Below are 72,089 nucleotides of genomic sequence, written 5' to 3'. Positions count from 1 at the left end.
AAAAAAAGGCTGCGAAATTCCAGATCTTTCTAAGGCTAATTAGGTTTGTCAATTGTACTTCTTGCGTTATGTGATAAGTAGTATTTTTTCTGAATCTGACTGATCTTTCATGGAAGCTTCTCGAATTTTGTATTTTTTATTTTTAATTATTTTTTTTAGACATCATATTAGCACCGTTCATGGGGTTGAAATGTGCAGAGCTTTGCACTCGTTTAATGTTCCTCTGTTCCCACTACGAAAAAGCTTACCTTTGATGATTAGGTGAATACATGGCGGCGGATTTTAAAAGTCTGACATGTACCGAAATTGCCGCGCGGGGTAGTCGCGCGGTCTCAGCCGCCATGTAGCGGTTCGTGAGGCTCTCCCCGTCGGAGGTTCGAGTCCTCCCTCGGGCTTGTGAGTGTGTGTGTGTGTGTGTTGTCCTTAGCGCAAGTTACTTTAATTTAGATTAAGTAGTGTGTTGGCTTAGGGACCGATGACCTAAGCAGTTTGGTCCCATAGGGACTTACCACAAATATAAAAAATTGTACTGAAGCGAAGTCGTATAGACTACCGCTTGATAATGACAGTTGATTGCGACAGTAAAGTGAAATAAATAATTTTCTACAGTCGACGTTTAACACGATGTCCTTAAAAAAATTTCTACATGACTGTGAACCTCGGCAACGAATCGAGCGAGATGCTATAGTGGTTAAAAAACTGGACTCGCTTTCGGCTGGACAACGGTTCAAACCCGAGTCCGGCCATTCACATTTAGATTTTCCGTGATTCCCCTAAATCGCTCCAGGCATTTTCCGGGATCAAATGTCAAGGCCGGCTTCTTTATCCATCCTTGGCACACTCCGAGCTTGTGTTCCGTCTCTAATTACCTCGATGTCGACGGGACGTTAAACCCGATCTTCTTTCCTTCCTTTTCCCGACCGAGAGAAGTCAATGAGAGATGGTCTATGTGTCTAGCAGTCTAAAGGAGTGGTAAGGTTTATTTGTAGACTTTCTCCAATGAATTAACAGTTAACGTGGAAAACCAGACTATTGCAACAGGGAGCGGAATGTCTTGCACTATATCTAACTTTAGTGACACTGCATGTGTAGAAAATCAGATTACTAATTTTTAAGCAATCTTCACTCGCCATACCTCATACAAAGCAGTGCCAGTAGATATGCTTATCACAAAAAATTAGTGATTGCGATGGTTGGAACTTTAATAGTGGCAACTGTTTATTTATAACTTACACAGAATAGATATTCCTTTCAAAGTTTTACTGTCCTTCAAAGTAGTCGCCAGCATTGTGTATAATCTATTGTCAGCTATTTGGAAGTCGTAGGTTACCGCAAGCAGCGTCGGTTGTGTTGACAGTTCAATAGTTCAATTAAGAAATAAGTATGAATTCACGAGAGCTTAAGTCCGGGGACTGTGGTACGTGGTACAACGCCCCCATCGATCGAACAAATCAGTCACAACTTGCTCCATTTGTGCCGGGTCACTGTCCTTCAAGACGATGGGCCGCTCCTTCACAAAATGTTGCCGCTTCTTTCTTTAAGCTGCCTCTCAGGCCGTGTTCCAGAAATGCTGGTAACCACTTTAGAGGACAGTAAACCTTTGAAACATGTATCTGTTTTGTGCAAGCTGTAAGTAAATAGTTGCCAATGCTAAAGTTCGAACCCTCGTATATGAAAGAAGAAGTAACCATGGAGCCAAGATTGGTTATTGTGATGACTCCAGATGTCATTTTACTATGGACGAGACGGTGGAAACCAGTATGAGGAGCCGAGTTCATCCATATGTTTGCCTGGCGGCCGGTAGTGAAAATGTCGAGGAAGAAGAGTAAAAGTGGACCCAACCTTTAGGCATGAGGAAGTTTTTGATGCTACTAGAATTATTGTGAGAGAGACGTCAGTAAAAGGAAGAAGGAAAGGGAGGGAGAGACATGGCTCGTGCTGACGGACGGCCAGTTGTGGGCCGCGTCTGTTGCGAAAGTGAGCCGAGCGTGGTGTGAGTATCCGTGACTTTTGCGGTAACAGGTGAGTGTCGCAAGGCCGAAGAACGAAGAAGAGCATCGCGATGCTGACCCGGGGTTACCAGGATTCCCAGCGGGCAGCCGCGAGCAAAGGTCGCCGGGGCGGATCCAGCCGGCGCGGGCTATCTGCGACGCCCATCACTGCCCGCCGGCAAAGGACACAAGGCTAGCGTCGGCTGTGCCGCGCGGATCGGTGCTGGGACCACTTTTACTGTGCTTCCGTCACACTTTTCACTACCGACGACAAGGAAAGGACACGGGTGGACACAGCTGCTCACGTTAGGCACCACCATCCCATCCACAGCGGAATCACATACTATGGACCACAGGGGTCGATGCTGGGTGCACTTTTACTCTGTTTCTTTCACACACACACTATTCGAAGACACTTGGTTTTGTGACAATCACATCTATCCACAGTACATATTATTTTAACTTGTCTGCCTCTTATTCCTTGTATTTGTCAGCAGAAAATTGATCTTTTGTATCCAGGTTTATCAATAATTTTCTTCCACTTGTTGGTTCAGCGGTATATCTCTATTAATGTTTAATACAAACTTTTTGTCCGGTTTCCGAGTGGAAAGTAATCACAGATGGTGAGTACTGTAGAGATCAGAGCTGGGTCCATTTTTACGCATTATCCGTAACTTGTTCCCTTCTATAGTTTTATTGTATCTAGCCTACCACAGGGATCAATATTGGGTCCACTTTTACTCTTCTTCTTTCCGGTATTCAGTAATCGAATAATCACATCAACTAGCATCACATTACGTCGGGAAAGGTGAATGATCACTCCTTAAAGATTAGCCATCTATTCTCCTGGACCTGATGAACTTGCAAATAATGAAAGACATACAGTTCACTATTGATATTGAGACAGTCTAGTTTTCATGATTAAAAATCAATAAAAAAAACTAACTTCACCTCTGCTGTAGTCCACTAAGCATACTTCCGATTATATACGAAATTTATTGGCAGTTGCGAACAACCATCAGTTGTATAAGCGAAGGACGACAATGAGTATTCATGCAGGATCGGGACTCGAACCCTGATTTCCCACTTTAAGCGAGCAGTCGCCTTAACCGCTTTGGCTATCCGTGCACAACTCACGGCCAGGCGCTGTCTTCCATATGTCGTCTTTCCTGCGTCACAACCTGTACTCGTATTCACGTTATGTAATTCCTGTACAGAGCAGGACATTTTAGCTGAAAGTCGTGGCCTGGTACTGACGGAAAAATGCTATGCATGCATGTCCGAAGGAATACTGCATTGTTCTTCATAACAACACAGGCACTGAAATACCGTACTTCTCATGAGTTTTATTCGTTCATGAAACTTTTCGTCAACAGTCAATCAAATTGCAAAAATAACGCTACCCACTGATACAATGCTAGGTGTGTAGCTGAAACACGATAACAGTCACTCAGCTGCAGCACGGTGCGGATTTCTCCAGCCTTATTCTTTATGAAAGGCAGTAACCTCAAGTGTCTGAGAATAGATATTGACTTCAAAACTAAGTAATACCAGCGGTGCAATTTCTTGTACTCTGTACACGAACGTCAACATCTTATATATTGTTAAGAAACGGAAAACCTGGATCTCGATTTATTTGACAATCACAGAAAACACAGATTTTGGAGCAATTGTGTATTAGGAGCCTTAGAGGGATTTGAAGTTATGCAATACGTCAGTGACAAAAATCACAACTGGTTCTTATGCAAATGATCCAGAGAAGAAGCAACGACGATACTAATGTGGCAGCGAAAATGTGACAGGCTCCAGCGAAGAGGACAGTGGTATGGCGGGCGCAGTCGTGATGGGGAAGAAACTGTCCAGAGGGCGATGACAGTAATAGCGTAGTTAAGAATAGGCAAAGGGTCTGCTGGAGATGGATGTGTCGTCACAGCGGAAGTAGAATAGGGCTTCTGGAAAGTTTTCTCTGAAATTCCCTGGGAAGCGAAGCAGTTGAGACGTGGTGTTACGGAAGGAGATGAAAGTTAAAAGGAAAGATATTATAAGAAATGAGACGGTTTGCAGGATCGCTGAGGAAGAGAAGAGAAGAGAAGAGAAGAGAAGAGAAGAGAAGAGAAGAGAAGAGAAGAGAAGAGAAGAGAAGAGAAGAGATGTTGGACTGGAGTTATAGTAGCAGTCTACTTTAACCCAGACCACACCGTAACAGACATAATAGATAAACTAGGGATGGCCTTCAATAACAGTAGTAGCAAAGACAGGATAATCATTGCAGGAGACCTGGATTGTGCCATAAATAGTCAAGATAGAAAATGCGAAGAAGTAATGGAATATCTAGAAAACAAGGGCTTCCGACCCAGTTAGCTGTGCGGCCTAATGCACAGATTTCCAGGCGGAAAGGCGTGCTGGTCCTGGTCAGTTGTTTTCCATCTGTCTCGGCGAATGCAGGCTGGTTCCCCTTATTCCGCCTCAGTTACGCTATGTCAGCGATTGCTGAGCAGACATTTTCTCCACGTACGCATACACCATAATTACTCTACCACGCAAACATTGGGGCTACACTCGTCTGGTGTGAGACATTCTCCAGGGGGGTCCACTGGGGGCCGAACCACACAATAACCCAGGGTTGGGTGTGGGGCGGCGGTGGGGTGAGTGGACTACTATACCCTGTTGTGCAAGAGTGAAGAAGGAAATGGTTGACAGGGCACGTATTAAGGAAATAACGTCCATGCTCTTTGGGGGAATCGAAGAGGGTAAAATTGTAGGGATGGATAGAGACCGGAAAATGTACAATTAATTGAGGACTTTGGGTATAAAGTGCTGCTCTGAGGTGGAGAGGTGGGTATGGGAGAGGAAGTTTTGCCGGGACGCATCAAAATAGTGAGAAGAATAATGAACCAATAAGAAAGATGTTCTCATAATACGTACTCGCTTACCAGTGTGGCGTGCTGACCGCCGTCTTCCATACAGAATGGCGGTCGTTTCAGGTCATAGGGTTAGTGATCCATCATTTCAAGATGCTTCATTGGCGTGCATCGGGAAAATGGCGTCTGTTAGAGCCGCGAAAAGTCCTTGAGTTGTGTGTGTGTGTGTGTCGGGCTGATGGCAGCGAGATACGGCGGGGCTGCCGACACGCTCGTGTGTAGAGCTCGGAGCAACACGTCTGCGAGGCAACGGTCCGCGTCGAAGTGAATTATACGGCGGCGGCGTGGGAGGCGGCAGTGGAACAGACGCATCTTCCCGGGGGCAGCGCGGGTCAGGGCGACCGCAGGCCGGCTAACGAAGCCCACAGGGCACTGTGCTAGTTCCTCCGCAACTGAGCGCCTACGTCTGGCTGAAGACCAACACGCAGGCGTTCTGGTTTTCAACAGCACGTCTCCCTTCCTCTCTCTATGACATCATCAGCATTTATTCCTGACGGTGCATAAGGCACAGCTAATTATCGTGCACGATTTTCCATACATAGTTGATAGATACATACTGCCCACATGAAAACTAAAGGTACCTTTGGAGAGAAGAGAATCACTTGTATGAATATCAAGAGCTCAGATGAAAAACCAGTTTTAAGCAAAGAAGGGAAGGCAGAAAGGTGGAAGGAGTATATGGAGAGTACATACAAGGACGTTGCACTTGAGGGCACTATTATGTAAATGGAAGAGGACGTAGATGAAGTGGGAGATATGATACTGCGTGAAAAGTTTGACAGAGCACTGAAAGACCTAAGTCGAAACAAGGCCACGGGAGTAAATAATATTCCATTTCAACTACTGACAGCCTTGGGAGAGCCAGCCCTGACAAAACTCTACCATCTGGTCAGCAAGATGTATTAGACAGGCAAAATATTCTCGGACTTCAAAAAGAATATAATAATTCCAGTCTGAAGAAAGCAAGTGTTGACAGGTGTGAAAATTACCGAACTGTCAGTTTAATAAGTCATGACTGCAAAATACTAACACAAATCCTTTACCGACAAATGGTAAAGCTGATAGAAGCCGACCTCGTGGAACATCAGTTTGGATTCCTTGAAATTTCGGAACACGTGAGGCAGTACTGACCCTACGACTTGTCTTAAAAGATAGGTTAAGGAAAGGCAAACGTGCATTTCTAGCATCTGTACATTTAGAGGAAGCTTTTGACAATGTTGACTGGAATACTGTCTTTCAAATTCTGGAGGTGGCTGTCGCCACGATTGCACCGCGCCTTGCCGCTCTGCACAGCTGTCGTTTGCACTCGCAGATCCAGCCGTCAAGCTTGTGTGACGAGTTTAATTTCCGTCTTTGTACAGACGGTAAATTATCCGACTCCTCACATCAGTAATTACGGGCAATGCACACCCAAATCTAAGAGAATTCATTTCAAAGGCACCGAAAATTCACGATTGACTAGTCTTACTTTGAAATGAGCTCTTTCAGGTGCTGAACAGCTTTCCATGTAAAGCCCCCTTCCTCTTCTACAAAGCCTTTTATTGTTGGATAGGAATCGTACTCATCGCAGGTTTCCGTCTGGCCTCTGATTAATACAGCCTTATTCAAATGGTTCAAATGGCTCTGAGCACTATGGGACTCAACTGCTAAGGTCATTGGTCCCCTAGAACTTAGAACTAGTTAAACCTAACTAACCTAAGGACATCACAAACATCCATGCCCGAGACAGGATTCGAACCTGCGACCGTAGCGGTCTCGCGGTTCCAGACTGCAGCGCCTTTAACCGCACGGCCACTTCGGCCGGCCAGCCTTATTCGCTGTCGTATCGCATACCTACTGACTATCCAAATTAGAAAGTAAAACCGTAGGTAAGATGCCGTTCTCCTGTTTCTTTTTTTTAATTTTCTTAGACTCGTCAGTTTTATTGCTTTTTGTTACTCTCTCAAATGTAAATGGAAAGGGGATGTAAGTTTTTGGAACCCTTACGTTAGCTGCATAGAAATTCAGGGTTGCAATGAATACAGTTTAAGAAACAATGCTTTAGAACAATAGAGAAATTAAAAACAATGGCCCATATTGCAAGATATTTTACAGAATTCTGATCTAGCGGATGAGAACGGGTCGTGAGTTGTGCTTAAAGAGCTCAGTCGCTAGAGCACTTGCCCGCGGAAGTTAAGGTCCCAGGTTCGAGTTCCTCACGACATACAGTTTTAACTGCTACGGCGTTTCAAATTTGCTCACACTTCACTGCAGAGTGAAAATTCTTTCCGGGGACCCACAAAATCAAGTCGAGTAAGTGACGGCTGAAGGAGACGAGCAGCTGCTGGCTGGAACAATGCCTGTCGCTGGTGACTGGTGGCTACTCGCACAGAATTTCCCCAGAGCGTGACGGACTCCCAAGGTCGCGCTGGTGTCTGTGCACGGGCGCCCATATTCTGCATCGATTGCATATTCAGTGCCGTGGTACGGGGAGGTCCTGGACCATCGGTACTTCCCGGACTCCAGGAAGGCTACATCTGTTCTTCGAGACTGAATATTGAGACTACTTTCCAAAAAAGTACTGTATATCCAAAGTATAACAGACTTCTAACATTTATTTAAGTCCAATAGATTTGTACTCATTTATTAGTGTTTTATATTTCATCGTTATACGATGACATAATGTTAGCAATTTAACTGCTTGTTGCTTTGATTTAACCGTCACGAGACACCACAGAAGTTTTGTATTGGCCATCCCGTTTACTCGCATATAGGCGACCATCTTTTTTACCCTGAAAACGTTTTATAAAAGCAAAGACTTTATGTGTGGCTTTTGATTTTTGTAGCAACGCAAAAAGTTCAAAAATGGCTCTGAGCACTATGGGACTCAACATCTTAGGTCATAAGTCCCCTAGAACTAAGAACTACTTAAACCTAACTAACCTAAGGACATCACACACACCCATGCCCGAGGCAGGATTCGAACCTGCGACCGTAGCAGTCCCGCGGTTCCGGACTGCAGCGCCAGAACCGCTAGACCACCGCGGCCGGCACGCAAAAAGTTATACGCAGTTTAAAATTCGTATTGTCTATTCTCTAGTGAAAACGTACGCTTCCCGTACGTAAATCATCCACACCCACCCACACCTGTCTTGGAACTGTTTGGTTAATATGCATAGCAGCAACACCAACGCAACAACAATGTACATACAACGTGATTCAGCTGTCCCTTCCTACGGGTTTCGTGCAAGCTTAAAACATTTCAAAAACTACGCACAAAATTTTTCCTATTCTCACATTCGCTGCTGGAAAACTGTCAGTTCCACAGAAAAAATTAACAAGAACTTGATGTAAGAAATGTAATGTAGTTAAATTTTGTATTGGGTACGCTTTCACTGCACGCCACAATTTCCGACTTACTCCCGAAAAACGCGTTTGAAGGTCACTTCTGTACGTTTTCCGGTTTTTTTTTGTTCTTAATAATTCGCAAAGTATGAATTCTAGCGCAAACAAATACCAGCACAAAATCTAACTGCATTACATTTCCTACAAAAAGGCGTGGTATATTTTTTTTATAGAACTAATAGTTAGCGAGTAGCGAACAAGAGAGTATGAAAATATTGCACGTGGTACTTGAAGAAGCTCTGGTTGGGTAGGGGCACCTGAATACACTATGTATAGTGTGAATGTGACTCTGTGTGTGTGTGTGTGTGTGTGTGTGTGTGTGTGTGTGAGAGAGAGAGAGAGAGAGAGAGAGAGAGAGAGAGAGAGAGAGAGAGAGATCAGGGACGCTGAGGAGCATTAGCAGAAAGTTTAATTCAAGCGGTGTTTACAGCTTTAGTGTTACAACGAAGTTGGTGGTAGATACTGAGAGACTATGGTGGAAATTGTCCCTATCAATGTACTGTCTGTACACACGTGCTTTTATGTTTTCGCTGGTTCCATAACAACGCGAGCATTCAGACGTTCTGTTGGCTATGAATACAGATCACACCTGCGATCATTACACTCATCGGATAGTAACGGTGGATATTCTACAGCATACTGACCCCAGTAAAGGAAACAAAAGAAAAATTCGGAGTAGATATTAAAATCCATGGAGAAGAAATAAAAACTTTGAGGTTCGCCGATGATATTGTAATTCTGTCAGAGACAGCAAAGGTCTTGGAAGAGCAGTTGCACGGAATGGACAGTGTCTTGAAGGGAGGGTATAAGATGAACATCAGCAAAAGAAAAACGAGGATAATGGAATGTAGTCGAATTAAGTTCGGTGATGCTGAGGGAATTAGATTAGGAAATGAGACACTTAAAATAGTAAAGGAGTTTTGCTATTTGGGGAGCAAAATAACTGATGATGGTCGAAGTAGAGAGAATATAAAATGTAGACTGGCAATGGCAAGGAAAGCCTTTCTGAAGAAGAGAAATTTGTTAACATCGAGTATAGAGTTAAGTGTCAGGAAATCGTTTCTGGAAGTATTTGTATGGAGTGTAGCCATGTATGGAAGTGAAACATGGACGATAAATAGTTTGGACAAGAAGAGAATAGAAGCTTTCGAAATGTGGTGCTACAGAAGAATACTGAAGATTAGATGGGTAGATCACGTAACTAATGAGGAGGTATTGAATAGAACTGGGGAGAAGAGGAGTTTGTGGCACAACTTGACAAGAAGAAGGGATCGGGGGACTGATGACCATAGATGTTAAGTCCCATAGTGCTCAGAGCCATTTGAACCATTTGAACCACGAAGGGATCGGTTGATAGGACATGTTCTGAGGCATCAATGGATCACAAATTTAGCATTGAAGGGCAGCGTGGAGGGTAAAAATCGTAGAGGGAGACCAAGAGATGAATACACCAAGCAGATTCAGAAGGATGTTGGTTGCAGTAGGTACTGGGAGATGAAGAAGCTTACACAGGATAGAGTAGCATGGAGAGCTGCATCAAACCAGTCTCAGGACAGAAGACTACAGCAACAACAACTGACAGCAAGAGTTCAGGTTCGTATTTGACGTCGTAAAGAAACGCGAAGAAATTATACTATAGTGTGACAGTTACTAACCGGGCCATCAAATTAGAAGACTCCATCTTTACAAGCACAGAAATCTGCGTTCTTCCCACCAACTAGGATGTCTCTGTGAGAGTGAACGTCGACGTTGTGCGAGAATCCGCTTTGCGGCTGGGGCTGGAGAGTGCACGCTGCGGCGTCCCGCACCCACGGCTCGGGACTCGAACGGCGGACCGCGGGTTGCAGGGAGAGGGGGCAGGCGGCCCGTGGCTGCGCGCTGTCGGCGGCACCGTTTGATGCGCCGCTATCGGGAAATACCTGCCACTCAGCGCGCAATATAAACATAACGAGGCGGCCTCGCCGGGCTGATGAAAATGCCGCGCAGATCGATGGGCGGTCTGCCGCCCCCAGCGAGTATCGGCGGCGGCCACAGAGCTAGGCCGGGCCGGGCGTGGCGTCAGCGCCGGCATCAAGCCGCCACCGCCGAGGTGAGGCATGTGTGGGAGGAATGCCTATGTCGGGGCGACTTCGCCCTCTGTGCGCTCGCAGTCATGCCGCGTTTCGCGGTTGACGGGCGAGTCCTGTCACGGTCGCCAAATTACGCCTTTCTCAGACGATCAGAGCTTGTCGGCAGCTCCTACGCTCCACAGGCAATTTCCTCTGGCAGCGAAGATGTAAAGACACTCACATCTACATATGTACTCTGAAAAACTAGTAAATACAGGGTAGTCCATTTCCAGATGGCCACATTGCTAACATTTAGATGTACTCGCGCGACCTACCACGCTGTCAGCATAGAACGTTGGCCAGGCAGTGGAGGAGTTCTATCATGTGTAGTGCATGCAGCTGTCCATTATGGAATGCATCGTGAAAGTGACTGCCAGTTCCGGGGTCAAGACAGAACAATATATGCTGGTTGATAAAACAATGGCGTGAGACAAGTTCTGCAACCAAAGACAAGTTCGTGCAGTCCTGCAACGAAGCTGGCAGCGATCTGACTGTTGTCGTACCAGAGCGTTACAAATTCCTCGCATTCTTTGCAGAAGATTGTGAAACAGGATTTAAAGTTGTGTACTGATAAACAGCAAGTGGTTCAGCAGTTACAACTGGTTGATAACTTCTGCACAACATTACTGGACAGAATTAATTATGAAAACGCATTTTTGGGAAACTTTATGATGTATAATGAAACAAACGTTCATCTGAATTGATTTGTAAATAAATAAAATTTCTGGTATTGTTCAGACACAACCCGGATCTCGAGTGAAAATCTCATTCTGGAAACATCCCCCAGGCTGTGGCTAAACCATGTCTCTGCAATATCCTTTCTTTCAGGAGTGCTAGTCCTGCAGGGTTCGCAGGAGAGCTTCTGTAAAGTTTGGAAGGTAGGAGACGAGGTACTGGCAGAAGTAAAGCTGTGAGGAGGGGGCGTGAGTAGTGCTTGGGTAGCTCAGTTGGTAGAGCACTTGCTCGCGAAAGGCAAAGGTCCCGAGTTCGAGTCTCGGTCCGGTACACAGTTTTAATCTGCCAGGAAGTTTCATGTCAGCGCACACTCCGCTGCAGAGTGGAAATCTCATTCTGAACCCAGATCTCATTCGTGGAAAGGCCCAGAGTAGCCCAAAAGCTGTTATCTAGTGTGGTACTGGACAGTTCATTACAATCGTCAGCCCACGCTTTTTTAAAGTAAATAAGCATGAATTTCGTGTTGTATGCGGTCACGATTAATAGAGTTCTTTTCATTCCACAGCTGCAAGGAAATTTCTGTCTAAACGCGTTATGGTTTCATCAAGTTGGCGGCTATACCCCAATCTCCCGAATTTCACGGACCATACCGAGACGCCATTTTCTACACTGATTACTCTCGCGACTTGAGATATCCCATCACCGGCGAGATCACCTTACCTGTCAGCCCCTGATTATTTTTCTGTGATTCCACCTCGGGAACAAAGTTTGTTTCACGGCGACTCCCCTATACTGATGAGCTAAAAGCCATAATCCAGGTAGAGAGAGGCCAATCTTCAACAAATGACTGAGAACTGAATGACGAGTTTACGTGAATGCCTAAACCTCATAGCAACCAAACGAAAATGTACTTATGTCGTTCAGGAGAGACCTTTCCTCTCACGGTCGCCAAATTAAGTTGGCCTAGACGAGCAGCAGATTCCATGCTCCACAAACAGAGAGCAGTGACAATATAACGAAATCCAGATCTACCGACGTGATCTGCAAAACCATGTGAATTGTTCGACAATGGTTAAATTATACTATATTTCACAAAGCAGTTCCAAGACATGTCCTGTCATGGTCGACAAACTGCGACGTGCTCTTAAGCTCTGCGTAGTTTTCGCATGCAGTGAGAGTATGGAAACGCCTAGTATCAAACAAAGACAATGTAAAGTACGTGGGAGAGGGTGTTTACTATCGTATTCATTACAGCCTCTGTGAACTTTTTTGTTATGGACCCCAAATTCGACATAATTACAGGAGACGAGCATGTCGTCTGCTTCAAAGCTCCACAGACGGTTTTCTCTAGCACCAAGGTAACACTTATAAAGATACATTTACATTCAGTAGATTTATATCAAGTGCATAATAGAGAACATGATGACTCCACATACAGGGACAGTCAGGAGGAAAGATACAAGTTTTTAGATGTGATAGTGTTGGTGAATCTGAACGAATGCCCCGTTTTAACAGTTTCCAAGGTAATTAATGAAAAGGACGGAGAAGCAGACAAAGGTAGGTAGAGTAAGAAAGTAAATGAAACACTGTGATATAACGTTTTAACTGTTTGCGGTACCTAACAAAAGATTTTCCAAAAGTCCACCATCAACTGCATCCCTTTTGCAGCTCTTGTAGACAGCTGCTGTGTTACTGACCTGAGCTTATACGTACGATCCTTTACGTAGCACACACATGTAAAATGCAAGCGAAATGAAGACGGCATTGAAATTGTCAGTGAAGACAACACTACGTAGACCAGTGTCGCTTTGGTTGTATTCGCTTGTGTGTGGTGGTGTAGGAGAAGGAATTGTAACTGAGCCGCGCGGGGTAGCCGCGCGGTCTCAGGCGTCTTGTCACGGTCCGCGCGGCTCCCCCCGTCGGAGGTTCGAGTCCTTCCTCGGGCATGGGTACGTGTGTTGTCCTTAGCGTAAGTTAGTTTAAGTTAGAATAGGTAGTGCGTAAGCTTAGGGACCGATGACCTCAGCAATTTGGTCCCACTTTACCACAAATTTCCAATTTCCAGTTGTGACCGACACTCGTGATATTCATAACTATGTTCATTTGAAGTTCTTTGTTTAGAATTACCAATACTATCACCCTTGTAAGTATGTACCTTTCCTGCTGACTTACCCTGTATGTTTTTTATTCGTCACCTTCACTTCATGACTGACGCATAGAAAAAATTACTGCTTATATGTTTACGAAGTTATGTCATAAGGTCGTTAAAGACTCTGTCTTCACGTCTGATGCAAATGCAAACGAAGTTCTATCAGTAAAATAAGGTCAAGGGTGGGGGACTTATTATGATGTACACTCCTGGAAATGGAAAAAAGAACACATTGACACCGGTGTGTCAGACCCACCATACTTGCTCCGGACACTGCGAGAGGGCTGTACAAGCAATGATCACACGCACGGCACAGCGGACACACCAGGAACCGCGGTGTTGGCCGTCGAATGGCGCTAGCTGCGCAGCATTTGTGCACCGCCGCCGTCAGTGTCAGCCAGTTTGCCGTGGCATACGGAGCTCCATCGCAGTCTTTAACACTGGTAGCATGCCGCGACAGCGTGGACGTGAACCGTATGTGCAGTTGACGGACTTTGAGCGAGGGCGTATAGTGGGCATGCGGGAGGCCGGGTGGACGTACCGCCGAATTGCTCAACACGTGGGGCGTGAGGTCTCCACAGTACATCGATGTTGTCGCCAGTGGTCGGCGGAAGGTGCACGTGCCCGTCGACCTGGGACCGGACCGCAGCGACGCACGGATACACGCGAAGACCGTAGGATCCTACGCAGTGCCGTAGGGGACCGCACCGCCACTTCCCAGCAAATTAGGGACACTGTTGCTACTGGGGTATCGGCGAGGACCATTCGCAACCGTCGCCATGAAGCTGGGCTACGGTCCCGCACACCGTTAGGCCGTCTTCCGCTCACGCCCCAACATCGTGCAGCCCGCCTCCAGTGGTGTCGCGACAGGCGTGAATGGAGGGATGAATGGAGACGTGTCGTCTTCAGCGATGAGAGTCGCTTCTGCCTTGGTGCCAATGACGGTCGTATGCGTGTTTGGCGCCGTGCAGGTGAGCACCACAATCAGGGCTGCATACGACCGATGCACACAGGGCCAACACCCGGCATCATGGTGTGGGGAGCGATCTCCTACACTGGCCGTACACCACTGCTGATCGTCGAGGGGACACTGAATAGTGCACGGTACATCCAAACCGTCATCGAACCCATCGTTCTACCATTCCTAGACCGACAAGGGAACTTGCTGTTCCAACAGGACAATGCACGTCCGCATGTATCCCGTGCCACCCAACGTGCTCTATAAGGTGTAAGACAACTACCCTGGCCAGCAAGATCTCCGGATCTGTCCCCCATTGAGCATGTTTGGGACTGGATGAAGCGTCGTCTCACGCGGTCTGCACGTCCAGCACGAACGCTGGTCTAACTGAGGCGCCAGGTGGAAATGGCATGGCAAGCCGTTCCACAGGACTACATCCAGCATCTCTACGATCGTCTCCATGGGAGAATAGCAGCCTGCATTGCTGCGAAAGGTGGATATACACTGTACTAGTGCCGACATTGTGCATGCTCTGTTGCCTGTGTCTATGTGCCTGTGGTTCTGTCAGTGTGATCATGTGATGTATCTGACCCCAGGAATGTGTCAATAAAGTTTCCCCTTCCTGGGACAATGAATTCACGGTGTTCTTATTTCAATTTCCAGGAGTGTATTTTGCGTAGTTCGTGATTACCAGATCCTATTATTTATTCCATTGATCTGAAGAGCGAATTACCCTCCTAAAAACATCATTTGTCTAAGAGATATGTCACACGGCCCATATACTTTTATCCATATACCACAATAATTGTCTGAAGCTATTCTTGCTTTTCTCGAGAGTAAAGAAAACATTACAGACAGAAGAACAACAGGCGGAAATGAAAAGGAACAAAATGATACCATACTACGCTACAAGGAGCGAAAAAAGCAAATTATGGTATTTATGGCTGCGGCAAAATAAAAATAGACAGTTCATTACGCCATAATAGAAACTACAGCATGAAGCGCCTGGGTTCTAGAAGGGACTCGTTGCGCGTCGTCGGCTGTGAGACAGTTCGTTGCGACCCAGAGCATGTCTTTTCACCAGGACCTCCTACCAACAGCAAGTCACAGCTTGGCGTCTCCAAATATGGTGACCGATCTACAGTAGCGGGGGGAAAGGGTCGGCCGGAGCGAAGCGTACTGTCCCTATCGATTCGTCGCGCCACGTTGGCAGCAGTGAGCTTGCGGATTACGTGATCTCCGTACAAGAGGCTGCCGGCGATTGGTGCTTGCGGGGGGAAACAAATAAAGGCGGACGTGCCGTGGGCGACTTATTACGGGCAGATCTCTGGCAGGTGACGGCTGACACACGAGGTCACAGCAGATGCTGCGCGGCTGTCAGCGGCGGCTGGCGACTGCCGGCTGCCACCGCCGATTTCAATATTCACCTCCCCCACCTCCCTCCCCCCTACCCTTCCTCCCTCACACCCCCAACCTCGCTTCCCTATCTGCCGTCCACGCCGAGACCGTCGACAGAACGTAGCTTCAACAGTGTCTCGTTTGATGACTGTAATTTCCTCCGTTTGTTGAGTGTTCATCTACCCAATGAATGTCAAAAATAAGTGGTGTAAGACGTTGCTGCCCAACAGCTCGTAGATACTTTTTTTTAAAAAAATAAAAGTCAGTTTGTATTTCTTACTGGAAGGTACACATTTTAGAAAAAGTCACGATCAACAGCCAGGAGCTGCTGATAAAGATTTCTTTCAAAACACGAAGGAATTAAAGACATTAGCTGGCACTAGACTCTGATTTATATCAATAGTGCAAGTTGAAAAGTTGTGCCGAATCGGGATTCGAACCCGGGACACGTGCTTACTAGGCAGATGCAGGGATCACTACGTTATCCAGGCACAGTGGTCACCATCTAGGTAGGGTAGTCCATGCGATTGTGGTGACCAGTGTGTCCGGACGGCGTACTGATCTGTGCATTGTCCAGAATGTTCTTCAAACAATTTGTGAACTCTTGTAGCCCGGCGACACGGCACATCGTCATGCATGAAACTTCCATCGTTGTTTGGGGACGTGAAGTCCATGAATGACTGCAAATGAACTCCATGTAGGCAAACATATCTTAGGACGCGGCCCATTCCAAGTAAACATAGCGCACACCATTACGGAGCTCCACCAGCTTGCACAGTGCCCTGTTGACAACTTGGGTCGATGGCTTCGTGGAGTCGGTGCCATACTCGAAACATAGCATCAGCTCTTACCAACTGAAATCGGAACTCGTACGACTAGGCTACGGTTTACCAGTCGTCTAGGACCTAGCCGATGTGGTCACGAGCCCAGGAGACGCGCTGCAGGCGATGTCGTGATATTAGCAAAACCCACTCGCGTTGGTCGTCTGCTGCTATAGCACGTTAATGACAAAATGGTTCAAATGGCTCAAATGGCTCTGAGCACTATGGGACTTAACTGCTGAGGTCATCAGTCCCCTAGAACTTACAAGGGAACCTCCCCATCGCACCCCCCTCAGATTTAGATATAAGTTGGCACAGTGGATAGGCCTTGAAAAACTGAACACAGATCATTCGAGAAAACATGAAGAAGTTGAGTGGAACTATGAAAAAAATAAGCAAAATATACAAACTGAGTAGTCCATGCGCAAGATAGGCAACATCGAGGAGAATGTGAGCTCAGGAGCGCCGTGGTCCCGTGGTTAGCGTGAACAGCTGCGGAACGAGAGGTCCATGATTCAAGTCTTCCCTCGAGTGAAAAGTTAATTTTTTTATTTTCAGACAATTATTATCTGTCCGTCCGTCCGTCCGATGCGAGGTAACTGCGCCGTAGTATGGGGACGCTACACCTAAACAAACGTTAAAAACATACGTTTTGACAGAGCACACGGAAAACTGCGCGACTGTGAAACTGTTGCATTCATTTGTTGCTGTTTATGTGACAAACTCTTATGCTTTCATCACTTTTTTGGGAGTGATTATCACATCCACAAGAAAACCTCAATCGGGCAAGGTAGAAGAATCTTTTTACCCATTCGCCAAGTGTACAAGTTAGGTGGGTCGACAACATATTCCTGTCATGTGACGCACATGCCGTCACCAGTGTCGTATATAATATATCAGACGTGTTTTCCTGTGGAGGAATCGGTCGACCTATGACCTTGCGATCAAATGTTTTCGGTTCCCATTGGAGAGGCACGTCCTTTCCTCTACTAATCGCACGGTTTTGCGGTGCGGTCGCAAAACACAGACACTAAACTTGTTACAGTGAACAGAGACGTCAATGAACGAACGGACAGATCATAACTTTGCGAAAATAAAGAAAGCAAATTTCTCACTCGAGGGAAGACTTGAACCAAGGACCTCTCGTTCCGCAGCTGCTCACGCTAACCACGGGACCACAGCTCTCCTGAGTTAATGCTTTCCTTGATGTTGCCTATGTTGCGCGTGGACTACTTAGTGTGTATATTTTGCTTATTTTTTTCATAGTTCCACACAACTTCTTCCTGATTTCTCGAGTGATCTGTGTTCAGTTTTTCAAGGCCTATCCCCTGTGCCAACTTATAACTAAATCTGAGGGGGGTGCGATGGGGAGGTTCCCTTGTTAGAACTACTTAAACCTAAGGACATCACACACATCCATGCCCGAGGCAGGATTCGAACCTGCGAACGTAGCGGTCGCGCGGCTCCAGACTGCAGCGCCTAGAACCGCTCGGCCACCCCGGGAGCTGACTTGAGTGCAAATGACAGCTCCGCCAACGCATTACCCTTTTCCGGTAACCCTTGACTTTTGCCAGCTCAGTATAGTTTCGGCTCGTAAGTCTCTGACAACTCTTTTCCTTTTTTATTATGTCTTTTGTTACGTTTGCTTACGTATTTTCCAATCAGTCTTCTGGACACTATGTACTGATACGTTCTACGACAAAGTAGTTTTGGTTCTCATGATCCACGGAATATAATAATTGAATTACAAAAGTAATTCATATTAACGAACGGAATTTTGAACTGCTTGTGTAGTGTAATGATCAGAGCACTACCTTGCGAAACAAGGATGTGGATAAGACCCGGGTAGGATCTGCGGATTATCGACTTTGTGTTGGAACATCCGCCTTTCTGAGTGTGGTTTTTAGATGATTTTTCCTGGCTTGCCCTAGAACGCACAAACAGTTAAAATACGGTAAGATACGGAACGAAGATTACGCGATTCAGTGACAGGGAGCCCACAGTAAAGATGTGCCATGAAAGGCATCCGGCCGGAAAGTGAAGTAATAAAATATCCTCGATGGGCAATGAATCCACAACCTCCAGTGCGGATGCACGGTATCGTCCGAACCTCCAGCGGGAATCTAAAATTAGCGAGCAGCGGGCACATAGATGCGGGCTGCGGACAAGTGCTGCTAGGTGGGCGTGAGGGGGCGAGAGAGTCCGCGCTCTCACAATACACACTGCGGGAGACCGCAGGTTCGAGTCCCGGTCTGGCACACGTATTTGGTCGTCGCCGCCAGTTCCAAATACAGTTCCAATGCAGCTGATATCATCAGTTTTTTCCCTTTCCTTTCCTTTCTCCCTTCTCCAACTTCACATTCAATTAAAAAAAAATGCCGAGTCCGGAATAATTAGTCCCTGCAAGAGATTAGATGACTGCTATGGAAAAGATGATAGAAAAATTAGCACGAATTGAATTTTGGAGTGACCTTTGTGATCTTAAGACGGCAAATACTGAAATAATTTTGTGTGTATCATGAAGTAATGGTTCTGATATGTGGACGAAGCTTGTGAGCGATGGAAAACGCGAGCGATCGCCCGGTTAGGCGACCGAAGGCATACCGCAGACGAGAAAACAGACAGGGAGATAGAGCTCGAAAAGGAAGCGATTTTTTTAATTTACGCGGACGTAGTCTACGGTTCCAAGGGAGGGCCTGAGAAGGCCCGTGTCCACCCGACACCGCCGGCAAACACTTCTTAAATTAAAACTCAGAGGACAGAGAACAAGGGAAGCGGAGGGAAAAGAGAGGAAAGGCACTGCGGTGGAGGGAAAAGAAGGGGGGAGGGGTGTTGTGTTTCACGCCGCGGGGTAGGCGGTACCTCCAGCCCTGTCCGGGTGGAAACGTCTATAGAAGTGGGCATGGCATGAACATTTATCTGTACTTGGAACTACCCCTGGAACGACCGAATGTACATCTGAGATGCTTTGTTATGTATGACGTCCTCGAATACAGTCCACCATTGTAGTGCGTAGTATTGTGAGGGCGTGTACCTATAGATGCAGCGGCAATGGAATCCGTTAAATAACCACCTTCAGACTACAGTGTCGATCTTGTGGGGCAGTGACAGTGGCAGCATTGACTAAGTACACCGAGGTGACAAAAGTCATGGTATAGCGATATGCACACTTACAGATGGCAGCAGTACAGCGTGCTCAAGATGTGCAGCTGTCATTTGTAGACAGGCAATTTATGTGAAAAGGTTTCCGACGTGATTGTGGCAGCCCGACGGAGGTTAAAAGACTTTGAACACGGAATGATAGGTGGAGCTAGACGCATGCGACAGTCTACTTCGGAATCCGTTAGGGAATACATACAATATTCCGAGATCCATAGTGTCAAGACTGTGTTAAGAATACCAGATTTCAGGCATTACCTCTCACCCTCTACCTAGAGGAGCATTGTTTGCTTGGAGTTGTCAGTGCTAACAGACAAGGAACACTGCGTAAAAAAAACAGCAGAAATCAGTGAGGGACGTACAACAAACGTATCCGTTAGGACAATATGGTGAAATCTGGCGTTAATGGCCTTCGGCAGCAGACGACCGACGCGAGTGCCTTTGCTAACAGCACAACATCGCCTGCATCACCTCTTCTGGACTCGTGACCATATCGATTGGACCTTAGAAGTCTGGGAAACCGGGCTTGGTTAGAAGAGTCGCGATTTCAGTTGGTAAGAGGTAACGCCAGGGTTGGAGTATGGTGTAGATCCCATGAAACCATGGGCCCAACTTGTCAACAACGCACTGTGCAAGCTGGCGGTGGCTCCATAACGGTGTGGACTGTGTTTACATGGAATGGACTGTGTCCTCTGATCCAAAACAACCGATCGTTGACTGTAAATGGCTACGATCGTCTACTTGGAGACCATCTGCAGACGTTCATGGACTTCGTGACAATACGCCACGTCACTGTGCAACAGTTGACCATTGGTTTGAAGAACATTCTGGACAATTCGAGAGAATTATTTTGCCGTCCATATCGCCCGACGTTAATGCCATAGAACATTTATGGGACATAACCGAGAGGTCAGTTCGTGCACCGGTAACATGTCGTGGTTATGAGCAGCTATAGAGCCAGCACGGTTCATTTCTGCATGGGACTTCCAGCGACTGGTTGAGTTCATGCCACGCCGAGTTGCCACACTACGGCGATATTAGGAGGTGTACCACGACTTTTGTCGACTCAGCGTATATCATGGCTAAAGCCAAACTGATCCTCATCTGCCACTCGCTAGCTAGTGCAAACAGAGGACCAGCAGAGGTCTACTTGGAGGTCAGTGTGAAGTAGCTGACTGTCTACCTGAGCCGGCGACGAAATGAGCCTCGAACAGCCGGCAGCATCTGTTGATGCACCCGCTCCCGCTACTTCCACCCTCGCGATCCCGTTAGGCACCCCTTTGAGCCGCCGCAGCTGCGCCACCCCTTTTCATCCCCTTCGCTTCCGGACTCTGCAGGCACCTGTGTAGAGCGAGTTCTCGTCTTGAAGGTCCAGCAGCCGCGAGAATCCGCCTCCGCGCTGAACACCCTCCGCCAGGACCGTTAGACACCGCCAACCGTCTGTTGCTGAGGGCAGCTGCAGCCGCCGAACGCCAGATCTCAGCTACAGAGGTGAGGGATCGTCTGGCTGGAGAAAGACCCTATCAGCTCCGCAATAGGCCCAAGCGCTTCTTGGCATTACGAGCAGCCAGCTGCAAGCTAGGTTTGAAAGGGGGGAAGTAAGTCAGTAAAAAGAGAACACCTTAGGATTTACTACCAGTTAGTGTTATCTTATAAAACACGAATGTACTCGTTAAGAAAGATAGATATGTCCTCATATGAAGTCCCGTCGTAGTCGCCGAAACGTTTTCACCTCCTACACGGTACTCTGTTATGAATGTGGAAGACTTAAATAAGAGTACTGTGGTAACTACAAGCGCCCCTTTCGAAGTGCGGCAGTGTAACTGGTAGGATCCTTGGGACGTGCAATTTGCCAACAAAATAGGTCACGTACATTACAGGCCACACGGAGATACTGTTGAAATGTGTGGGATACACTTCATGTAGGAATAAGAATGGACGTAGAGTCCATATAATGGAGGACCTGTCTGACTGGATAGATCACAAGCGGTAGACACTTGAGAAATAATGTCGCCAGCGTCTCAGCAACTCCACCACAAAAAAATCTAAAATCTAAACGTGACCATAGCATATTCCCCATTGTGTCACAAAGAGTGGGAAGAGTCAGTTGTCTGGAGTTGCACAATACAATGCTTTCTCTTATTACCATAACAGGTTGCGACATTTTACACAGGTCAGACCTGAGACGGGCGTATCTGTTAAAAGAAGAGTAATGGGAGAAAGATAGTTAAAAGTTTCACCCTCCTCCTGTCGCACCACATTTAAAAAATTTCTCTTCGTTTACGGTTTGCCCACACTCCATGATCCACTTTCATATACTGGATATTCCAAATCTTTGTTTTCCTTCGACTAATGTAGCTGAGACAGACACCGGAATTGCCGCCAGATGCCTCTTAAACGTGTTGTTAATACAAGAAAACTTAATGTTTGTTGAAGCTTACGTTGTGCTTTTGTTTATAGTTTAACGTTTACAAGACGTATGTGTCGCACGATAAGTTATCAGAGAACCAGTGTAAATTTATTACATGGTACTGCTATGTACCATGTGTCAAACTGCGTTGTGGGAAAACTGTGTCACACCGTGTCACACGCAAGAGGATCGATGTGACAGACACATGATGCACTCCAGTTTGCGTTTAATAATGAATAGTGTGTGATTTGGAATAACCTTGCGAAATGTCAAATGTCTGGAATCACACACACGATCGAAATGATTTTCTGAAAATATATAGGACAAATGAAAGTACAGCAACATTCATTTCAGTAACACTGAGACATACAGGTCCCCCAGTGGGACACGTATGTTCCAACCGTCCTCCTGTCGTAAACCGAAATAGAGGGAAATATTTATTCACATTGTTAATTAAAATAAGCAGACTAATGTATTTCACCCCAGAAACAATTAGTGGTGAAACGGTTAAACATACACGGAAACAGCCTACAAACCTTGTGCATGTGTAAAACTACGAGTGAATGCTGGAAAATAATGTCTCCGATTTTTTTTGTGACAGCTCTCACTGCTGTCTTTTTTAAAAAAAAAAAAAAAAAAAAACTTTGTTAGCAGTCTACATCTCTAGCCTTCATTTCTGCGTATTTATTTCTCAGCGTAGTCACAACCTGGCGACGAACACATTTCTCCCAACGTGAGACCAGTTTGTTGATACCGTCACTGTAGAATGTCTGGCTTGGCTGACGGAGCCATATATCTATCTACTTGCACTGCTTCATCGCTACCAAAGTGAAGTCCTCAAAGTTGCTCTTTAAGTTTCGGATGCTCTCTTGTTTTCGGAGCCAACCTGGTGAACCGAGAATTCGTCACCTGTCATAATGTTGTTAAGGAACCCATCACCCTCAGCCTCCAAACAAAACTGAAGAAATTGTTGCCATATGTCCAGTCTCTCTGTTTATGTCAGGAGTGAGCATTAGAGGCATCCACGGTGTTCACAATTATCTGTGTCTGTGTTATCCAACGATATTCTCTTATGAGTTAATCAATCCGATTTCGACGGTTGACGTAAGCAATCTACCACTCCGAGCTCCGCCACACGGTTAGCACCACCGTTCCCTTTGTTACGGGCACGAACAACCCAACGCCGCACATTACTGATATCGGTAGAATCATCTACGTACTCAGCTTTCCGTTTCTACGGATTTCAGTTGGAGACACGTTTTCTGGGATTAGGACTTCGATTTCATCACGCTGTTTCTCACTCAGCGTCACAGTTTCATTACACACCACCATTCTACACGGACAGTTCGGAGACCAGTAGCGGCACAGGCCAGCGAAACGGGAAAGTCGATTGAGTAATATGCATGACATGTAATACCTCAAAGATACTGAAAACAGAATAAAAAGTTCGGAACCATGTTGTTGTTGTTGTGGTCTTCAGTCCTGAGACTGGTTTGATGCAGCTCTCCATACTACTCTATCCTGTGCAAGCTTCTTCATCTCCGAGTACCTACTACAGCCTACATCCTTCTGAATCTGCATAGTGTATTCATCTCTTGGTCGCCCTCTGCGATTTTTACCCTCCACGCTGCCCTCCAATACTAAATTGGTCATCCCTCGATGTCTCAGAACATGTCCTACCAACCGATCCCTTCTTCTAGTCAAGTTGTGCCACAAGCTCCACTTCTCCCCAGTTCTATTCAATACCTCCTCATCAGTTATGTGATCTACCCATCTAATCTTCAGCATTCTTCTGTCGCACCACATTTCGAAAGCTTCTATTCTCTTCTTGTCTAAGCTATTTATCGTCCACGTTTCACTTCCATACATGGCTACAATCCACACAAATACTTTCAGAAACGACTTCGTGACATTTACATCTATACTCGATGTTAACAAATTTCTCTTCTTCAGAAACGCTTTCCTTGCCATTGCCAGTCTACATTTTACATCCTCTCTACTTCGACCATCATCAGTTATTTTGCTTCCCAAATAGCATAACTCCTTTACTACTTTAAGTGTCTCATTTCCTAATCTAATTCCCTCAGCATCACCCGACTTAATTCGACTACATTCCATATCCTCGTCTTGCTTTGTTGATGTTCATCTTATACTCTCCTTTCAAGACACTGCACATTCCGTTCAACTGCTCTTCCAAGTCCTTTGCTGTCTCTGACAGAATTACAATGTCACCGGCGAACCTCAAGGTTTGTATTTCTTCTCCATGGATTTTAATACCCACTCCGAACTTTTCTTTTGTTTCCTTCACTGCTTGCTCAATATACAGATTGAATAACATCGGGGATAGCCTACAACCCTGTCTCACTCCCTTCCCAACCACTGCCTCCCTTTCATACCTCTCGACTCTTATAACTGCCATCTGCTTTCTGTACAAATTGTAAATAGCCTTTCGCTCTCTGTATTTTACCCCAGCAACCTTCAGAATTTGAAAGAGTGTATTCCAGTCAACGTTGTCAAAAGCTTTCGCTAAGTCTACAAATGCTATAAACGTAGGTTTGCCTTTCCTTAATCTTTCTTCTAAGATAAGTCGTAGGGTCAGTATTGCCTCTCGTGTTACAACATTTCTACGGAATCCAAACTGATCTTCCCCGAGGTCGGGTTCTATCAGTTTTTCCATTCGTCTGTAAAGAATTCGCGTTAGTATTTTGCAGCTGTGACTTATTAAACTGATAGTTCGGTAATTTTCACATCTGTCAAAACCTGATTTTTAATTGGGATTGGAATTATTATATTCTTCTTAAAGTCTGATGGTATTTCGCCTGTCTCATACGTCTTGCTCACAAGATGGTAGAGTTTTGTCATGACTGGCTCTCCCAAGGCCATCAGTAGCTCTGATGGAATGTTGTCTACTCCGGGGCCTTGTGTCGACTCAGGTCTTTCAGTGCTTTGTCAAACTCTTCACGTAGTATCATATCTCCTATTTCATCTTCATCCTCTTCCATTTCCATAATATTGTCCTGAAGTAAATCGCCTTTGTATAGACCCTCGATATACTCCTTCCACCTTTCTTCTTTCCCTTCTTTGCTTAGAATTGGGTTTCCATCAAAGCTCTTGATATTCATGCAAGTGGTTCTCCTTTCTCCGAAGGTCTCTTTAATTTTCCTGTAGGCAATCACATGTTATACCTCAAAGACACAGAAAACAGAATAAAACGTTCGGAGGCATAGCCTTTAGAAACGTAGTAGTGATTTTTATTCGTGCCTCTGAACTTATTAGTAGAGTTTAGTACTCCATCCACTGCTTGGCAGGGTGACAGCTGCGTCGTCGGGTCGGTAGGAGTGAGATGTTACTCGGCTGCCTACGGGAGGTTTCGGCGTGTGTGTCGTTACGCGGCACCTCTTAATCCGACACACACGCGACCGCACCGGGATCAGGGGGAAGACACAAAGGGCCGGCCGGCCAGAGACAAGACGCCGGCACCACAAAAAGCGACGCCGCGGCTGCTGGCTGGCTGACTGAGCGACAATCGCACTGTGCCCGCGCCCTTTTCACGGCCGCTCGCGTGCGCTCTTCATATCTCTCCCACCGGCGCTGTCATTAGCATGCAAAGTCGTCCCGGCTCAGCTGCAGCACAGCAGAAGAAGAAAGAAAGAAAAAGGGGGCGGGGGAGGGGAAGGAAAAGGCAGCGGCGGCGCATCTGGTCGCGTGCGCGCCACGTGCAGGTCCCGCCTCTGCGCCTGGTCCTGGCACCTCGGGCCTCCGTGCTGGGGCCTACGCAACTCCGGCAGGTACGGACCAGCTGCTCGCTCTGACTCCAGGCCCACAGTGGCTGCTCCTCTCGCCGGTGATATCTTAATACCAGCCTCTGCGGTCGGTCTACACCCATGCGCGTACTTCAAAGCCACGGTAAGGCGCACGGCGGCGGGTACTACGGGGAAACGATGCGTAGATAGCCAACTCTACGCCTCCCCTTGCATTTATCTTAGGTTACGTACAATCTATGTACAAAATATGCGTCAAAATACTCATCGAAGACTTGTTCATTATCTAAGTTTTCTAAATTTACCTTGCAACTTCAGTTTTTATAATGAAAAGTGTGGTGTCACCGCCAGACACCACACTTGCTAGGTGGCAGCCTTTAAATCGGCCGCGGTCCGTTAGTATACGTCGGACCCGCGTGTCGCCACTATCAGTGATTGCAGACCGAGCGCCGCCACACGCCAGGTATCGTCTAGAGAGACTCCCAAGCATTCGCCCCAGTTGTACAGCCGACTTTGCTAGCGATGGTGCACTTTCTACATACACTCTCATTTGCAGAGACGACAGTTTAGCATAGCCTTCAACTACGTCATTTGCTACGACCTAGCAAGGCGCTATATTCAGTTACTAACAGATAATACTGTGAATCGTGTACCGTCAAGAGCGACGTTCATCATTAATGGATTAAAGCTAAGTATCAAACTAATTACGTCCTCTTTCTGAATTCTCATTCCTTGTCATGTTCCAGACCTCACGTCAGTATAGTTCTTCCCTCCTCACGCCAGGCTGCGTGAACAAAAAGCGCAGCAAATTTCGCAAAGCGCATTTATGTATGGCCCGACGTAAACACTAGGCTACATTAGAGGTCAATCTATTATGAAAACCCGGCCGTGGTGGCCGAGCGGTTCTAGGCGCTTCAGTCTGGAACCGCACGACCGCTACGGCGCAGATTCGAATCCGGGCTCGGGCATGGATATGTGTGATGTCCTTAGGTTAGTTAGGTTTAAGTAGTTCTAAGTTCTAGGGGACTGATGACCTCAGATGTTAAGTTCCATAGTGCTCAGAGCCATTCGAACCATTTTTTTATTGTGAAAACCTTTATTTCTCACTGAAATTGATTGCCTTCGCCATCTCACAATGAAATTACGACCTGTCAACCCAATCTAGACCTTGAGATACGCTACAGATCTGTCTGTCACTACAAATAATATTTAATGCAGTCGGGGGGTTGGGGAGGGCGGTGGAAGTGTCGAACAACACACTCTAGCCGTACCTCTTATCTGTATTAAAGGTTTTCTTTCCTGTTCCATTCGCATATTGAATGAAGACACAAATCACTGTCTAAATGCCTCCGTACCCCCCTCCCTCCCCCCCCCCCCTCTCCGCCGTTTTAATTTTCGTGATCTCGTGACCACCAGCAGAGAGATAGAGATAGAGAGAGAGAGAGTGAGAGAGAGGGGGGGGGGGGGGAGAGTGAGAGAGAGAAGTAAAGCTCACTTCTCTGTTCCAGCAAAGCACCATAGTCTGTATTTTTTTCGAATTCGTAAAACGGACGAGCACTAGATTAATTTGCCCGTGAGAATGTCATATGATTTCAAAATTTAAAGTAGAAAATCGTTCCGTAAAATATTAAGCGGAAAAACTGGCCAGCTCCCTAGATATGAACCCTGAGGCGGAACGAACAACAAAAACAGTGACGCCAAACAGGTGGACCCTTGGCTGGACCGGACTGGTTTCCGAGAACACGTCGCGACCTCGCTACTGCTTCTGTTGGTAGGAAAAGCAGGGAAAACCACGCTCGCTGCCGGTGGATGTACGTCGGAACGGCCGCTTTCTGCTTTCACCGTGCCATATTCCAGTCCAGGCGATATGTACTCTACCACACAGGCAGCCACAAAAAGCTTCAGTTCTGCGCTGAATTTCATCGTTAGTTTGTGCAGTATTAACAGTTCGTGCTGTTGGAATGAAGTGAAGGATGTTCTGCATAGCAACTAGTTCCATGACATGTTTAGGGGTTTCTCTCTAACTGGAGAGAACTGAGTAATTGGAGCTTTAACAGCTCAGAAAAACCGGCATCATTACTGCATTTCCATACAGCGTCGTTGGCGTTTCCTACACGGGCACCTTCCAGCGAACAGACGTTTTGCAGCTAATCATGAATAACAAGCAGCAATGCCAACTATGGACACATTCGCGGAAATTTTGGAGTTTCACAGGAGAAGAATGATGTTTGGTAGTGTTGAGCACAGTAACATAACATTCATAATCTAATTTTATTGCGCACGTACTGTTATGTCAACATCTATAGCTATTTGCTTCGAATCAGCTGTGAGGTGCATGGTGGAGCGTATTTCTGTTGCGATTAGACTAATATTTCTTCCTGTTTCATTGACAGATGGAGCATTATATATTCAATTTCTTGAAGGCGGCCACTGCTTCATGGATACCTACGGGGATGCAGAATATTGGCAGTTCGTGATATCCATAGTCAGACTTCCTGAGTTGTCGACGCATCATTTTTACTGACGAACCTGTTTCTGCTCTTGTACTCCTTATCGGTGCTGTGGATGTTTTATTTAGCAGGTTTTATATATTTTACAAACAAGTGTGAAGCTGTATTATTGTAATTGGAGCATTTTCTTAGTATATCGCCGAGACTGATGTGCTGATATGTAGTTATATTTCGGGGAAATCTGACAATCTCTAGTCGAAAACCAGTTACTGTCGAAACTAGTCATGGAATAAACCATTTCACACCAAGAGATCTTTGCTTCTAATACTGTAGACTACAACATTAGATCACGTGAGCAACTCGTGTAAATCATATACACACTTAATCTATTTTCCTGAATGTGTATTTCTTATTTTGTTAGATAGCAGGAGCTGCAGTTCATTTTGCAATGTTACTGGAACCATCTCAACATTCGTATGTGGACTATTCCAGGCCATTCAAGTACTGTTTAACATTTTTGGCGACCGCTATAGGACTTTTTCGAGAAGAATGTGGAGACTTATTTTGCCTTCCTTAGCGCTTACTTATATATACAGGGTGTTACAAAAAGGTACGGCCAAACTTTCAGGAAACATTCCTCACACACAAAGAAAGACAATATGTTACGTGGACATGTGTCCGGAAACGCCTACTTTCCATGTTCGAGCTCATTTTATTACGTCTCTTCAAATCACATTAATCATGGAATGGAAACACGCAGCAACAGAACGTACCAGCGTGACTTCAAACACTTTGTTGCAGGAAATGTTCAAACCTCCGTTAGCGAGGATACATGCATCCACCCTCCATCGCATGGAATCCCTGATGCGCTGACGCAGCCCTGGAGAATGGCGTATTGTATCACAGCCGTCCACAATACGAGCACGAAGAGTCTCTACATTTGGTACGGGGGTTGCGTAGACAAGAGCTTCCAAATGCCCCCATAAATGAAAGTCAAGAAGGTTGAGGTCAGGAGAGCGTGGAGGCCATGGAATTGGTCCGCATCTACCAATCCATCGGTCACCGAAGCTGTTGTTGAGAAGCGTACGAACACTTCGACTGAAATGTGCAGGAGCTCCACCGTGCATGAACCACATGTTGTGTCGTACTTGTAAAGGCACATGTTCTAGCAGCACAGGTAGAGTATGCCGTATGAAATCATGATAACGTGCTCCATTGAGCGTAGGTGGAAGAACAAACTGAAATGAGCTCTAACATGGAAATTAAGGGTTTCCGGACACATGTCCACATAACATCTTTTCTTTATTTGTGTGTGAGGTATGTTTCCTGAATGTTTGGCCGTACCTTTTTGTAACACCCTGTATATACATCTTTGGAGACATAAGTCTTCTGACTGGTTTGAGGCAGCCCACCACAGATTCCCGTCTTGTGCCAGCCTTTCCATCTCAGAACAGCATTTGCAACCTACGTCCTCAATTATTTGCTAAATGTATCTGAAGCTCGCGTATATTCGTACTTTGTGTGATAGTGGGCAGAATAGTTCCGTTACTCAGCTGGTAATATTGTGAGACTCATGCCAGCATTCATATGAGAAAACTATTCCACACCATCCGAGTGTTATTTAACATGTTTGGCGACCGTGACAGGACATTATGAGGAGAACGTGGAGATACATAATTTACTCGCTTTGACGTGTATATTCGTGCTTAATTTCACAGTAGTTGCACCAGTTCAATATAAAAATCATCACAGCAATCGTCCTAGATATCGATTGTAGACTCAAATATTTGCTAGATGTAACTGAAGCCCGTCTATATTCGTACTTTATGTGACAGTGGGTAGTTACTCAGCTGGTAATATTGTGAGAGTCATGCCAGAATTCATATGAGAAAACTATCCCACACCATCCGAGTGTTATTTAACATATTTGGCGACTGTGACAGGACATTATGAGGAGAACGTGAAGATACATAATTTACTCGCCTTGACGTGTATATTGATGCTTTATTACATAGTAGTTGCACCAGTTCAGTATAAAAGTCATCACAGCAATCGTCCTAGATATCGATTGTAGACTAAATTATTTGCTAGATGTATCTGAAGCTCGTACATATTCGTACTTTATGTGACAGGGGGCAGAATAGTTCCGTTACTCAGCTGGTAATATTGCGAGAGTCATGCCAGAATTCATATGAGAAAACTATTCCACACCATCCGAGTGTTATTTATCATATTTGGCGACCGTAACAGGACATTATGAGAAGAACGTGCATAATTTACTCGCCTGGACGCGTATGTGCCGGCTTGGGTGGCCGAGCGGTTCTAGGGACTACAGTCTGAAACCGTGCGACCGCTACGGTCGCAGGTTCGAATCCTGCCTCGGGCATGGGTGTGTGTCATGTCCTTAAGTTAGTTAGGTTTAAGTAGTTCTAAGTTCTAGGGGACTGATGACCTCAGAAGTTAAGTCCCATAGTCCCCAGTGCCATTTCTTTTTGTCGCGTATATTCGTGTTTATTTCAGAATAGTTGCACCAGTTCAGTAATAAAATCATCACAGCAATCGTCCTAGATATCGACTGTAGACTCAATTATTTGCTAGATGTATCTGAAGCTCGTGCATATTCGTACTTTATGTGACAGTGGGTAGTTACTCAGCTGGTAATATTGTGAGAGTCATGGCAGCATTCATATGAGAAAACTATTCCACACCATCCGAGTGTTATTTAACATATTTGGCGACCGTGACAGGACATTATGAGGAGAACGTGGACATACTTAATTTACTCGCCTTGACGCGTATATTCGTGCTTTATTTCACAGTAGTTGCACCAGTTCAGTATAAAAATCATCACAGCAATCGTCCTAGATATCGACTGTAGACTCACCGACAAGTAGCTCAGTTGACCTTTGGGGCCACGTATCGAACTGACGGACGACACAGTGCAGTCGGTGAGGTGAGGACACCGTCCTCCAGTAAATGAGATTCGCGTGGCAGGGGCGTGGGCGCGAGGCAATGCGGCAGACAGGTGCTGGGCCAGCCGTAACGAGAGCGCCCCTATGCCGCGACATCCGGGCGGAGCGGCGCGGCGCGGCGCGGCGTCCACCTGCCCTGGCGGCGTTTCGGCGGGTCCGCATGCGGGCGCCCTCGGGCTCGGCCACAGGCCGCTGCCGCCGCCGCCGCCGCTTCCGTCTGCCCTGCCGCGACCTGTTTCCGCGGTCACCGCGTCTCCGACTCGCGGCCGTAAAATCCTCTCCCGGATTCGCTGGCGGTCGCTCGGACGCAATTAAATGGCGGACAGGCGAGACGCTTCTCCAGCAGCGCCCCGTCGCTTTACTGCTCGCCGGCCACCGCTGAGGGCCGCATATACAGCCTCTCCGGAATGCCACAGCTACGAGCTTAACCCGTATATCTCGGTTTCGAATCGTCACTCTGTCGTCGCTCAGGACATTAGCCCCCGTGAGTTTTTTTCATTTATTTGTTTTTGGGTTTGGGCTGCGAAGGCCATACAGCCTGATATGACGCGCGCCGCTATCCTGTGATTTTGTTCAGAGCGCGCCCTGTAATCGATTGTAGTTCGCTGTCCTGGTGCGGGTGGCGCTCCGGTGGCGATTTGCTATGACGTCGCTGGCGTGTGTTTGAGGTGGCCGGCGGAAAGCGAGAGGGTAGTTGGTTTTCCGGGTATTGCACGGAACGTGAAGTTCGCTCTGCCTGATCTGCTAGTGACTAGCGATAAGGTTGTTGTGCCTCGCAATATGAGCAGAGTGGTCTGGGGCGGAGGCGACTCGCCGCTGTACTGGCCATGCGGCGGTGATTAATTGGAGTGGGCGTACTTGCTCTTCCTGCCTGTCTGATGTGGAGGTCCGGTGGGGTCCTGTGATACCCTGGCCCGGAGACAACTAGTTGCTGAATTTTGGAGTCGTCTGCCAGGTTTGGGTGTGGGCTCGGTTGGCTCTTCAGATTTTCCCCTGGAAGCTCCAGCAGTGGTTTCTGAACTTTTCTGATGGGGGACGGTGTTGTCGGAACTTTTTGCTGTGTGTGTGGCTAATTACGATATTTGTTGGTACTAATTTATTTGCTCAACTGGAGTTGCGTTCATGTATGGTACATTTAGCATTCGATGTGTTAGGTAAAGTCTGCCTAAGAAGGGCGGTTTTGTACAGTATACACATAGTGAATTACTGCTGCTTGGTATATGTGGCCTTCTGGGACCTGAACATCTCGATCTCGTCAATTTGGTTGTGTAACAGCATTTAGTGGTATGTTCCGTATTTTTTTTTTTTTTTACTGTGTTATTATTAATTTGGTGGAATAGTCGCGTTTGGTGTCGTTAAGGCACTTCTAAGACTGTGGTTTGACTATTAATGTGCGCTTGGCTTTTATTGTTTCGTTTCAAGAAGCGAGAATTGTCTATTAAGATTTGCGTGTGTTGGCTTCCGGCACTTATTAAGAGCGCCCGAGTTAGCGGCGCCGTGGTCATCATGTGCCGTCGGGATGTTATACTGTATTTCTGAATTTTATCTTGTGTTGATCTTATCTGTCGTGTGTTACAGGACATAACCAAGGTGCGTAAGTGATGGGCAGTTGTGGGAGGCATGTCGGGGAGCTCTCAGCGGTTTATTTCGGGGGCCGTTTCTAGTGGGAAGGCTCATAAGTGTTGAGAGCTCGCTCGTCTGTGATTGTGTTGGGAGTTGCCCTCTCTCTTTCGTTGTATCAAATTATTACTTTGTTATTATATTTATTGGTTGTATGTTGCGCTTCTTTCATTTTATGGTGCCAAGCGCCATTATCTTTCTCAAAGTTTTTTATAAGTTTTAAATTGTAATGCCAAGTTAACTTATTATTTGATTTTGTCTTTTGGGTAAACTCTAAAAGCACTATTGTAAAAGGTTCTTGATTTTATGGTGGCAAGCCGCCGTTATTGTTTTTAAAGCTCACTCTTTAACCATTTGTTAAGTTTTGTAAGTTACATGAATTTGTTGTTATTTAAAAGAGTTCAGTATTGGCAATTTAATAAATTGTGTACAGAGTCTGCTGTTTGGATATTATTGGGTGGAACTCCTTGGATAGTTGTCCTATAAAAATACACATTTCACAGCCAACAGTAGTTACAGAAGTACCATGTTAATTGCAATTTCCGCAATAGAGCAATAAAACAGACGTAAGACCATTATTTTTTAATGTAAAATAAAAACACTGGAAGGTGAACACCAGACAGGTGTCAGTAGTCACAACCATGTCAAGTTAACGTCAGTGCAGTTTTCACAACAGAAAATGATACGAGTCTGAAGTGCAAAGGTAAGTTCTTTATATAAATAGAAATACGGAAAATTACGACCCAGGTTTCGAACCGGGCCCATTCGAGAGGAGAATGACATCCCTGCCGACATAAAACTGAGCGATATGACGATAGCGTTCTCAATGTAAAATAAAAACACAAACAGACCTCTCAGATTTCGAGGCGGGTTAGATCAGTGGGAGGACAAGAGCACCAAAACTTATGGGTCAAAGATGAATACCGGCGAGCGAATAATACCTAACCAGTGAAGTAAAGCACTTGCACTTCTATGTAGGGAGTAACACGACCCAACCAAATGTTTTATGCAAGACTGCTTTTGCGGCCGACTACTTGGTTCACGCCAGCACGACGTGGATCCAATCCAGCACCGCCATTGTGTCCTGATCGCAGTGTCCAGAAGCGATGTTTTCATCTGGTACAGGTGGGTGGGTAACACCCGTGTCCCACACTCATATGGATGAGAGAGGTCACACGACGTCTATTAAGCTTCACAATGGTGAACCATGGCGGAGTGGTGACTTTCGGTTTTATGGCTGCCAGGTAGCCCCATTTATAGTGATGGAGAGAGAGGCCCCCAGGACACACGGTTCTGCTCTGTGACCTCGAGGACCGATCTCAACGCCTGTGCAGAGAGTATCTAGACCGGTGCGTAAAGAGAACCTGCAGCGACATTACGGCAAAGGCAGAGGCGAGCGCAGGCAACAAGAGATGCCGCAGACAGTACTAGCAAGACAGTCGTCAGTAGTAGTGGCAGTAAAGCAAGCATAGAACAAGGACTAAACGTGTAGTCACCGAAGTGTCATAGTCACCGAAGTGTCATTCAGATCATTATTCATAATATATTTCTATTACATTGTAAGAACGCTGCATGTAACGTGACTTAACGCAGATGCACCATACGTTGCTTGCGGAGAGTGTGTGTAGACGTAGATATAGATTGCAGTAGTGACACAGAGATGAAGAGACTTGTGCAGGGTAGATTAGCTTTGAAAGATCGTATTGATTTATAATAAAAGTTCGTCTTGTTCAAATAAATGAAACAGACTATGGAGAACAAAATGGATCTGAACTTTAGAAAAAATGGTACACAGGAAAGTCCAAAGTGAACAAGACGGATGTCGGCCAAGGAACTATGCACCTAAAGTTTGTGAAGAAGCCAGATTTGTTCGTCTTCTGCGAACTGTTACAAGTACAATGTCCACTACCGCTATCTGACAATAGGGCGGCTCTACCGCGCCCAGCTGTCACATAGAGCTGACCTCTGGGCGCACAGAGCGTCCGACAGCAAAGCGTGGACCACGACTCTGCAGGTAGGTGGGGAGGGGGGGAGGGGAGGGGGAAGACGGGGGTCCAGCGACGCCCGGTGCCCCCCACAAGACCCGCAGTGCGCTGGATTTGCATATCGGACGCTGCACTCGCAAGCACGGGCAGCGCTCCCACGTGGTGACTAATGCCCCACGTGTCTGCCACGCCGGGAACTCTCCCTGCCCTCCACACGGCAACAGGCTCATCATGCCTCGTCGTTGCATCAGCCCTGACCCATTCATGCTTCTAGTACAACACATGATTTGTAGGTACGTCTCCGTTTGGTTTCTACTCCTGTTTCGGCCATCAGCAGGATTAAAACTGTTTCACCATTTTGACGAGGCACTGAAGTGCAGTCATACTACCTTTCTTCACTTCAGAACTGCTAAAAACGCGTTACTTTGCTAAAGGGAATGAGCATCCAAGTGCGTTTCGGCATCGGCAGCGTCTTCTGGGCAGAGGGACGAGGCTATAAACCAGTGTTCCGAAGGGACGTTAAACTTCAGTCTTCCTACCTTTCTTCGCTTCGGAACTGCTAGGAACGAGTTGCTCGGCCACTATTAATAAGCAGGGAACGAGCATACGTCGCAGCTCAGCGCGGACAAACCGAGTGCGTTTCGGCGTCGGCGGCATCTTCAGGAGAGAGGGACGAGGCCGGCGCGCCGTTAAGCCGTGCAGGTGAGGGACAGCCGTCCTTTACAGCCCCCCGCGGGACCGCACCTGGCGCCGCAGTCGTAAAAACCGCCGCCCCCACTGCCTCCGCCGCGCTGGCGCCATCTTGGCCCGCCCCCGCAGGGCTGGCCGTTACTCGCCTTCACGCCCCCGCCGCCGCCGCCGCCGTCGCCTTATTTTTACGGTCCTCCTCCTCTCGAGCCAACCTGCGGGGGTGGGTTTGAGGCCGCTGCATCCGCAGGACGTATTTGTTCGCCTCAGCTACAACGCCGTCAGTGTCAAACTTACAAGGCACTGCTTCCTTTCTGCCGCTACATGCTACTGCCCATATTCTTGTCGTGGACCCAACCCATCCAAAATTACATGCGGAACACGAGAAGTGGTATAATCGCGCCACCATATTGTGAGATAGTGTACCATTGAAAGTATTTGAAAAAGAGTCGAAGAAATATCAAGAGCTGATAATGAATTAAACATGTGATAAGTACTAGTTAAAGGAGTTTTGCTATTTGGGGAGCAAAATAACTGATGATGATTGAAGAAGAGAGGATATAAAATGTAGACTGGAAATGCAAGGAAAGCGTTTCTGACGAAGAGAAATTTGTTAACATCGAGTACAGATTTAAGTGTCAGGAAGTCGTTTCTGAAAGTATTTGTACGGAGTGTAGCCATGTATGGAAGTGAAACATGGACGATAAATAGTTTAGACAAGAAGAGAATAGAAGCTTTCGAAATGTGGTGCTACAGAAGAATGCTGAAGATTAGATGGGGAGATCACATAACTAATGAGGAGGTATTGAATAGAAATGGGGAGAAGAGGAGTTTGTGGCACAACTTGACTAGAAGAAGGGATCGGTTGGTAGGACATGTTCTGAGGCATCAAGGGATCACCAATTTGGTACTGGAGGTCAGCGTGGAGGGTAAAAATCGTAGAGGGCGACCAAGAGATGAATACACTATGCAGATTCAGAAGGATGTAGGCTGTAGTAGGTACTCGGAGATGAAGAAGCTTGCACCGGATAGAGTAGTATGGAGAGCTGCATCAAACCAGTCTCAGGACTGAAGACCACAACAACAACAACATGGTTCCGAACTTTTTATTCTTTTTTCAGTATCTTTGAGGTATTACAAGTCATGCATATGGTAGGTACTGGGAGATGAAGAAGTTTGCACAACAAAAAATAGTATGGAGAGCTGCATCAAACCAGTCTCAGGGCTGAAGACCACAACAACAAGTGCTAGTTACGATTAGCTGACCATAATCGGATACCATACAGTTATTACACGAGTTGCTATATGTTTGCAGTTAGGTTTCTCAGCGATCCAGCAAATATTTGTTTTGGTACAAATTCAGCTATGGATCACAAATACTTTACTATTTGTGGAATTAATTTCGGAGGCTGTGACCATCTCCAGACGTGAGTGAATCCAGCACATTACGTAATTTGTGTAACGCGTTATACAGGTACAGTCACATTAATCAGCCATAGAAGCTTCATCATAAGATCTAAAAAACTTTCTGAGTGCCGTCGATACTATTACGGCAAACCTGGTAACACACACGAGAGGTATACCTCACGTCTTTCAACTGTCAGCAGGTGTCCCAGAGCTGTGCTGGAATCCTCCCTCTCTCTATCTCCCTCCCTCTAAAAATGGTTCAAATGGCTCTGAGCACTATGGGACTTAACATCTATGGTCATCAGTCCCCTAGAACTTAGAACTACTTAAACCTAACTAACCTAAGGACATCACACAACACCCAGCCATCACGAGGCAGAGAAAATCCCTGACCCCGCCGGGAATCGAACCCGGGAACCCGGGCGTGGGAAGCGAGAACGCTACCGCACGACCACGAGCTGCGGGCTCTCTCTCTCTCTCTCTCTCTCTCTCTCTCTCTCTCTCTCTCACACACACACACACACACACACACACACACAAATTTTCTATGTATGAACCTGAGTTCCTTAGTGGGTAATGACATTTGTCAAATACCAACACGTCAGGGCCAAATGACGTTCAGGAGGCTTTTAGAGGAATGTGCGGCCGACCGCTGCGCTGTGCAGAGAGATATAAAGGCAGAGAAACAGACGTCTTCCGCATTTTGGTAAATAGGCGAGCATTGTTAAAAGAACAGGAAGGCATAAAATGTTCTTCCAGTCTTATTGGTGACGTCAACGCAACGGGTAGTGCAGAGGTGGCCACGGAGACCACGAGCCAGTAGCTTCCTCCTGCAGCCGAGCCGCTGTCCCCGGCGGGTAACGTCGGCGGCGTTTCGGCGCCTTAGTGCCGCGCCGTCGTCAGGAACATAAGGCGCGGCCCAAATCCGGCGCCGTAACCTCTGCAGACGCGGCCGTCCCGCCGTCTTTCCTCGGCTCGCGGCTCTCCCCAGAGGCTTCGGACACAGACACACGCTACCCTTTCTCGCGGCCCGTCGCCAGCTTTGCTTCGCGTCTCTACAGATACCCATCCGGCGCGGGAATCAAGTAATTCCTCGGAGTTACACTACACTCTCTGCCCTGCTGATAAAATTTTGGTGCTTCTTTGCACCATTTGGGTTTCACCCTATACGTCTTAAACCATTACCAAAGGCCATTTCGTGCACTGAAATTTTCATCTTTTACATACTCGTGCAATGGTGTGGAGTCGACTGAATCTACCTGTACCGAAAATCGGCCTCTGTCTTTGACATAATGACACACTGAGGTGACAAAAGTCATGGGTTAGCGATACGAACTTATACAGATGGCGGTAGTATCAAAATGGCTCTGACCAAAGAAGTGAAGTCCCATAGTGCTCAGAGCCATTTGAACCACTTTGAGATGTTCAAAATAACCTCCGTTTGCAAGGATACATGCATAAACCCACTGTCGTACTCAATCCCTGACGTGGTGATGTTTCCCTGGAGAATATTGTTTCACAGTCTTCCACAATACGGGCGCGAACACCCTGTATATTTCGTACACGCTTTTGCTGCACAAGAGCTTTCAAATGTCCCTCCACCTAAAAATGTTGTGCTTAGGCCTGAAGAGAGTGGAGGCAAGGAATTTGTCCGCCTCTACCTATGTATCCGTGACGAGATCTGTCCTTTAGAAGCCTACGAACATTAACACTGAAATTAGGAAAAGCTCCGTCGTACATAAAGTACACGTTTTGTCGCACGTGCAAAGGGATGTTACAGGCAGAGTATTCTCTAAGAAAGCTTGGTAAATTTTTCTATTCAGCACGGGTGGAAGAAATAAGGCCGTAAAACGGTATACCAACAATGCCAGCCAAAACGTTGACAGAAAATCTTCGTTGGTTGCGTGATTCTCCATGAATATATCAGTGCTTCAGAGATTTAGTGCGACGGCATGTTGATGCATATATCTCTGCTAGCGGTGGAAATTTTTTACATTTCACGTAGAAAAGTGTTGCCCGTGAGTAATGTGATTATGAAGAGAAGTAGAAAATGAGCTCTGACACCAAAGTAAAGAATTTGCGGACCCAGGCCAGTTTAACATATTTTCTTCCTCTGCATGTGAGAAATTTTTCCTGTAAGTTTGGACACAGTTCTTTGTTACACCATTTATGGCACAGCCTTAGGTCCGGTTGAAAGGTGACAAATTGGTTGCGAGATGCTGAGACCAACGAATGTGAATACGAAACCTTGGACGTGGTGATGTGGTGATCCGTAGTGTAGCCCGAGGTCTAGGTTAGGTTAAAGTGTGATGTTATGGCTGCAAGTTGCCAAAGTGGTATCGAAGACTTTTATTTTTTGTTTTTCGTTCCCTCACTGGCGAATAAATTCTTCTAACGCCTTCTTCAAGTGAGTGCAGTACCAGATTTCGATGTTGGCAAATGTGCGGAGCTATCTAGAAATGGGTAGGTTAGTAGAAAGGAAACTCCATAAGGCAAGATAAAGGTTCGGATTGCAACTTGTAGAGTTATGTTAAAAGGCTGTTGGTTACAGCAGGTACTAGCAAGTTAAAAGATTAGCACAGGACATGAAGTGATGAAGAACAGTGTGTAGTATGGTGATTTAAAAAGATGCTTACAAGCAAAACATTCCCGTGTATCCTGAGTTGTCATTCCTACGACGATACGAGACGTTACCGTAAACCGGTGATTTGTGCCTGCTGCTACAAAGTACAACAATCTGTATACGCCTGCATTCCGGGGCCGGTGCGGGCGTTGCAGCGTCTGCACAGAAAACGACCGCGGCGCGCGTCGCATCGGCCGGGAGTGGCGCAGGTTTTATAAAGACATAAAAGACCCCGGCGGGGTTAAGTGCTGGCTTTAAACCTCGCGGGCCGGATGCGAGTAACTGGCCGGACTGGACAAGGTGGGTGATGAGGAGGAGAAGTTGAAGAAGGAGAGGGTAGAGGTGAGTGAGTGGACGAGGTGGGCTAATGGTCGCGAGCCAACAGGTGGAGGGCCGCAACGCGCCGCGCACTTAAAAGATCGTCACCGCCCATCGCTCATTCAGCGCGACTGGTCAAGCGGGCAGGGTCCGCTATTCAGGCTGGATTTTCTTCCGCACCCCGGGCTGGCTGGACACTGTACCACCTGAAGGAGGAAGGCCTTCAGCTCCACGCAGCCACCTGCCCACCTCTCCGCCAAGCCTCCGACTGGACCCCAAACATCTCTCCCCAGACGTAACGTCAACAACCTGTTCTTCGAGTCCCCCCCAGGCCATCTGCCAGTCCCGCGAGGATAGAAAAAGGTGGAGGTTGCTCCTGTTTACAACAGGTTCGCTGTAATTGACGTCAACTCGTCTAGTGACCGAAGCTATATCGGGCGGCTTCCCAAGGATGCGTAAAGGCTCTCTGGTGTTCTTAATCTATACGAGGTGAGCAAAAATTCGCGTAGTCGGAGACCAAGCGTTATTCCTTGCTTACCAATAGAACAAAAGTGCCTGCACCAAATCTTCAGCCCGTGCATATACAGTATTCAGTACAAATTGGACGTCAAGAAAAGGCTGTTTGGCATCACCGTACGACCACCATCTCTATTCCATACAAATAAATTCCAGAACGATTTAGAAAAGACATCTGTATAACGTGGGCAACTGACCCTAAATAACAAAAAGTGTGAGGTCGTACACATCAGTGCTAAAAGGAATCCGTTAATCTTTGGTTTGCCGGCCGGGGTGGCCGAGAGGTTCTAGGCGCTACAGTCTGGAACCGCGCGACCGCTACGGTCGCAGGTTCGAATTCTGCCTCAGACTCGGGTGTGTGTGATGTCCTTAGGTTAGTTAGGTTTAAGTAGTTCTAAGTTCTACGGGACTGATGACCTCAGAAGTTAAGTCCTATAGTGCGCAGAGCCATTTGAACTATTTTTTTTTAAACTTCGGTTTCACAATAAAACAGTCAAATCTAAAGGCCGTAAATTCAACTAAATACCTAGGTATTACAATTACGAACAACTTAAATTGCAAGAAACACATAGAAAATGTTGTGGGGGAGGCTAACCAAAGACTGCGTTTTATTGGCAGGACACATAGAAAATGTAACAGATCTTCAAAAGAGACTGCCCGCTCTACGCTTGTCCGTTCTCTTTTAGAATACTGCTGCGGGGTGTGGGATCCTTACAATATAGTACTGACGGAGTACATCGAAAAAGTTCAATGGAGGGCAGCGCGTTTTGTATTATCGCGAAATGGGGAGAGAGTGTCACTGAAATGATACAGGATTTGAAGCGGACATCATTAAACGAAAGGCGTTTTTCGTTGCGCCGGAATGCTCTGGTTCAGTCACAAGCTTTCTCCTCAGAACGCGAAAATATTTGTTGACGCCGGCCTACATACGGAGAAACGATCGTCATAGTAAATCTGAGCCCGCATGGAAAGATATAGGTGTTCATTATCACTGCGCGCTGTACGATAATAAAGAATTACTGTGTAGGTGGTTCAGCAAACTCTTTGCCAGGCACTTAAAGGTGATTTTCGGATTATCCATGCAGTTGCAGCTGACAAAACCGGCGTTGTCCCGGTATTCATTTTGCCAGGAACGAAAACACATAATTGACTCTGTTTGTAGTGAAGTATCGAAAAAAATTCGTGCGTGATGCACAGCGGTATATTTTTGTAGGTACATTCAACGGCATATATGGATGCTGTCCAGAAAATGTACTGCGAATGTGTTCAGTAGACAAGAAGCAATAAATTTTTAACATCATGCATAACGCTGCAGATTTTCACGCATCTCATTGTTTATGATGACATATTGGCTGAACTAAAAGGTAGGTTGTTCTTATCCCCACAGTGATTGCTGCCTAACACTAAACAGTAAGGGATATGCGTACCAGGTTTGGTTGAATCGGTCCAGTGGTTTAGGAGTAGATGTGGAACACACACACAAACATTTTTATAATATGTATGGATCGTGTAGCTTTTTAACCCGGTAAGTGCGAGGGGTAATGTTTTGCGCTAACGTACTCCAACTCGGGAGTTTGATTCCGGGCCTATATGTATTTTTTTCTAATTTTAGACTGTGTCATAAGTTATCTGATTTCGTTGTACAAAAATTAAAACAGGCCTTACACAAAATATGAGTAATTATTTTAATAACGTTGAAATAAGAGTGTGATCGTTGTTAGGGATCCATACCTCAATCGGAAAAAACCCATCGAGAAACAATTTGTTTTTCATCCGTCTGTCTGTCAAACCGTTAAGATCCCCCTTTTTTCTCAGGAACGAGTAGAGATATCAGGTTAAAATTTATGTCACATATTAAGGTCAGTGGTCCATTGGTGGTATCCATAGTTTAAGCCTCCAAGTCAACACAAAGATACAGACATATACGTAGCATATCTTGATACACACTCATCAAAACCGATAGATAAGCCATCTACATACGTGGTGGGTCTGCTGGTCAGGCTGAGCGAGCACGGTAACTCAACGTGTTCGAAAAAATCACTCTTTGTTGTAACCTAGCCATCACCTCCCAACAATGTGAGCAGTCGCCAGGAACAATACGGGGTCCGCATTGCATGTTAAACTGTAGGTCGCTTGCACTAGCTCGGCAGCACATTGACTGACAACAACGTTGCAAAATGCCCTGCCGCCAATGGCCATTTTCTGTTCTACATATGCGCGCGGAAAAATTTCGTTACGCAAATATTTGTGCTGTTGGTATGCAAGGAACCGTCCAAAGTCGCTGGAGACTGCAGTTTTGATTCACCCTGTATAAACGATTTTAAAGACAATCGGAGCAATCCTAATATTTCGCTTGCAGATGATGCCGTCTCTTACTGTTTAGTGGCAGTCGACCCTGTACGATAAAAAGTGTGAGGTCCTCCAACTGAGGTCTAAAAAAAATTCCGTTAACTTTCGGTTACACCATAGATTCACAAATTTAAAAGTTGTCGATTGGACTAAATACCTAGGGATTAAGTTCCTGGCCGCCACAGCAAATGTCCAACTAATCTGTCCCTCCTTACGTAAGCGTTTCCTGTGTACCTCTTTCCTCGCATAATTCCATCTACCGCGTAATTACACTTCTGTAATTCTTCAGCTTTCACGACGGTGAAAGCCATACAAGTAGTCGCGGAGTTATTTTGCTGAGTGGACAGAAGATGCGAAAGGACGATGGAAGCCCCGAGCTAACCTATGACTGTTGTCGCTCTGTGGGCGACAAATCCAAACAGTACCGCTTATAAACCCGAAACTCTGTTTATTAAACTAACTCGGGTGAAGTTTTAGAAGAGTGGAGTAAAGAGCAATAAACCTCATATGCAGAAAATTGAAAGTAAAATGCAAAGAACGCTAATACAGAAGAATAAAAACCGAGTTCATAAAAGCGGAAGAAAGAAATACCAAGGGTGAAGCTTTTCCGACTACACTCTCTAGTACCAACGAGGGTAAAGGCGGCCGATTCATAGATGTAAAGTGGAGGAATAAACAGTAGCCAGCAGTATGATACTTTGTCAATAGAAACGAAACGAATTTAGTGTTGGTGTAGTACGCTTAAGTGAGGAAAATGAAAAACAAATAAGACTTGACTGATGACAGCTATTGCAGAAGATGATCATCCAGACAAAAATGTTATCTTGCTGTTTTTACGAAAATCTGAGTTCGGCTACAATAAAGGCTAAACAGTGAATCTCATCAAAATGTGTCCCTTTCGCGACGAAAAGTCGGCCGGAAACTCGAACTTTATATTAACACAGCTCGCGAGAAATTGCTGATTCTTTTACTTTCCCCACAATCACGCCTTCTCCAGTTCTTATTATAACAACTCGTTACTCCATTTTTCTTCTAATCATCACTTTCACCATCATTTTGTTTGTCTCACATACTTCGTAACGTAAGTGTACATAAAGGAGGGTACCTTGCACACATTACAAAGAAACAGTATTCTCTCTATCCTTTCCTGCCACTCAGATGTCAGGTGTATGGTTAACAAAGGTTATACGCAGAGCATATCCTTCCGCTGAGGCTTACCTCTGAGTAATAAGCCACAAGACATCGCTGTTGAGTACTCCGTTTCATTTGCGACAGTGCTATGCAGTGATGGTTTTTGAAGCACCTGGTGTTCTACAGAATGAAATTTTCACTCTGCAGTGGAGTGTGCGCTGATTCCAAACTTTCTGACAGATTAAAACTGTGTGCCGGACCGAGACTCGCAATCGGGACTTTGACTTGCGCTGGTAAGTGCTCTACCATCTGAGCTATCCAAGCACGACTCACGACCTGTCCTCACAGCTTCAAGTTTGCCAGTACCTCGTCTCCTACCTTCCAAACTTCACAGAAGCTCTTCTGCTAAGTTTGCCATGTCTCCGCAATATCCTTTCTTCCTGGAGTGCTAGTTCTGCAAGTTTCGCAGGAGAGCGTAGGAGACGAGGTAGTGGCAGAAATGAAGCTGTGAGGACGGGTCGTGAGTCGTGCTTGGGTAGCTCAGTCGGTAGAACACTTGAGAGCGAAAGGCAAATGTCCCGATTTCGAGTTGTCGATTCGGCACACAGTTTTACTCTGCCACGAAGTTTCACCTGGTGTTATGCCTGTAATTCTAAAGGCCAGTAGATTAATTCCTGCGTGCATGTTCGAGGTAATTTGAAGGGATTTTGATATTGTTCGCAGTTACTGATGACTGATTTGCGAGGAAAGTTCGTGTACATAATTTATCGACGAGGCTTCTCGAGATAAACCGTCAGGCCGTGTTTATTTATTATTACCCTTGGAAAGCTGGGGCGGCCTAGTAGTAGTTATGCTATATATTTCATTTATTGTATCTTCTGTATACTTATGACTTTTTTTTATTGTATACCAGACCGACCACGCTCTGATTTTAAAATTGTGTTGCGTAGACAAATAGGCAGACCAAAATCCAAGTATGTACATTTTACGGGTTGTACTACCTAAATTCTCGACTATATAATCAATGGTTGTTTATGGTTTGTATTCTAATTGTATCTGATATATATTGCAGACAATTGAGAACGGCTACACAGGGGAATCAGTCAACAATATGAAATAAAAGCATTATTTAATCTCAACAGTAACAGCGCAAGAAACTAATATCATTTAAGTAATTACACAGGGTAGAAAATAGCTCTAACCACCATGGGACTTAACATCTGAGGTCATCAGCCCCCTAGACTTCGAACTACTTAAACCGAATTAACCTAAGGACATCACACACATCCGTGCCCGGGGCAGGATTCGAATCTGCGACTGTAGCAGCAGCGCGGTTCCGGACTGAAGCGCCTACAACCGCTCGGCCGCAGCGGCCACAGGGTAGACTAACAAGGACTGACCACAACAACAACAACAACAACAATATACATAGTTAGGAGACGCGGCCAGGGCGAAGTTCTCACTGATCGGGCAGTGTCCACACCGGACACAGCAGAGGTCCCGAAACTGAGCCGTGGGGAAGTGAGCGCTGCCAGACGGTCCGGGCTCCCCTCGCGGTTATCCGAGCGCAGAGCAGGGGTGGGGTCCCCGTCACGCAACCCCATCTTCTCAGATTAAATCCCGGAGCTGTCCGTCTGGTCAAGCAGGGGACACGGGGGTTGGGGGAGGAGAGAGCCGCATGCAAATTGGGTCAGTGAGGCAGACGGGCAGCTGGACGCGGACGCACAGTGGATGTCAGGGCGAGTGCCCTTAAGAGCCGGCGACGCGATTAGAATCGGTAATGGCCAGCTAATTCGTGACTCACCGCCTCTGCCAATCTGGTACAGCGCGAAGAGAGCCGATTCTCACGAGTGGTCGCGCCGGGAGATGAACTCCCGGCCCTCTCGGTGACAAATGCAGTTCGAGATTTCGATGTGCAGTGATTTGTAGACGTCATCAGCTTATGTTCTCAACGTGCATTATAGCAGTTAAGGAAATACGGAAGCTTCCGATCCCGCCCGTCTGCTCTGACTCATGACGTCACAAATATGGCGGAAACGACCATAAACCACGATTCCAATATGGCGCATATAAAGTCGTTACGTACACATTATGAGAACGGAAATACATCGAAAAACAAACACACACACGTTCCACAAAAAGCCTAAAGACACTAACTGGACAAGCGCGGGAAATAGGTTTTTTTTGGGTGAGGTCAAACTAAATATAAACAAATTTAGATACCCACCCCCATACAAAACCACGCAAAACGACGAAAAAAACCGACTTCACAAAACTCCCCAAATACCACTAAACACAATGTCATCTGGAATCGGATACTTCCCTTGACCTATACAACTTAACAGCAGCTCCCGATCCCATAAATTGCGATCGAACACTTCCCTTGACCTGTTATCCTTACAATATCTCCACATACAGCCGTCCATGGTCTGAGACCCCGGAACTTTAAGTAAGCCTTATTTCTTCAAGACATACTGAACACTTCATGACTTCATCCAAAAATCCGAATAGTTGAAGAAATTGTATTAGAGACAACGCACTGTCCCCCATCATAGCCGACAACCGAAAACTGTTGACGCTGTCAGTCATACCCATACCTACCAAAGACATAAAAAAAGCAATTTACCAAAATACACACACGACCCCACACTTGCAAACTAAACCAAAAACATCACCTAAGACACCACCAGAGAGCACTACCGATCGCATCAAAACGACACCTACAAACACGCCACTCTCACAAACTAAATTCCGCGCCGTCGTGACGTCACACACCACAACAGCCTTACGTCACGGGTCAAAGCCGACGGGTGGGATCGGACGCTTCGGTCAACCCGCAGTTAAAGCTTCATATCGGCTACGTAACGAAGTAATAGAAAAAATGGACAATAAACTCCGTCTCAACGGTTTCATTAAATCGGTGTACAGATAGGGGTCAGCAATTCTTCACCAGAGCTTTGGAAGCTACGGAACAATTTTAATTGCGATTTAACACAGTATAAAAGCATCTGCTTGGGAGTTATAGTGGTTCCTAAATTGAAATTTTCGAGACTGTGTTTGAACATAAACTCCTCCGTCTCAACGGGCCTAGGGAGCCCCAACGGTACCGACCGGCCACCGTGTCATCCTCCGCCCACAGGCAGTCACTGGGTGCAGATACTGGGGGGCGCGGGGCATGTGGTCAGCACCGCTCTCCCAGCCGTATGCGTTTACGAGATAGGAGCCGATACTTCTCGATCAAGTAGCTCCTCAGTTTGCCTCACAAAGGGTGAGTGCACTTCGCTTGCCAACAGCACTCGGCAGACCGGATGGTCACCCATCCAAGTGCTAGCCCAGCCCGACAGCGCTTAACCAGTGTTACCACTGCTGGCTTGGAACAGAAACAGAATTACAGGATGGTTTGTTTCATCTTCTACACTTTCTAGTCACATTAATATGACCACCTGGCAGAAGTCTGGATAGCCACTTTATGCAGGGCTGTCCGCTGAATGAGGTTGAATGAGGTTCTGGAAGATGTGGATCCGTGCTGACTCCAGTGCCGAGGTCGATTGTGACAGGTTTCTCCGTTGTGGATCCGTGGCGCGAGCAGCCCGATCGAGGTTGGTCCCACAGGTTCTCGATTGGATTTAAATCCGGGGAGCCTGGTGGGCAGGGGTGTACGGTGGACTCATCCTGGTCCTCTTCGAACCACACGTGTACACTACGAGCGTTGCAATGTCCTCCTGGGACATACCATTATAGAGATGGATATTTTGCCTTGCAGAAAGACGAAATCACCAAGAAATACCACGAAAACATTCTCCATCATAGCACTCCCTCCTCCGGCATGGACGCTTTCGACGATTGTTCTAGGGTCCACAAAAGTGATTCACCTGTAAAGGCCAACTGCCAGCACCCAGTGGACGTCCAGTTCTGGTATACAAACAACAGCCTTCGTTGACCATGAACAGCGACTGGCGTCGGTACAATAATCATGCGCCTGACAAGGTGGGGGATGGGGGGGGGGGGGCATGCAGCAATGTTCGCCGAATAATCGTCCAGGAGCGCTGTTGGCAGTCCCTTGGTTCATCTGGGCAGTCAGTTGCACGTCTACTCACCCACAGACGTCTGTGCAGCCGACGTTCACCCCTTCATCGATGGCCCGTTGTGTCTCGGCGCCGTTTTCGATAGCGCCATTTTGCCATGCTCAGTACACTTCAACCGCGGCAGCACGCGATCAGTTTACAAGCTCACCCGTTTCGGAAACGCTTCCACCCTTCACCCGAAGGCCAATGACCATGCTCTTCTGGACAGCAGATAAATCGCTCCGTTTCCAGATCACTACAACAATGCACTGTTGTCCGCATCCACCCAATACGCTTTATTTACCTTCCGCTGTTAGTGGTGCCAACTGCCGTCTGTGAGTGGCTATTGCACGTTGACGTCGAACATGGTGCTGGTTATGCTAATGTGTGTATTTAAACCGGGGACCTAGAAAAGATGGAGAGGCTTCGTCTGGGCCGTAGTCCTCTGTGGTTCACAATGCCACAACAGGCCACAGCAGTCCACCCACTCCACAGCCGCCCCACACCGAACCCAGGGTTATTATGCTGTTCTGCGTCCAGTGCCCCTCCAGGAACATCTCATTCCAGACGAGTGTAACCCCAACCCAAATGTTTTCGTGGTAGAGTAATTATGGTGCAAACGTACGTGGAGACAGTGTTTGTGCACCAGTCGCCGACGTAGAGTAATTGAGGCAGAATAAGGAGAACCAGCCCGCATTCGCTGAGATGGATAGAAAACCGCCTTAAAAACCATCCACAGACTGGCCGGCACACGGGAACTCGACACTAATCCACCAGGCGGATTCGTGCCAGGGACCGCCACGCCTTCCCGCTCGGGAAGCAGCGCGTTAGACCGCGCGGCTATCCGGGCGGGGTCGTTAATGTGGCTTGACAGTGTTGCAGAACGACGAATTTGGTTGGTTGCTTTCGTGCATGACATTATGACTTAGTAAATCCAACCTATTTACAGAACGAATTTTCATCTGCAGCACAGTTTGCACTGATATGAAACTTCTTGCCAGATCGGGTCTCGAACCTGAGACCTTTCGCCATTGCGGCAAAGCGCTCTACCGACTGAGTTATCCTAGAAGCAGTCACTATCCGCCCTCACAGCTCTTCTTGATCAGCCAGAAAGTTTCAAAACAACGCACGCTCCACTGGTGAGTGAAAATTAGTTCTGGAAATAATCACGTACGCTGTGGCTAAGCCGTTTCTCCCGCAATACCCTTTCTCCCAGGAAGGAAGAAGTTCTTGAGGAAATAAAGCTGTGGTGACGGGTTGTGAGCCGTGCTTTGATAGGTAGAGACTGACACCCGGTTGATAAAGATTCCAGGTTCGAGTCCTGATACGGCAGAGAGCGCTGGTCTGCCAGGATGTTTCTAATCCGACGTGTCACTAACACTGTTGAATCAGCTGCAGCTACTGTCATCGGCGAGGAATTCTTTGACCTGCATGTACCACTGTCCTCCCATGCCGCACCTCACGGACTTCCACAGCTGGAACACTTCCGGTGTAAGTTACCGTGTTCTCCTTCCCGAGTAGGACGATAGGCGCCATTGCTGCCCAGAGGTAGATTCTGGGAATTTCCAAAGTGAAGGGACGTGTGCGACCGAAAGCGCTGGAATAGCAGCCCAAAGGTCAGCTCATTTCTTGACCACTTAATGCGTAGCAGGAGCAGCGAAACAGACGGCGTAGAAAAAATTAAAAAAAGCACACACATGCGAGGCAGCGAAATGAGAACTGCTGTCCCAGCAATTAAGCCCGGCGAGTGTTCCAGACTGTTTCTTAAGAAATGCGAAAGGCAGAATGCGGTCCGGCATCTGGATAAGTGCGTGCGTCTGCGTGCGTGTCTGCTTTACACGTGTGATTATGTTTGAGGATAACCAAAACTTTCTGTGTCACTAACATTTTTCATAATTCTATAATTCCACTGTAGCACAAAGACGAACTGCGGCAATGCAACAACCTCTGTCATTGTTACCCTTCAAAACTTAATTTCGCGTAACACTCCACGAACAGAGATTTATTTTATACCTGAGGAGAAGTGTCATAGTCTGCCTCAATTCGACCGTGCTAACGAAAGTTTTGATTACTGGAGTCGCGCCGAATCTTGTAGCCGTTTCATCAGGAAGGAGAAATTAGCATCGCATTACTTCATTACTCATATTACTAATTTTACTTCTGGAATGCATGAACTGTGATTTTATTTTTTATACGAATGAACAGGATTCGAGGTAAGTGTTCATTTGCTCAAAAGGCTTTTCCTTTTGGACTTAATTATATAGTATAGCCGAGGATAAATTTCACGAGGAGAATTAGCTGGAAAGAGTGTAATAGCTGACGTCGTAGAAGATGATGGAGTGCCGAGCTGATGCAAGTGCTGTGAGGGAGGCCAGGAGACTCTTAAAGTAACCGATTAGTGGTCCACGTATCGAGCTGCTGTGCAATAGAGAAACCATGGTCGATTCCTGGTTCTGCGAGAAAAGTTTTTATTTAGTGGGAGCAATGGAAGGTGGTGCTTTCAGCCTCGCAAGAACAATCATGCTATTTGAAGAAAATACAGCAACTGGTTCCGATTTCGAAAGCTGACATTGACAGTCGGAAGGTCTCTACTAGTGATCCACAAGATAGAAATCACACAATCTCTGTGGCCCTTCCTTGGGTTACACACGGCAGGTACTGTGACATTCCTTTAGGTCCCGTACTGTAGGTATTGGGGCATTCCCCTAGTTCCTCTTATTCTTCTTCTTCTTCTTCTTTCTACGAGTTTTCGACAGCATGCGGAGTCTCTCGCATCCAAGTTTCCCTCTCCTTCTGTCCTGCCAGTCCTCTTCTTGCATGACTCTGTCCTACAGTGCACGCCGGTGTAACCGGTCTGCCACGCGGAGTGGCCGTGCGGTTTCAGGCGTCATGTCACGAACTGCGCGGCCCCTCCCGCCGGAGGTTCGAGTCCTCCCTCGGGCATGGGTGTGTGTGTGTTTTGCTCTTAGTACAAGTTAGTTTAAGTAGTGTGTCAGTCTAGGGATCGATGACCTCAGCAGTTTGGTCCCTTAGAATTCACACACATTTGAACTTCTTTTGTGTGTAACCGGGGTCTTCCTCTTTTTCGTTCGTGGAGGTCTCCAGTACCATACGTTAGAAGGTCATCTTTCCTCTGACGTTCTTCTATGAAGTCGATATTCTTTGCATCTCCCATCTGTACGCGTAATGGTTCATTTCTTATTTATTTCTTGTTACTTTACAGCATCGTTTCCAGAACTCCAGTGCCTTTAATTTCTTTTCATTGACACTAGAGACTTCCCATAGTCCATACCCATACTGAGCATTGTTCTCAACTATATTTTCGTAGGTCCCCCTTTTCAAATTTTCAATCGTAGTTTTATCGCGCGTATTGGAGTGTAACTGCGTAATTTTCCTCTCCTATTCTGTGCTTTATTTCCTCGTTGCTTCTACCGTATGTTATATGAACGTCCCTATTTATTACAGATCCAGCATTCATAACAAGATCCCTTCCTATACCTTTGACAACCAAGTATTGAGTTCTTGTAAAGTTAATTTTCATGGCTCACTGCCCATATTCTTCTTTATGCTTTGGTAACATGTAAGACACTTCCTCTTTTTTCAAGAACAAACCGCTTAGTCCATTCAAAAAGTCTTGGTTGTTGTACTTGTCAGCAACTGGAGTGAAAAAGATTTTACATTCCCTTCCGTCTCGCACCACGGCCAACGGCCTGTCCGCAGTGGTAACACCGATTCCCGTCATGTCACCTAAGTTACGCGCTTTCGGGCTTGGCTGGCACTTGGATGGGTGATTGCCCGGGCTACCGAGCGCTGTTGTTAAGCGGGGTGGCTATGGCTCAAATGGCTCTGAGCACTATGCGACTTATCTTCTGAGGTCATCAGTCGCCTAGAACTTAGAACTAATTAAACCTAACTAACCTAAGGACATCACACACAACCATGCCCGAGGCAGGATTCGAACCTGCGACCGTAGCGGTCGCTCGGCTCCAGACTGTAGCGCCTAGAACCGCACGGCCACTCCGGCCGGCAAGAGGGGTGCACTCAGCCCTTGTGAGTCCAATTGACGAACTACTTGACTGAGAATTAGCAGCTCTGGTCACGAATACTGGCAACGGCCGTGAGAGCGGTGTGCTGACCACATGCCACTCCATATCCCCAGCTTGTGACTCCTCACTTGAGGATGACACGGCCGTCGGTACTGTTGGATCTTCTGGACCCTATTCGGACAGAGAGTTACGTCTCTGTCCATGGATACTGGGACCTTTTCTCCAGGTGCTGGAACCTTCCCATATGTGTTGCACAGCAGAGATTGGGACTTTGTATGTTATGTACAGTAGTAGGTTTGACACAGTATATACCGGGACCCTTCCTGAGCTTCAGCACAGTATATACTGCGACACTCCCTCAGGTTCAACACAGTAGGTCGTGAAAGAGACAGTAGTAGGTTTGACACAGTACATACTGCGACCTTCCCTGAGCTTCGGCACAGTGGATACTGCGACACTCCCTCAGGTTCAGCACAGTACGTCGTGAAAGAGACAGTAGTAGGTTGGACACAGTATATACTGGGACTTTCCCTGAGCTTTGGCACAGTGTATACTGCGACACTCCCTCAGGTTCAGCACAGTAGATCTTGAAAGAGACAGTAGTAGGTTTGACACAGTATATACTGGGACCTTCCCTGAGCTTCAGCACAGTGTATGCTGTGACACTCCCTCAGGTTCAGCACAGTAGGTCGTGAAAGAGACAGTAGTAGGTTTGACACAGTATATACTGGGACCTTCCCTGAGCTTCAGCACAGTGTATACTGCGACACTCCCTCAGGTTCAGCACAGTAGGTCGTGAAAGAGACAGTAGTAGGTCTGACACAGCATATACTGGGACCTTCCCTGAGCTTCGGCACAGTGTATACTATGACACTCCCTCAGGTTCAGCACAGTACGTCGTAAAAGAGACAGCCTGGAACAGGAGACCTACCTGAGTTGGTGGTGTTGGACTCGGCGTCGGCGACGTCGGTCTTGCAGCGCTTGACGCCGGAGGCGGCGTCCTCGGGCGAGGAGGCGGCGTCCTCGAGCTTGACGAGCCCGCGCGGCGGCTTCGCGTCAGCCAGCGATTCCTCGTCGTCGCTGTCGGCGCCGCGACGCTTGGGCGTCGAGCTGGGCGGCGGCGGCGACAGCATCGGCAGCAGCGGCAGCGGAGAGGCCTCGCCGCCCCCGGGGGCGGACGGGGAGGCGGCGGGAGGCGGGCGCGCCTTCCGCGTCGTGATGGGCGCCGAAATGCTGGGCCGGCGAGAGCTCACCACCCCACCTGCGGAGACCGGGGCGTCTTCTCTACAACGTGCCACACGCCACGACCGGGCCGAGGTGCGCTAAGCGTTTCGACACAGTACTGTCTTTCCAGAATGATTTCTCACCCTGAATCTAAGTGTGCGCCGATTTGAATCTCGGTGACAGATTAAATGTGTCGGATTGGGACTCGAACTTGGGACCTGTATCTTGAAAGTGCTCCACCGACTGTGCAGTCGGAGCACGACACACGAGCCGTCTTCACAGCTCTACTTTCGCCAGTTCCCTTCTCCTGCCTACGAAACATCACAGGCGTTCTCCTATATATCTTGCGGAACTAGCACCCTTGGAGGAAAGGATACTGCAGGGAAATGTCTTAGCCACAATCTAGAGGATAATTTCCAGGATAGTCCAGTAAGGTCTACAGGAGAACTTTGCGTATTTTCGATGGTGCATGACGGGGTACCGGGCGAAGGGAAGCTTTGATGACGGGCTGTGAGTCGTTCTTGGTTAGCTCAGTCTGTAGAGCTCTTGCCTGCGAAAGATAAAGGTCCCAGGTTCGAGTTACAGTGAGGCACACAGTTCAGTCTGCCGGGAAGTTTCAACACTGCGTTGCAGTACCACTGTAGGGACATATCTCTCGGTTTGTAGTTTTGGCCTGAATTGCATCCGTAATGTTCCGTGTAGTTCTAGTGTAAGTAGGCTGTTTAGGTTCTTTATGTTGGTAACGCCACGAAGAGCTCTGTATGAAAAACACTGACTGTACTGTGTGCAGTCTGTGGCTGGTTTGCATTGTTGGAATTTGCTATTGTAGTGTTGGGCAGTTGGCCGTTAACAGCGCGTAGCGTTGCGCAGTTGGAGGTGAGCCGCCAGCAGTGGTGGATGTGGGGAGAGAGATGGCGGAGTTTTGAGAGCGGATGATCTGGACGTGTGTCCATCAGAGACAGTAAATTTGTAAGGCTGGATGTCATGAACTGATATATATATTATGACTTTTGAACAGTATTAAGGTAAAAACATTATTTGTTCTCTATCAAAATCTTTCATTTGCTAACTATGCCTATCAGTAGTTAGTGCCTTCAGTAGTTAGAATCTTTTATTCAGCTGGCAGTATTCGCGCACACTGTATTGCAGTAGTTTGAGTAACGAAGATTTTTGTGAGGTAAGTGATTCGTGAAAGGTATAGGTTATTGTTAATCAGGGCCATTCTTTTGTAGGGATTTTTAAAAGTCAGATTGCGTTGCGCTAAAAATATTGTGTGTCAGTTTAAGCACAGTCATTTATAATTTTTCTAAGGGGACGTTTCACTGGTAACAGGTGATTGTGGCAAAGCCCAGTAGAGGAGAATGCTGTCCTAATGTAAGTCTGTTTTATCATAACTTCATGCACACAATTTTAATAGCAAATTGCTATCTTTTTATCATTTAAGTAACTTTTACATATGGTTTTAAGTTATGTCTTCCTTGCTGCAATTTTTGTTGTAGTAGGTACTGGGAAACGATGAAGCTTGCACAGGATAGATTAGCATGGAGAGCTGCATCAATCCAGTCTCAGGACTGAAGACCGCAACAACAACAACAACAACTTTTTTTAATGCAAAATGTGCTTGATTATGGTTCCGTAATTGAATTATTCATTCACATATAAGGGCGTAACATGAACCTTTTCTTTCCCTTTCCATGTTTCCCTATCCCTTTTCCCCTTCCTCTTACCCCCTTCATTCCTTCAAATTCTAACACCACGTACTTCTCGCTTCTTGTCTCCCAAGAGCCGCTTCTGCCGTATCGATACCACGCACCAGTCCTCCGTCCTCAACACTACCACATTTCTACCCTCCTCAGTGGGCAACCTTTGCCCTTCAGCAACAGACTACCTATCTCAGCGCACGTCCTTGCAGTTTTAGTCTGATGAAATGCTTATTTTGAGGATTAGTGACTATTTATATCTTTGTTTATAAGTTTTAAAAATTGTTTCATCTTTTTAATAATATTGTTTTAACGAAACACGAAGAAATATCTCACCATTACGTTTCTGTTTTGTAATTTCAGTTAGTCGTACATGTCGTCTGGCAGAAGAGGTGATTGAATAGACGGCCCACATGGGTCTAGGGGGGATGAAATAACAATAAACAAAAAACAACGTTTAATATAAGCACTTATATTTTAGTACATAATTTTTCCATAGTTTTTGTTTTAAATGTTAGATTATGCATAAAAAATGTACAGACATTTTCATAATCATAGGGTATGGCAGTCAGTGACGTGCATAAATTTTAATTCTTTTCGCGTCCTTCTTCAAATATTTAAGATAAATTATTTAAAACTTCCAAAATTTTTTGTAAGATTAATTATTTGCAATCTTGGCTCCGCTTTTCAAGTTTCAGTTTTAAACGATTTTTTACGGCAAACGTTAGTAGATACAGAGAGGATGAAATCCTTTCACTTTTGCCTCTCCCTCGTCACCTCTCCTGCCCCATTCCCCCTTTTTCCATAGCCTTCTCGCGCCTAACCACAATACGACAGCAAAGGATGATATTTTAAATTTAGTCCTCTTTTAGCGTGTGACAATACGATGTACATTGAAATATTTTAGGTCATTACAAAGTTCCAGGTGCGCACCTGTATTTGTTATACATTTTACAAGGGTTTCTGGTGGATTACTCAGATGCTTTCAGAGACCGATAAAGTGAATACCTTGTTTATGTATTTGTGCAATCGTGTCGTAATACATTATTAAACAGGCGCTCTGTCTTCAAATAAGTGCAAATAGGAGCCTTGAACTGAAAGATTACATCGGAAAATACGTTGAATATTTGTGTGATTTGGAGGGTAGTATGTCTACAAAGAAGCACACCGTTTTGAAAAGGAATAAGTCTGGTACGTCCTTTTATTTGAAATGGAAACTACGTCTTAAGCATATTCTGAAATGGGATTGTGTGTGGAAAAAGTCCACACAATCTTTGGCCTCCAGACGCAAAACCTCCCACCCAGCCATTGTATGAGGGCTCGCACTGCGTAGGTGTAGACCCTTAACTAGGCCTGTTGGTGATTGGCGGAGGGTGCTTTAGACACAGTCGCAGGTGCTAAGCGACACTCACCGGTGCTGCCGCCGTCGCTGTCGTAGTCGTCCTTGGCGGCGGCGCCGCTGTTGTTGTTGTTGTTGTTGCAGGGCGTGCCGGGGGCGGTGGTGGAGGCGGCGGAGGCGGCGGGGGCGGCGGCGCAGGAGAGCACCTTGTGCTGGATGAAGCGCACGATGTCGGCGAGCGCGAACGCCTTGGCGCAGCCGCCGCATGTCAGCGTGTCCTGTCCGGGCGGCGACTCGGCGTCTGCTGTACGGGAGAAACAGCGCAAGCGCCGTCTGAATAGGGGCAGTCCGTGCCGGGAGTCGGTGGCGCAGCATTACGACAGTAAAATCGTTAATGGCTAGACCATTTGAGAGTGACAGTCATAGAAAAAAATTAATTTTATTGGCAAGCTTTCTGGCCTGGCTTCCTCTGCAAAATTATTTATTTATACTCAGAAATGGCTCTAAGCACTATGGGACTTAATATCGGAGGTCATCAGTCCCCTAGAACTTAGAAATACTTAAACCTAAGTAACCCAAGGACATCACACACATCCATGTCCGAGGCAGGATTCGAACCTGCGACCGTAGCGGTCGCGTGGTTCCAGACTGAAGCGCCTAGAACCGCTCGTCCACACCAGCTGGCTTATTTGTACTACAGACTGCTACGGTCTCATTGTTTATCCAGTTTCTTACAGAATGCAATGTTCTGATGATAGCAGAGGTAAAATACAGGGAGCATGAATTTGTCTACCGCGTACTGGAAACTGACGGTAGTTGAGAGGGATGAGAGAGAAGCAGTGTTTGAGAAGGGAGTGAGACAGCGTTTCTGGTGTTATTCACTCTATATACTCAGCAAGCAGTAAAGGAAGCCAAAGAAAAATTTGGTGAAGGTGTTACGTCCTGGGAAAAGAAATAAAATCTTTCAGAATATATGCTTGAAGCTCTGTAGTTAAGCTGGCTCGCACAAAAAGTCACACTTCAGGTGAAGAATAAGTGCACTGACCACAAAGAATGCATGAAGCGTTCCGGAATCCTAAGTGACTTTAGGCCACACCTTAAAAAAAAAAAAAAAAAGAGATTAGTTGAATAGAATGGACAGTGTCTTGAAAGGAGGCTATACGACGAACATCAACAAAAGCGAAACAAAGGAGGTAATTAGCATCAGGAAACGAGTCACTGAAAGCAATGGATGAGGTTTGCTATTTGTGCAATAGAATAACTGACTATGGCCGAAGAAGAAAGCTTCTAAAATGCAGAACAACAATGATAAGGTAAGCGTTTTTGAAGAAGAGGAATTTGTTAACATCGAGTATAGATTTAAGTCTTAGGACGTCTTCTCTGAAAGTATTTCTTTGGAGGTAGCCATATATGGAAGTGAAACGTGGATGGAAGCGAATTGTGGACGATAAACATTTCAGAACAGAATAGAAGCTTTTGAAACGTGGTGCTAGAGAAGAATGCTGAAGATCAGAAAGTACATCATGCAACTAACGAGGAAGCAATCAAGAGAAGTGGGGAGGAAAAAAATTAGTGGCAGAAGAGGGCGTCTATTCGTATTCTGAGACATTAAGGGATCAACTTCCTTGTACTGGAGCGTATTGTGGGCTGGTTTGGGGGGGGGGGGGGGGGGGAGGGGGAGAGGGCTGGTAAAAATTGTAGAGGGAGAGCAACAACGAAATACAGTAAACAGGCTCTAAAGGACAGTTATTCGGAGAGGTAGAGGATTGTACAAGATAGAACAACATAGATGGCTGCACCACAACAACAACATCCATTTTAGACTGAAATGCAGCGAAAAGTATTTCAGCACTTAACAAAACCTTAAAAATATGCTGAATCACGAAATTACCCTCAAGGGACAGGCGTGCGCGACGGCCCCGTATCGTATTCGCCTGGAGGGTTGCCGACGGGCGCCGGTGTGCTGGCAGGCCTGAATGTGTTTTTAGATGGTTTTCCGCATCCGACTTGGTGAACACCGAGCTGGTTTCCACGTCTCACCTCAGTTACACGATTCGCAAACGTTTAGGAAACGTTCTCACACTTTCGCATGGATAACGCTAGACACGGACATATTGAGGTACACGAATTCTGCCCTAGAGGCGTAAGGATTGGGGACAGAAGGGAGGCATGGGTGTGTGTGTTTGTCCTTAGGATAATTTAGGTTAAGTAGTGTGTAAGCTTAGGGACTGATGACCTTAGCAGTTAAGTCCCATAAGACTTCACACACATTTGAACATTTTTTGAACAGAAGGGAGGGCATCCTAAATGATCCATCACTGAAGTGGATGTAGGACTACGGCTGGCCATTAGCTTATATAAATAAGGAATATCAACAGCCGTTTTTTTTATAAAATGTATTATTCACCCGACCAGTTTCGGCACTACATTACGGGCCTAAAGATTACACTAACGTAGTGTCGAAACTGGTAGCGTAATTAATACATTTTATGAAAAGTAAGGCTCCGGGTATTCCTTATTTCAACAAAGAACGGCATCGGATCACCCTTTGCCACTACCACTGGCAAATCCGCAATAACTTGCTGACGCCGTGAAGATTTCGGATATGGCCACGAAAAACAAGAAGGTGAAGCACGAAATTTTCGCTGAATTCCACTTCAGAATTACTGACATATGAAATTCTAATACTTGTCTTTATAAGCAATTTTAACTGTCAAAGGTGATTATGATGTTTTGTAATTTAAAAGAAACTCAATACCAGTAGACATTCATATTGCGCTATAAAGTTATAAATACGAAACTAAATTGCATAAAACGTTAAAAACGAAAAAGTGGTGTCAAAATAGATTGGAACTCACCATGCGTTTGAGGCTACCACGAGAAAACATTCTGGAGCTAACCTTTATAAACCCTTAAATAGCACGACACGGTCTCCAGTACACGCTGTTCGTGTTGGGTGTTTAGTAAGTAGAGTACAGTGACAACTCTCCTTGCCAGAAGGCACTGTTCGCAGCCCGTACTAGTATGCTGCAAACGCGTCGCACGGTCATCCCGTGGGGGACAGAGCCGCCGTTTCCCGGAAATCTCTAAAGCCGTCCCCCTCCAGCACGACAGCTTATTCGACCAATGGCGAGCTAGAGGCGGCAGGTGGAGAGTGACCACTGGCCAGTGTGCACAGGCGGACACAGGCCCTCCCCCGATTGCCTCACACATGGACACGCGCGGACTGCGGGGTGGCCACCCCCATCAACAGGTGGCCGGGCGCTGACCACTGGCCGAGGCGGCGGGGGTGGGTCCAGGGCGGCGCGCATGCGCACTCGCTCTCTACCGCTTCCAGGGTCGTTGGCTGTCCCTTTGTCCATCTTGCAGTCGTAATTCCTCTCGCTTTCGATTTCTGGAGTGCTTGGTTTGTAGATTGTTCACACGTGGGTACACGCAACGAAGTGTAGTATTTCGTTGGGTTACAACGCTGAAGAAATTCGCGCACCTAAATGTAACTTTCACGGCGGTGTCCTTGTGTAAGATGAGCATATCGGGGTTGAAAGTCGAGCTTTCAAAGATGAGCACAGTCTTCTTCGTCAGTCATATCGGGTTAGACTCTAGTTTTCGAAGATTAACATCGTCTTCTTCGCCAGGATACGACACTCTGTCGGAACTTAGGGGGACGCAGCTTCTACTTCCAGCTTCTACTGGCAGTCATGTTATCTGGAGGGTGTCATTCGCGTACGTAAATGCAGGAAATGGCGTGTGCGGCAGTATGCCCCCTTCCCCCTCCGATATGTCACGGTCTGGACACCGAGAAGATTTAACAGAACTGATAACTTTTTCCCAGAAATAAAATGAAATAGTTCCAAGAGCACAGTTCCGACTAAGTTACGACTTCTCCTTCCTCATCAGGTGAATGTCAGAACTGGAAATTCCGTCCCAAGGATTACCGATTCGGATCCCTTCTGCTGCATACCGATCCTGTTGGGATATTGGCCTAAAAATGACAAAGTCCTAAAACAGCCCGCCTATCTTAACGAGATGGGAATAAAAGACTATAAAGATCACAACAGTCACGATCTTCTTTCGTGGAGTTTACAGTTTACTTGTTTCGACTGACGAATCCTCATACCTTGTTACGAAAGTTGTCAAATAGGTATCTACAGTCCATTTCAGTCACTTAAAATCAATAAACGACTACAGTGCTAGATTATTTGATAAACTACTTTCGGAATAAAGTATTATAAAATTATTTACAAACTCCCAATGCCTGAGACCATAGGTCCCTTATACCTACATACTCGGAACGCGTGCTTGAACAACCTCCAAAAGTTTCTCCGGCTCTGTGTGTGTGTGTTTGTGTGTGTGTGTGTGTTATATAATTCATGACGCTAAATATTTTGTTACAAGGGACCTGTGGTCAGCGTGGGGGCGTTACAGAGTAATAACGTAATTGTGATTTTTTCGGTTTGTTACCGCTGTCACCCTTGTCTCTGTGAAAGTAGCTTCAACATTGAATAAGACTATAGTATCTGATAAGCAAAACATCAACTCACAACAAAACAATACCCAGCGAAACACGTACACTTTTGTAACAGTGTCTTCAGTCCGTTCTGTCAGTGTATAGAGCAGCACGTCAAAAATGCAGGTACTGTTCACATTAGATACTATCATGATCACGACAGTGTACAGCGAAGCACTGACTGTCTACACGCCCAAGAATTCCAGGAGTTTGTCGTACACTTCCGTGGCTGTAATAATCCTAGCGACCAGGTCTGTACGAGAATCGAGCGGAGTCGCATAAACTAGGTCCTTCACGAGCCCCAGAAAAAGCAGTCCATTAATGTAACGCGCCGTCGCCCTATGCACTGTTGTCAAACAAATTAATTACAAAGAGTTCCAAATCCACCACTTTCTGCTGACGATGGTACCGAGTCGTGCTTGAAACCGCCAACATGTTGCCCTTTTAGGAAAGCGAGTTTTAGCTGTTGTTACGAACTATGATTTAGACAGAAATGAGAAAGCTTGGTCTGATGAGCGGAGTAGGCCAAATAAAACAAACAAACGATCTGTGGCTGTACGTTCGCGTATCGACCGCGACAGGAGTGCACCGACTACCTCTCTTCCCTCGTATCATTCGCGAGTCAGGGGAGGGAACGTACCGATGTGTTAAGTACCCTCTACCACACATCTTTACGATGGCTTGTGCAACACAACCAACAGAAGCCAGGAAGTCTTCAGCCAGCTCTGAAATCAGTCAGATGACCAACGACTCTGGTAAGAGCCCGAGATTTCTGGAGAAGAAGACGTTGCCGCCGGTGAAGTTTGCGGCCAGAGAGTAAAGATATTCCCATCCTACGGGCAGGCGGATTGCGAATTGTTACTGGAGGGAAACGTATCGAAATGTGCGGCGTATCTTTTGTAGACAAAAGGAACCTCTGCGGCAGAACTTGAGAACAGCAAAAGAGCCGTCCGAGAGAACAGCTGGAAGGAAAGTGAGGCACGGAAAATGGAGACAACCCGGGGGATGATGTGGGTGGGGGTAAGTAAGAAAGAAAGGGGGAAGAAGTTGGCGACACAAAAGGGTCTCCCTGCAAACAGGCTCTTGTCAGATCTGCCCGCAGTAAGATGACCTCAAAGTTCTGACGTCACGCTTTAAAAGCAGCTTCCTTCCTTCCTCCGTCCCGCTCCGCCACCCCCGCATCCCCCTACCCGCCGGGTTGTCCACCCCCGGCGGCCTTTTAACACGGCGCTGGCGCGGCTGGCGTCTTGACCAACCCCCGGCATAACGGCACAAAGTTTCGCCGGGTCACTTAAGAGGGTTTCTTCCACCACACCCCCGCCGCCCGTTCTCCGCCACCACCCCCTTGAAAACGCGCCCCCTCGGCCGGGAAAACTGTTTGCTCGCGCTCTGTTGGTTTTACGAAACCTCCGCCCACCCCCGCTGCTGCCAGTGCGTGTGCACCGTTCAGCACACGCCTAGTCGGACACAAGGAGTTGGTTGCCGCAGCGGCGCGGATCAACGGTACTGCGACAGAAAGAAAAGGAAAGAAGAAAGAGTTTTGGAAAACAGAGACAGGGTGTGTATACGTGGTGCTACACACATTCCGGTCTTAATGTGACAAACTTTACCGGTAACAGTAGTTAAACACTCAGACTGGGTGCTGTAAAAAGTATGACATTCGAGTACAGCATTATCACAGTAGCTAGTACTGGCCACAGATAGGACAAAAGTTCCGATGATGATATGTTCGGAAACGAACTCCTGTTGAGATATGGCCCATACTGTCCATTAATTCCCACCGGTCTGTTATGTACGGGTGAACACTGTATGCAGCGCTGTATGTGGATACCACCCGCACTCTGACATATCATTCAGCCCTCCTTCGCAGTGAATCACACTCACTCCTTCAAGTACACTTGACTCTACACCGACTACGTCACATGCGTCAATGACCCGCTCCTGTAACGTCTGCTCATTGTCACTGTGTTGGACATACACCGTATTTTACTACGATGACTTGCGTTTCACTCAAGTCAGATGATTTTTTGACTTTGTAACACACCAAATAGCCTGAGATAGAAATCTAGAGAGTGAGAAAACAGTTTATATACACCCAAATGGCAGAAATATCTTTTCGCTAAGCCTTTATGCCCCCTAGCCATATACTTAAAGGATTCAAATTCTGTCATTGTGGAAGTAATGCTACCGCACCTCCTCGATCAAGCCATTCTCCATGAAACGCTGCGGTGAGCTAAATCTGCACGACCCATGGAGGGTGGTACCCCGTCGCGTAAAAACCGCAGTCCTTGTTTTTCTGCATGGGTATTGTTCTCCCATAGCGCTAAATATTCATTGCACGGCACCTGTAAATGTGACCGGTAAAATGTATAGCCCCAAGAGTATGCCACAACTCCCACCCATAAAATGATACTGAAGCGATGCCGGTGCCTCACCGACATGATTTGTCGAGGTTTTGCATCTGCACACACGTGAATATTGTGGTAAATTTACTATGCCATCTCTTGTGATTGCTCCTAAATGATGGTCACAAGTAAAACAGCCTATATCTCAACAGGTGTTTGCTGAGGTACAATTATGGGACCTTTCGTTCTAGTTTTGAACGACACTACTTCCTCTGAGAATATGTGGCACGCTTTTCTTTTGAAAAAAGTGTTTTTTTTAAGTTTGGCGATTGTTAAGATATATGGTGATATTGTGGATTATATAATTTAATCTCTCTTTTCTTTTATCTGTGCTATGGGAATATTTAAAAGAAAGGTGCGAGCTGACTGTCTAAACGATAATTGTAATATTGGTGAAATTTTCGATGAAAAAGGAAAGGAGCTACAGTGTTCAGGACTTGAGACATCAAGACAGGCGCGCATAAAGGTGGTAGCAGGCTGTTTCGCTCAAAATCTTGACAGGTTAGGACGTGTTCAAGTGGACAAACACAAACTCGTCGCTTCTGCAGATCTCTGCCTTTTGAGTTGTATGTTTACACAGTGCGTATGAGGGGCTCCTTGCTGCTGCCGATGGGCAGCCGACCCACTTGTGTGTGTGTGTGTGTGTGTGTGTGTGTGTGTGTGTGTGTGAGGAAGGGGTTCGGCAGCTGAGGCCGCCCCTCCCCTCCCACGCACAGACGCACACATACACCTCCCCTCTTCCGCACTCGCTATACACACCCTCGCACCCCCGCAGTTAAGTGGGCGGTTTCACGCCCGTCGCAGGGGTCGCCGTTTTGGGGTGTTTGTGGCGCTTTCCGCAGTTCACAAACTACCCTCGGACTCACACCTCCCCCTCACCTCCGCCCCCAGCCGCTCGGCCACTCGCCGAACTTGGTCGTCAGTCTGCCCTTCTTCCATGATTGTAGGTCACTCGAACGGGAAGATCAAAGCCAAGAATCAGGTAGACAGTCCCATCTGCCTCTCGTGTCTGATACATCTGTTATATCCACCGGTCCGGATTTATCCCGCCACACTTATATTTAGCCACGTTGCTCTGTAATCGGTTAAGAAAGGCAGTCGTTCTATACAGTGCATAAACATCCATGTATGTTTTGCTTCAGTCACTTTCTGTTTCCAATAGTTGTTTGACTCGACATGTTTCGCCACGGCATTCCCATCCTCAGCCGTTCTATAGTTACAAGTACAGAGATTTATCGGCCAATCTCAACAATATTTGAAATTCTGTGTACACGCACGTTTGTCGGTTTATATCAGTAGCCTGTTTTTATTACTTAATAAGTTCTCGTAATTTGGCAGTGCTTTGTTTGTTTACCCCATTCCCCTACAAAGTCCATATTTTATCAGTAAAAAATATTCTAAAAGCAATTTCGCATAAATATTTATTCATTTTCAACAACCGATTTCAGCAGACTATGCTGTCATCTGAGATCTTCAAAAATACTTGTTACAAAACGTGTTCACTGTGAGTTGGAATATCGTGCCAAGTTGTCATATTAGTAGATAAAATGTATCACTTTATCCACTAATACGACTACAGGTTCCAACTCACAATCAACACGTTTTGCAACAAACATTTCTGAAGACCTGAAGATCACAGCAAATTTTTGTGGATACCAGTTGTTGAAAATAAAGAAATAGTTATGCGATATTTGCTTTAGAAAGTTTTTTATCAACTTGAACAGACCGCTCCTTCTCAAGTCTCAGATCAGAAAGTTCAGTCTTATTTTCTCTTTTCCACCCCTTTTTTCCTCCTCTGCATTAGTATTTTTCTCTCACAGTTGAGTGCATGGAACAAGTCTATTTACAAACAAGATACACACACACACACACACACACACACACAGCGTGTACGTTTGACATTTCCGCTACTACTTGCTGTTTTCAGTGCAGTACCGATACAATGGGTAAGAAATCAAAGGAAACGTGATTACGTAACGAGACACCGCAGAGCACGAATTCCTTACAATAAAAATACTTACGTAGAAGCAGACACTATAGGCAGTGCTGCATGATTCTAATACGTCCTTCAGCCCTTCGTCACACTGAATCACGCACTCTTTCAAATACACCCGGCTCCATTCACATTGCGTCACATGCATTGGTCACAAGTTCCCATAATGTCTGCACGAAGTAGGGGTTGGGCATATAGCAATATCTTTAAAAGTCATCTTGGCGAACATGACGCTATTTAAACATGAACATGATGTGAAGTAACAATGCTACAAAATTTTTTGTAATGTGCTATATGAAGCTTTCGATTTATGACGTCAGTGTAGTTAATATAGCCAATTCTTGATTATTAAAAAGTAATCTGAGTGTTACTTTCAAAATCCCGTCCTCTAGCTGTGAAAGACGTACTATTACCTCCGTTAAGTACAGTACATTTTTTTTATGGCTCTGATGAACGTCTCTATGTGGTGAAACTACGAGGCATGTTTCTTTGCTTAAGTGCAGTTCTGAAATAAAAATAAAACAAGTAGATTTTTGTTAGCTATTTTTTGCGTGTCTACTTTTCTAGATCATTCCCACGAATATTCGGCATGTTTACGTTTGTTTGTATTAGAAATGCCTTCTCTGCTTGAGAATCCCGCTGAGATCTTAGTGCTAAAGCCGTGAATGCGACTGAAATTCGTAGCCAGATAAGTGAAGTGTGTGGAGAACATTACGAGCGATTGAATGATACGGAAGGGCCTGAGAGCTTGTGAAGATAGTCGTACGAATGTGCACGATGAGGAACGAACTAGAAGACCATCAGTTATTGCTGACGACTTGGCGCTGAAAGTTGATGAAAAAGTGAGGGAGAAAAGGTGCGTTATGATTTCTACGTAACGTGATGAGTTGCATCAAGTGTCTACAAGTGTGCCTGATGCAGCTGCCGCCTAGTCAGGCGCCAGATTTCTACGATGCTGGTACTCAAAGGCTGCTTGTTCGATACGGTAAGTGCCTTAATATTGGTGGGAATTACGCGGAAAAGTAGGCTAGACTGCAGCCTTTCATGCAGAAATAAAACGGCTAAGAAAAGTCTACTTGTTTTATTTTTATTTCAACGCGGTTCTGACTTAAAAAACACCACCCGTAATGATCAATAAAAGTGTTTTTCTTTTATTTAAGTTGCAGTTTATCCTTTTGAACATGTTGTTTAACCCTCACAACACAAAGAGGGTAAGAGGTATTTTGTGGCCACCTTTAGAAAATATCGTAATCGGGTCAGTTTTTCACATTTTAAAATTGTGAAATTTTTTATTGTTTTTAACGAATTTATCTACCAGGTTCCGGAAATCGTTTAATATGCAGCTCTCAATAATTGATAGCACTTTTCCCAGTGAATATCATATTCAATATGTTCAGTTTCAGGACCTTAAATGGACATCAATGCTTCTTTAATAAGAATGTTGTGAGTAAAAGTCAACAACAATTAATGATATCTGCTTTTTGTGTTGCTCATGCACAGTTGGTAATACACGTCATTGTAAGCGCTTTGATATTGAGAAGAATGTGCTAAACGATATTTTCAGGTTCTGCATCAGTACCTCTTTAAAAAGAATGTTGTTGTTATAACAACAAGCAACAAATTTTAATTTGTTAGATATTTTTTTAGGGTGCGTACACGGTACCCTCAGTTTGTAATGCGTGTTATGGAGATGTACTGCTAACGCAAGGATTAAACATTTACAAGCTGCGTGGCAGCACCTGCGAATCTCCCTGAAGTGCGTGAAGCGGTATACCTTTTTAGGGGGATTCTGGAACTGGCCGAAACTTCCCGCAACTTGCATCTCCGTGTTCATGTAGGGCGAGGGCTCCAGTGGTGCCAATTACCGCGCATGTGATGTCCCTAAGACGTCGCCGGACCGACAGAGGCGACCGGGGTAAGAACCGAAGAGGCGCTGCGAAGAGGGTGCGGGGTGACCATCGCATCCCATCTAACCGACCCACGGGACGCGTGCGCGGGTCGTGTCCGAAGCTAATGAAATTTAAATCCGGTCCGAGAGGGGTGCCCTGCGGACAGCGGGCCCGTCTTTTGTAATAAAGACTCCGGCGTCCTCCCTCAGGACTCAATAAGGATGAGTCACAGCCCCGTGTTCATCTACTTTGGCCGCCGGTCCACCCTCGGCGCGTGTCCCGTGAGGCGGCACCAGAAGAAAGGAAGCTTAAAACACTGTTCCTCTTATTAGGAGCGGACAGTTTTTCCGGAGGAAGGGGTCCGTGCCTTACAGCTTTTTTTTTTCCAGCTCTGGACTATCGACCTCGCGCGTGCTTGCCGGACAATGCGCGCCACACCTTCCCAGCTGGCCCGCGCGGTCCATTGTCCAGCGTGGGGCGTGTGCTTGTGCGTGTACGCGCAGGGAGTGCGTAGGCGAGAGACGCCGTCCGCTGCGGGGGTGGGTGCAGCAGCGGCGGTAACTGCGTTCGTTTGGGCGGACAATGAGCAGGGGTTGCGAGAGAGGAGAGGGGTGTGGGGTAGCCGGGGGTGTGAGGTTCGGCAGCGACAAAAACGCTGTGTGTGTGTGTGTGTGTGTGTGTGTGTGCTTCACAGCTGCGGGCCAGCTGCCCCACTTACAACGCTCGCGCCTCGGCCAACATACAGCGCGGAAGCAAGGACTCTCGCCCGAACCATAACCATCGAAACGATGCAAAGATTCGGCAGTAGCGGAGACGCCGTCATCAGGCATCACGAGCGCCACGAACACCAGTGTAAATCAATGGAAAGTCAAGCCAATCTACTTAACATACTGTATCTCCGCACTATAACACAGCAAATATTCCGTGATAACCAAATTTATTTGACCTTCTGTCACTCAAAACAAAACTTAAGTTCGACTACACAACACTTTGCTGGCTGTAGCGCCAAGGAGCAATCAGAGTTACTAGTAGAGAATACAGGTCCAAACCACTGCCAACCAGTCGATACGGACGCGTCGCAAATTTTCCAGCCAGGGAGGCCACAGTACGGTTCGGTCGTCGTGACTCCAGCAGCCGGGTAGTAACACAGTCATCGGCGAAGATTGAACTGGTTAAACGGGTTCAGGGAGCTCGCTTAAATCCGCAGGTCCGGCCAATCAGAGTGTTGGTCGATGGCGCCCTTATACGGTTGCTCACTCTGGTGGCAAGGGCAGCGCCGCCAGGGTAATCCGTATGGATAGTGGTGTGTACGCTGCCGCTAACCCCGCGACGATGCGTTCAACTGGCGCCAGTTGTTGACATCGTGTGCGGCGCCAGCGGTACTCGCTGCGTGCCGCGCGTGTTGTAGCACGCCGCGCCGAGTTGACGGCTGCTGTGCGGCGGCCGATACGACACATACACTATGAGATTAAAAGTATGCGGACACCCCAAAAAACACACTTTGGTGTGCATTGTGCTGCCACCTACTGCCAGGTACTCCATATCGGCGACCTCAGTAGTCATTATAGTGAGAGAGCAGAATTGGGCGCTCCGCGGAACTCAGGGACTTCGAACGTAGTCAGGTGACTGGGTGTCAGTCGTGCCATACGTCTGTATGCGAGATTTCCACACTTCTATCCCTAGATCCACTGTTTCCGATATGATAGTGAAGTGAAACGTGAAGTGACACGTACAGCACAAAAGCGTACAGGTCGACCTCGTCTGTTGACTAATAGAGACCGACGACAATTGAAGAGGGTCATAATGTGTAGCGCACTCGAGCAGATGTAATTTCGATGGATTGCTCACGCGCTGCCAGCGATAGGTAAGCTGTAAGAGTATCTCAGACCAGAGAGCAACACTGTGTAGCAGTCGTGGTAGTAGTAGCTAGCAGTCGTGTGTGTGGAGTTGGCTGGGCCGGTCGTGGGAGCGATGGCGTTGCCTGAGCGTTGTAGTATAAGGTAAAAGCAGCCTCGCGCATGTGTAGTATTGTTATATCAAGTCCCATGTAAATGCTTTTAAAAAGAAATCTATCAATAATAATTTTTCTTATAAAAATTAACTTTTGACAATCATTCAACTCAATTTAAAGATTTTACTAATTGCTCCAATCCTTGGTCATCCTCATTATTGTAAAGAAAAATCAGTTGTTTCTTTTTATACATGACAAATCTATCGGCCAGCATTGCACTGAGCTGTGCGAGAAAAAATTCATATAGGAGCAGATATATACGCGTTATCCGGCGACCTTATTGAGGTAAGAATTTTCTATTTATTCAGAATGATCTTTCAGGGCCATGACGCAGCACTGCTGACGTCCAAAATTTACCAGTTTAAATTCACAGTCAATTATTGAAAGGTTTTTTTATTGAGAGATTAGTCACATTTTATTATTGATAGGTTACGCAATTTATTTATTGCGAGGTTACGCTGAATGTGAATTATATAATCATATTTTTTTACTGTTGGGAGGTTATTATTTAATTTTTCTGTTGGGAGGTTACAGTGTAATAGGCAGACATCTATCCAGACCATCACACAGGAATTCCGAACTGCATAAGCATCCATGCAAGTACTTCAAAAAAATGGTTCAAATGGCTCTGAGCACTATGGGACTTAACATCTATGGTCATCAGTCCCCTAGAACTTAGAACTACTTAAACCTAACTAACCTAAGGACAGCACACAACACCCAGCCATCACGAGGCAGAGAAAATCCCTGACCCCGCCGGGAATCGAACCCGGGAACCCGGGAGTGGGAAGCGAGAACGCTACCGCACGACCACGAGATGCGGACCATGCAAGTACTATGACAGTTAGGCGAGAGGTGAGAAAACTTGGATTTCATAGTCGAGTAGCTGCTCATAAGCCACACATCACGCCGGTAAACTTCAAACGACACCTCGCTTGGAGTAAGGAGTGTAAACATTGGACGATTGAACAATAGAAAAATGTTGTGTGGAGTGATGAATCACGGTATGCAATGTGGCGATCCGATGGAAGGGTGTGGGTATGGCGAATGCCCGGTGAACGTCATCTGCCAGCGCGTGTAGTGCCAACAGTAAAATTCGGAGGCGTTGGTGTTACGCTGTGGTCGTGTTTTTCTTGGAGGAGGCTTGCAACCCTGCTGTTTTTGCTTGGTACTATCACAGCACAGGCCTACATTGATGTTTTAAGCACCTTCTTGCTTTCCACTGTTGAAGAGCAATTCGGGGATGGCGACTGCATCTTTAAACACGATCGAGCACCTGTTCATAAAACACGGCCTGTGGCGGAGTGGTTTCACCACAATAACATCCCTGTAATGGACTGGCCTGCACAGAGCTACGACCTAAATGCTATAGAACACTTTTGGGATGTTTCTGAACGCCGACTTCGTGCCAGGCCTCACCGACCGACTCGATAACTCTCCTCACTGCAGCACTCAGTGAAGAATGGGCTGCCATCCCCCACGTAATCTTCCAGCACCTGATTGAACATATGCCTGCGAGAGTGGAAGCTGTCATCAAGGGTAAGGGTGAGCTATCACCGTATTGAATTCCAGCATTACCGATGGAGGGCGCCACAACCTTGTAAGTCATTTTCAGCCAAGTGTCCGGATACTTTTGATCACATAGTGTAGCTAATGTCTTGCTGGGTGTTTGACTATTACACTTACAAACGAAATCTTATAAGAGAGTCCCCTAAGATCCAAAAAGCAGACAAGCACTTGAGGACAGACTCATTACGGTAAGTGTTCGTAGGGCTACCGTTCATGAGAACGTCTCCTCATCGCACGCGTTCAAAGATCCCTGCCGTGCTCTGAATGCACAAACAACAGTACACAATGCGTCTCCCGAGTTCATCGACACTGTTAAGAGGCCTTGAATGCAACAAAGCTTTCAAATAACTCCGCACATAGAAAGTCCAAATGTTTCAGGTCGGGGGACCTAGCAGGCCATGATATTGTCGAGATACAAGTGATCTATTTGTTTAAGATTCGTGCTACGTATTAGCGAACAGCCTCATGAAAGTGTACAGGTGTAGCAGCATGGACGTACCACATACGCATTCCGTCACCATAAGGAACATAATCCAAATATTTGGACGTCGACAGTACTACACTGTCGGGATGACTGCATTTCTGCATACATTGTGTTGGGGAAAACACTGACGTTTAATAGGATTTCTTCCTTTTTCTTTGTCTTCTACCAGATCCTTTCATTTGTGCCTATAACAGACACACCTTATTATTACTGAAACATGGTTCTGCCTTGAGCACACACTGATACCTCTTTAACGTCCAAACATGGATCGATGAAGTTTAGCCGGCCGGAGTGGCCGAGCGGTTCTAGGCGCTAGAGTCTGGAACCGAACGACCGCTACGGTCGCAGGTTTGAATCCTGCCTCAGGCAGGATGTGTGTGATGTCCTTAGGTCACTTCGGTTTAAGTAGTTCTAAGTTCTAGAGGACTGATGACCTCAACAGTTAAGTCCCATAGTGCTCAGAGCCATTTTTTTCTTTATGAGGTTTGTGTGGCTGTCATTTGCAGCATAGCTGATGAACAGTGACGCAGCGCTGTCACTGTTTATAACGACGTTTCGGTTACAGCTATTGTCATCTAAAAGTTATAAACCATCGCTCAGTGTCAGTACCAAAAATACCTATAACTAATTCAAACCCTAGGCATAGGCACTTACAATGAACGATATTTTACAAGTTCTAAGTTTTGACCTGATGATGACAACATCCAATGATTCTTTTTAAATAAAGAAATGTATTAAGTGATCTACACATTTTTTATCACTGAGTATCCACGATGGTCGCAGACTAATGCGGGAAACCGATTTCTTTTCTTAATTGGTACTGGGCAAGCCGTTACGATGCCCCAGTTGGACGCTGCGGTTACAAGAATAAGGTAAAAGAGTGCTCCATCTGGTAAGGTATAAAACTGTATATAGCTACTTCCACATGCAAATGTGCTGACATTGGCACAAAGTACCCTCCGCCATACACAGTATAGAAGCTTGTGGGGAAAGTATCTGGATTAAGGCTCTCGTTACTTGTCCCTAACACCTCACTCCTTTCTCCTATACAAGGTGAATAAATGG

At 46.4% G+C, this 72,089-nt stretch overlaps 1 protein-coding gene across 1 annotated transcript; it reads right to left on the bottom strand.

Moving 5' to 3' along the window:
• Positions 1-25,594: 25,594 nt before the first annotated feature.
• On the bottom strand, positions 25,595-59,528 carry LOC124550738 (WAS/WASL-interacting protein family member 3-like). The gene is made up of 4 exons (XM_047125458.1): positions 59,390-59,528; positions 56,240-56,470; positions 52,835-53,164; positions 25,595-25,902 (listed from the first exon to the last, which is right to left on the bottom strand). Exons 1-4 carry the CDS (start codon positions 59,526-59,528, stop codon positions 25,595-25,597), a joined length of 1,008 nt encoding a protein of 335 aa, XP_046981414.1.
• Between the last annotated feature and the right edge of the window lie 12,561 nt (positions 59,529-72,089).

The sequence above is a fragment of the Schistocerca americana genome, chromosome 9 (genome assembly GCF_021461395.2).
Source record: "Schistocerca americana isolate TAMUIC-IGC-003095 chromosome 9, iqSchAmer2.1, whole genome shotgun sequence".
Taxonomy (NCBI): domain Eukaryota; kingdom Metazoa; phylum Arthropoda; class Insecta; order Orthoptera; family Acrididae; genus Schistocerca; species Schistocerca americana.
This window is presented reverse-complemented; position numbering and strand designations above follow the sequence as displayed.

Bases quoted from the DNA above. Each gene is read 5' to 3' on its own strand.
- LOC124550738 (XM_047125458.1), bottom strand. From the start codon at position 59,528: ATGGACAAAGGGACAGCCAACGACCCTGGAAGCGGTAGAGAGCGAGTG. The intron at 53,165-56,239 runs GTGAGTGTCGCT...CGGTCTCCGCAG, and splicing joins CAGCGACGGCGGCAGCACCG to GTGGGGTGGTGAGCTCTCGC. The intron at 25,903-52,834 runs GTAGGTCTCCTG...GTTTCCCCGTAG, and splicing joins GTCCAACACCACCAACTCAG to TACCCGCCGCCGTGCGCCTT.